The 72,089-nt window shown below is 40.7% G+C and overlaps 1 protein-coding gene and 1 long non-coding RNA gene across 2 annotated transcripts; both read right to left on the bottom strand.

The window, feature by feature from the left end:
• Window positions 1-39,387: 39,387 nt before the first annotated feature.
• Window positions 39,388-46,664, bottom strand: LOC141621717 (uncharacterized). Its single transcript, XR_012532609.1, has 3 exons — window positions 46,594-46,664; window positions 46,300-46,360; window positions 39,388-39,456 (listed from the first exon to the last, which is right to left on the bottom strand). It is a non-coding gene; the product is annotated as an uncharacterized LOC141621717 (long non-coding RNA).
• A 492-nt stretch (window positions 46,665-47,156) lies between these two features.
• LOC141619387 (uncharacterized) lies at window positions 47,157-47,775 on the bottom strand. The gene is made up of 2 exons (XM_074436404.1): window positions 47,562-47,775; window positions 47,157-47,389 (listed from the first exon to the last, which is right to left on the bottom strand). Exons 1-2 carry the CDS (start codon window positions 47,773-47,775, stop codon window positions 47,157-47,159), a joined length of 447 nt encoding a protein of 148 aa, XP_074292505.1.
• Window positions 47,776-72,089: the final 24,314 nt, after the last annotated feature.

Below are 72,089 nucleotides of genomic sequence, written 5' to 3'. Positions count from 1 at the left end.
AATTAATATTTGTATTAAGAGTGATTTTCTTGGTACAATCCTTGAGGAGAGATTCTAAATTGAATCTTGTTTTCCATTTGGAAAGCTCAAGAACTAAGTAAGGTAGGAGACCTTACTAGTGCCCTAATAGCCGAAAATACATATGTAAGGGACCGATTTTCTTCACTCTTGTATTTTGTTTTGCATGTGTAACACCCCCTCATACCAAGGTGCCTTACCAGGGACCACCCTACCATGAAAGTGTGTTACCATCTCGGTTGCTCGAGGTTAGTACATATCAAAAATGTCTGAACTGAGCACATTTATTAAAATACCATAAAGTGTTAAAGTTTACATCAAACCAAAATCCGAAACTGATCCAATAAATAACTCCAATGTCTGACAACTAATGAAATCAAAACTAAAACTCGGACGGTGATGCTACAAGTGGTGATGACAACGCTCCCATGACCGCCCCAAGCTCACCACTAGCAATACCTGTCAAGCCTGCTCACCATCCCCGAATGGATCACAGCAGATTCCACAAACAACAACGGGGTCAGTATTACTGAATCAATATAAGACAAACAAACGAGGTAACCAGCTGATCATCCTCCAACCCCAGTCTCCCGATCTCACACAGTAACTGACTACACACCGAAGTGTGTAGCCCTGGAAGATTAACCATCGCAACAGGTAATCCTCGCCGCCAGTGGGTGACCGCAGCCGATCCCACCTAGTCCAGCTCATCAACGAGCGGCTAACAATCCCTGTCCCTTAATGTGCACATCCCCTCCCGTGGCGGGTTCCACGGAGGGCGAACTAGGGTGTGAAGCCACTCCCACAAGTGACTCCACCACAATCTCAAACACACAGCATCACAGCTGTCACAACATCTCCACACCAGCACCGTCACAACAACGCCCATACTCTGATGATCAGCAGATAACAACAATAAAAAAACAATCATGTCTTAAACAATGAACAGTAAACTGAGTAGGGAAAATCCTACCTTAGCAACAAACAGTAGAACGGAAAGGGAACAATCAGAAAGGCTCCTCTACGAAGTCTTCTCCTATACAATAACCACATAACACAATTACACATTGCACGATTCCCCATATTTCCTAATTCCCTATATATAGTAACCCCAAAAGAATACAAATGACATGGAAATGAAACTTACCAACAGTAGAATAAGAGATTATACACAAGGACCACGACGATTGCACACACAACGAGATTAGGGGATGATTAGGGAGTGATTGGAGTAATCATAAAATGATTAGGGTTGGAAATGATATTTTAGAAACTGAAGATGAATATAATATAACCCTAAACATTCCCTAATCAAACCGATAAAATAACACCCGCCAGACCGGATACTCGGTCGAGTAAAGCTATACTCGGCCGAGTATCCTCTACTCGGTCGAGTATTCCTCGGCAGAACCAAAACAGACTCCACAATTAACACTACTCGGCCGAGTAGGCTCTACTCGGTCGAGTATACAGCTTAACAAATTCCGTAGTATTACAGTCTTTCCCCCTTAAAATGAACTTCGTCCCAAAGTTCACACTCCAACCTAAAACGAGACACCACAAACACAGATGGCACACTACATAACACAAAAAGACTTTCCACACAAACATTTGTTAACCCAAAGAACTACACAAAATACCACCAACCCGACCCAAAATAAGAAAAAACACAACCGCGACCATCTCCTACCCCCCTAAAAAGACAAAGGTTACGTCCCCGTAACCAAATATATCTGATCAAAAAGACTAGGAAAACGTTCTCGCATGGCTTCCTCGGGTTCCCATGTGGCCTCTTCCACATTATGATTAGACCAAATGACCGTAAGTAAGACCGTCTCACCATTCCTTGTCTTACGAACCTTGCGATCAAGAATCTCTTCAGGAACCTCGGCGTAGGACAAGGATTCTTCAAGCTCGATGTTCTCCATCTCAAGGATATGCGATGGATCACTTACATACTTCCGAAGCTGGGAAATATGGAAAACATTGTGGACTCTATCCAAAGCTGGTGGTAAAGCTAATCTGTAGGCTACTTCGCCTATATGGTCCAAGATCTCATAAAGACCTATAAACTTCTGACTTAGCTTACCTTTCTTCCCAAACCTCATCACGTCTCGCATAGGTGACACTTTCAAAAGGACCTTGTCACCTACTGCGAACTCAATGTCCCTGCGGTGTAAATCGGCATAACTCTTCTGACGATCTTGAGCTGCTCTCATTTTTTGCCGAATTAACTGGACCTGCTCAACCATATCTTGTACCAGCTGTGGTTCTAAAACCACTGTCTCAGAACTATCATCCCAACAAACTGGACTTCGGCACTTCCGGCCATACAAAGCCTCAAAAGGAGCCATCCCGATACTCGTATGATAACTGTTCTTATATGAAAACTCAATCCGATCAAGCCTATCTTCCCAGCCGCCTCCAAATTCAATGACACATGCCCTTAACATGTCCTCTAAGGTCTTGATGGTTCGTTCCGTCTGACCATCGGTTGCCGGATGAAAGGCTGTACTCATATTCAAGGTTGTACCCATCAACTCCTGCAGTTCTTGCCAAAACTTGGATATGAACCTCGCATCACGATCAGAAACGATATCCTTGGGTATATCATGTAACCGTACCACATGCCTCCTGTAACCCAAAGGCCACCGCATCTTAGACCAAGTATCTTTCATAGGAACAAAGTGAGCTGACTTGGTTAACCGATCAACAATCACCCAGATCATGTTATTACCTTGCTGTGACCTAGGTAATCCCACAATGAAGTCCATAGAGATAGACTCCCACTTCACCTCGGGTACTTCCAAAGACTGTATCTTACCTTGTGGTCTCCTTTGTTCACCCTTGACCCTTTGACTGGTCAAACATCTGGCCACAAACTCAGCTACATCTTTCTTCATGTTTGGCCACCAGAAAGTCTTCTTAAGGTCTTTGTAAAGCTTGTCACCACCCGGGTGAACTGAATAAGGAGTGCAATGAGCCTCCGCCAAGATCACCCTCCTCAACTCTGCATCCTCAGGAACACACCATCTCCCATCAAAATGGACACTCCCATCTGTATGGATAGAAAACCTGGAAACTGTCCCACTCTCTACTCTTGACTTCCATTCCTGAATCTTAGGATCAAGCTCCTGTTTACTCTTGATGTTCTCATATAACTCTAGCTCGATCGTCAAATCCCCGATGGCATCTCCCTTCCTTAACATTAAGATCCCCATCCTAGACACCTCATCCCTCAGCTTCAGCAAGGACATGGCCGTACATATCGAATGAACGCTCTTCCTACTCAAAGCATCTGCAACAACATTAGCCTTACTCTCGTGATATATGATCTCCATGTCATAATCTCCGATCAGCTCCATCCACCGTCTCTGTCGCATATTAAGCTCTTTCTGAGTGTAGATATATTTTAGACTCTTATGATCAGAAAACACCTTGAAAGTTGCTCCATAAAGGTAGTGCCTCCAAATCTTAAGAGCGAACACAACTGCACCCAGATCCAGATCATGAGTAGGGTAATTCTCCTCATATGGCTTTAGCTACCTCGAAGCATAAGCTATGACTTTCCCTGCCTACATCAAAACACAACCAAGACCATTCTTTGAAGCATCGGTATATACCTCAAAGTTCTCGCATCCCTCTGGCAATGCTAAAACAGGAGCTCTGGTCAAGCGTTCCTTTAAGGTCTGAAACGCCGTCTCACAACTCTCATCCCAAACAAATCTGGTCTCTTTCCTCATCAAGGATGTCATAGGCCGTGCTATGGTAGAGAAATCTTTCACAAATCTCCTGTAGTAGCCAGCAAGGCCTAAGAAACTCCGAATATCAGCAACATTCTTCGGTGATTCCCACTTGGTCACGACCTCAATCTTACTAGGATCCACAGACACCGCCTTCTTAGATATCACATGACCAAGAAAAGCCACCTCCTCCAGCCAAAACTCGCACTTAGATAACTTAGCATAAAGTTGATTCTCTCTCAGAGTCTGCAAGACTATCCTCAAGTGCTCCTCATGTTCTTCCTTAGTCTTAGAATAGACTAAGATGTCGTCGATGAACACAACCACAAACCTGTCCAAGAACGGTGTAAAGATCCGATTCATCAAGTCCATGAAAGCTGCTGGTGCATTGGTCAACCCAAAAGGCATCACCACGTACTCATAATGACCATATCGAGATCGGAATGCTGTCTTAGGAATATCCTCATCTGCTATCCTCACCGGTGACACCACCTCGCATCAATCTTGGAAAACACACCTACTCCACTTAGCTGATCAAACAGGTCATCAATCCTAGGCAAAGGATACTTGTTCTTCACTGTGACACGATTGAGCTCTCTGTAATCAACGCACAGTCTCATACTCCCATCTTTCTTCTTCACAAAAAGAACTGGGGCTCCTCACGGTGACACACTAGGCGTGATATAACCCTTGCTTAGCAACTCATGTATCTGCTTCTTCAACTCTGCTAACTCTTTAGGTGCCATACGGTAAGGTGCTTTGGATATCGGACCTGTTCCCGGTTTAAGCTCCACACTGAAATCAACATCCCTCTTGGGAGGTAAACTCGGTATCTCCTCACGAAAGACATCATCAAACACTCCCACCACAGGTATCTCAGCAGCTGTCTGCGGCTCTACTCGGCAATCTCTCAAATGACAGAGAATCAAGGGGCACTTCTTCCCCATACATGACTTTAAAGTCATCACAACTATGACCTTGCACCTAGGATTCACCACAAACCCTCTATAAGACACCCTAACACCCTTAGGACCCCTTAAGGACACTCTCTTTTGAAGACAATCTATCTTGGCATCATACTTACCTAGCCAATCCATCCCGACAATCACCTCAAACCCATCCATAGGAAATTCTAACAGGTCCATCGGTAAATTTACCCCTCCAACCACCATAGACACTCCCTTATACAACTTGAAACACGACACAGACTCCCCTGAAGGTATGAACACATCATATTTTACAACCTCAAACTTCCCCAAACCGATAGACAAGGCATGACTCTTAGACACAAAAGAATGGGTAGCCCCCGAATCAAACAAAACAATGGATGGTCCATTATGAACAAGAAAAGTACCGGTAACTACATGAGCATCATCCCGTGCTTCCTGTTTGTCCATCATGAAAAGCTTCCCAGTGTTTTTCTGTCCTCCAACCTGAACCGAAGCATTGGAGGTACTTGGCTTGGCGGCTGAATCTTGGGTGGTGTTGTTGTTCTGGCACTGATATGATCCACCACCACTGCGGTTATAACTGCCCTGGTTGCCATGTCCACCTCTGGTGCCCCACGAACCTCCCGGTCGGTTACTAGCAAAACTATGAGTTGGCCCCTAAGAGAAATTCCCCTACTGAGCTCCTGAACCAGTGTCGGGCCTGTAACTCATGCATTCCTGTCTCCTGTGGCCTACACCACCACAGTTGAAGCATGTAAGGTTAGAGTTATCACTCACATTCCGACCTCCATTCCTTCCCCAGCCACGAGATCCCCCCGAGAAACCAGCTCCACCAGAAAAAGCCTTTGCATGGTTGAAGTTCCCTTTCTTGTTGCCCGACTGACTGTTGCTTCCACTGTCAGCCTTCCTCTTTTCAGCAGCAGTCCTCTCATTGATCTCTCTTGAGAGATCTACCAGCCTCTTAGCTTGGCTCGCTCTCAGGTACACTTCCTTAAGATCAGTAGCAACCCTAGCTGGCATACGGCTCACGATCTTGGCAGATAAACCCCTCTCAAAACGGAGAGCCAAACCCCTCTGTCCCAGCTGCATGTCTTCAACATAACGAGATAGCTCTAGGAACCGATGATAGTACTCAGTGACAGTCATCTCCTCAGACATGGTGAAGGAATCAAACTCGGATCTCATCTTGTGTCGGATATGCTCCGGCACATACTGCTCTCTCATAGCGCTCTTCAATCCGAACTAAGAAATAGCTCCCAGACCCTCAGCCTGGTAATAAGCTCTAGCATCTTCCTTGACGTTTTGCCACCACACCGCGGCTTCACCTCTCAGGTAGTATACTACCTGCTCTACGATCATGTCTTCGGGACACTTAACCATTTCCATGAGAGCTTCAATCTCACGGTGCCACTTCTCGAGCATCTTTGGTTCCCCCACCCCTTCATATGTGGGAGGGTTGAAGCGAGCAATGATGATGCTGAGTTGAGTAGCATCCATCGGCTTCTCATTCCCCTTTCCCACATTTCTACGAACTTCAAGGAGAGCCTCTTGTTGCTCAATCATACGAGCAACCTCATCAAGGGACATCTCAGAAGTTTGGATCTGTGTGGGAGTTCTTTTGGGCGGTATTTTGAGCTGATAAGAAACAAGTTTGTAAGCACAAAAGCCTACGGCTCAAAATGTAATAATCCCCCACAAAAGAAACACTCGGCCGATTATAAGACGATACTCGATCGAGTAAGGACTACTCGGTCGAGTATCCGAGATACTCGGTCGAGTAGTCGACTCTAGTAGCCAACATTAAAAACCCAGAATGCCTACTTGGTCGAGTACACATTATACTCGACCGAGTAGTCACTACTCGGTCCAGTACACCTACTTACTCGGTCGAGTAAACACGTACAGTAGCCAAGTCTACTCACTGCCAAACAACACTCGGTCGAGTGCTTAGTTACTAGGTCGAGTGCCTGCCCTGCTCGGCCGAGCCATACTAAAGACGGGTTAAACAGTATAAAGTCCCCTATCATGCTCACTATTCCCTCATCAAACACATATAAAAACAGGAACTTAAATGCCACGTTATAAACACACAACCATACCATTCATTCACAGGCTAATCCAATACACCAAAAGTTCACATACCCGTCTCTTCTACTACTTTTCCAATCACCAAACTTACGATTTCCCCATCTAAAATTTCCAACCATCACTTGTTATCAACATGAATCTTCACATACATGCACATGCAAAACACATCTCTCAACACACTTTCCCATGTGACCGTCTCCAGTTAATGAGGGCCAAATTGCGACTCCGGGAAGTCTCCCGAGTCTTTGCGGTAGCTCCAAACAACTCTCCCCGGGTTCATTTTATTTAGACTCCCTATGTTCATTAGATTCATTTGTTTAGGTGCCGGAATCTTCGGCTCTGATACCACTTTGTAACACCCCCTCATACCAAGGTGCCTTACCAGGACCACCCTACCATGAAAGTGTGTTACCATCTCGGTTGCCCGAGGTTAGTACATATCAAAAGCGTCTGAACTGAGCACATTTATTAAAATACCATAAAGTGTTAAAGTTTACATCCAACCAAAATCCGAAACTGATCCAATAAATAACTCCAATGTCTGACAACTAATGAAATCAAAACTAAGACTCGGACGGTGATGCTACAACTGCTGATGACAACGCTCCCATGACTGCCCCAAGCTCACCACTAGCAATACCTGTCAAGCCTGCTCACCATCCCCGAATGGATCACAACAGATTCCACAAACAACAACGGGGTCAGTATTACTTAATCAATATAAGACAAACAAACGAGGTAACTAGCTGATCATCCTCCAACCACAGTCTCCTGATCTTACACAGTAACCGAATACACACCGAAGTGTGTAGCCCTGCCAGATTACCCATTGCAACAGGTAATCCTCGCCGCCAGTGGGTGACCGCAGCCGATCCCACCTAGTCCAGGTCATCAATGAGCGACTAACAATCCCCGTCCCTTAATGTGCACATCCCCTCCCGTGGCGGGTTCCACGGAGGGCGAACTAGGGTGTGAAGCCACTCCCGCAATTGACTCCACCACAATCTCAAACACACAACATCGCAGCTGTCACAACATCTCCACACCAGCACCGTCACAACAACGCCCATACTCCGATGATCAGCAGATAACAACAATCACAAAACAATCATGTCTTAAACAATGAACAGTAAATTGAGTAGGGAAAACCCTACCTTAGCAACCAACAGTAGAACGGAAAGCGAACAATCATAAAGGCTCCTCTACGAAGTCTTCTCCAATACAATAACCACATAACACAATTACACATTGCACGATTCCCCATATTTCCTAATTCCCTATATACAGTAACCCCAAAAGAATATAAATGACATGGAAATGAAACTTACCAACAATAGAATAAGAAATTATACGCAAGGACCACGACGATTGCACACACAACGAGATTAGGGGATGATTAGGGAGTGATTAGAGTAATCGTAAAATGATTAGGGTTGGAAATGATATTTTAGAAACTGACGATGAATATAATATAACTCTAAACATTCCCTAATCAAACCGATAAAATAACACCCGCCAGACCGGATACTCGGTCGAGTAAAGCTATACTCGGCCAAGTATCCTCTACTCGGTCGAGTATTCCCAATACTCGGCCGAGTATTCCTCGGCAGAACCAAAATAGACTCCACAATTAACACTACTCGGCCGAGTAAACTTTTGAGATTGATGAATCCAACAACACAACGATCCTGTTACACTGCATGATTCTAACCCTTCGTTACCGTTTCCGACATACTCACCTCTTTATGACTATCTTTTCATTGTAAATTACTCAACTTTTACTTAAACATACAAATTACTCATCAAAACAATTAAAACAACTACAACAATTAAAACAATTACAACTTCATGCTAGAATTATAATAAATACAATAGCGAGCATTACAAACAAACAACCAAATTAGTATAGTATACAACAAAATTATTATAATATCGGCCTTTTTATTTCGCGACGATACTGTTCCCCCCTAAAAAGGAACTTCGTCCCCGAAGTTCACCATCAAATAAATCTTCTGACACAAACTGCACCTTATCGACATTACTCATTAATCACGACTAACATAGTCTTATATATATATATATATATATATATATATATATATATATATATATATATATATATATATATATATATATATATATATATATACTACCTTACGAGGTTAATTGTCAAGAACCATAAAAACATGCACATATCAATTGTATCTAATGTAGTTATGGAAATTCTGCAAAATAATTAATAAGTCTTTTCGATAATAAATAAGTTAGGCTTGCTTATGAATGCAATAAAAGGAACCTTTGTGTCAAATATATTCCCACAAAATATCATTTATAAGTCAAGCATGGATCCAAGCATAACTAATAAGTCGACCCAAACATGCTACTAACCTTCAATAACCATTATAAGTATCAAAATATGTAAAAATAGAAACATTCAAACAATTTTATTTTCGAAAAGTTTCTGTAACAGTGCTACTCAATCGAGTATCTTAGCTACTCGATCAAGTAGCCCGAAATCAGATTACTGCCAATCTGCCACACCTCCAGCTACTTGATCGAGTGAGGGGCACTCGGTCGAGTGGCCACAGGTCAAATGCTACTCCACAACTTTCCTAACACAACACAATATATATATATATACGGTCGCATAACCGCGAGTCGGGATGGTAACCCGACCAAAAATCCTGCAAACAAGTCTAGGAAAAGCAAGTACGGCCTTATGGCCACCAATACAAACCGAACATAATAAGTACGAAATGAAAAAGTTCCAACCAAACCAAACTTACATCCGATACATCTACGAACAAGATAAGAAAAGGAGTATCACTCCTGCTGCTGCTTCTCATCCATGACATAATCCTCATCTCCACCACCAACTGAGGTGCCAGCTCCTGAAGCCCCAAGACCCGCATCATCCCCTGCTCCAATCTCTGGACTCACGTACCATGGGGTCAAACCGCCGTAAGGGTAATACTGAGGTGCTCCCCGTGTGGACGCATCCACCCCGTAAGAGTGGAAAACCCCGCTGTAGTCCCTAACTCCCCTCCACCAAACTGGATGCGGTCCCGAGGTCCCAATACCCTGAGCATACGCCATCTCGTGCATGTTCCCGAGCGTCAGGTTAGAGGACACTCTCTCTGCCAGGTATCTGTCACGTGTCATCGGGGTATCAAGGTAAGGGTAACAAGGAAACGGGTGCTGTGGTGGTGTTGCCGGTTGTGGCTGGGTCTCAGCCATCCTCTCTCTCACACGACATGGTCCCCTCCCTATCTTGGGTTTGTCCTCTGCATCTCTCACATTCTCCCCCTTCCTCGGCTCCCGCATAACCTGAAGGATCGTATCATCGATGAGGTACGTCTGTCTCGCCGGAGGTGCATCCTCATCCACCTCCTCATCGGAATCATCAGCTACCACTACCGCATCCAATGGCTCAGTCGGTGGGAGGTGCTCCGGAGTCAGTATCCTCATCCAGCTCATGCCCCACACCCTCCATTCTAGGCTACCATCCGCCAAGGTACTCAACCATTTTAGGTCGAGGAAATAATCTCTGTCCATGGTAGGTACCGGGGTGGCTAAGGGAGCGTACTCGGAGGAAACCTCAAAAGAAGCTAGCTTTTCGGCTAACCGAGTGGCGATAGCACCACAACTCAGAAACCTAGTGCTAGAGGAGGCCATCAAAGCAAGACTAGCACAAACTATTGCAGGAGCATTGAAGGTCACTTTTTCAGTCCGTTCAGGGTTAAGGTAAGCCATCAGAAGCAACAACTCGTGGGAGTTTAACTTCCTCATATCAGACCTCTCGTAAAGGAGACACGACATAGCACGAAGGAAGACCCTCAAGGTAACATGTTGCACATCATTAATCAGCATGTTACTAGCGGTGGGAGCTGATTTTCCGGTGATACAGGGCAGAAGGCGGCAAACTCCACACTCAGACGGTATGTCACGAAGGGATCACTTGGGAGGCTTAGCCAAGCCAAGGTGAGAGGCAAAAATGTCCATGGTCAACACGAAACTGGTGTTCATAAGACGGAATTGTACGGTCTGCTCAGCCGGCTCGTATTTAATCGAGCTCATAAACTCCAAGGTCAGAAAAGCATATGAATGCTTCCGCAAACGGTATAGCCCAGTGAACCCCAAAGTCTCAAAAATATGACGGACATCCGTCTTAATACCCAGGTCCTCTAAAAGGGTCGTGTCCACACAACGAGTCGGTCTCATCGTACGGGATTGCGAGGTTACAAACCTTTCCCGTTGTGTAAAGTCTACAAAGACCACAGAAGGATACTCTGGTACAGCTGATACCATTGGTCCACTACCCTCCCCAACTTCGGGCTGGGAAGCCTTACCCCTCTTACTTTGTCTGGTCCCCAATTTTAGTCTCGGCATCTGTTTCAACATATTATTTAAGTACACCAACGCATATGCACCAAAAAATGCTATTTACACAAATTAAGTCATGAAAGAATCATCTAAGTACACACTATCACCAACAATTTCCCAAATTACAAATAAAATTTCAATTCCTTATATCTCAGATGGTCTCTACAACTGTGAAAATTTCATCATAATTAACACGAATTAATTCAACTATTACAATCTTTAGGACTTAAATCTTCAAAATACATCCATGTACAACACAAATTCCCAATCATATGAGACGAATTTCAGTTGAAGGCACTTTTTAAGACGGAGTTTTAAGGCAAATTTGAGGTGAAAATCACAAAAATCGACTTCCCATATGACATATACAATATAAATTACTCAAATTTCATCCTTTACCATGTAAAAGACAACCAAAAATCAATTTAATTTCTCAAACCCTAGAAAATTCGGCCCCAATTATATGCAATTTCTAATTGAGTTTTGTATTATAAATCACAATAATCATGAAAGGGAAGCATCTAGATCATATTACAACAATTACAAGCCAATTTTCTTCCATATGAATCGATTTTTCAGATTTTCTAACAACCTAATTGTCTTTTTAATTGATGAAAAGCATAAAAATAGGAAGGAAATCATACCTTAATCAATTAGGAAGTGAAGTAACAAATAAAAGTAATGAAAATCACCCAAATAAATTACCAAAACACACGATTTGAGAGCAAGAGGATGGATATGGAGGTATTAGGGTTTATGAATGAATTAAAATTTAGGAAAGAAAGATGGGAAGAGAGTTTAAGAATCCCGCAAACACCCGGGTACTGTAGCTTACTCGATCGAGTACCCTTTACTCGATCGAGTAGGCGCTATTTGATCGAGTATTCGTAGGAAATTCCTACTTCCTCGACGTCATAGCTTCCTAGCTAGATCGAGTGAGGTCTACTCGGTCTAGTAAGCACTCACACTCGATCAAGTAAGGTTGGGTACACGGTCGGAATAACGAGGTTAACTGAAGGTTCTTGCAAAACAACATCATGTGTCGATTCCAAACCGAGTTCGGAAGTCGTCACCGGTTATCATATTCATTCACATTATATCTTTACTACTCAATTGTATCGCAACGGTTTCACTAACTAGGATACATACCATATTATTCTATACCTAACTTCACGCAACATAATTTACCACACTAGTAAATCATTCATGTATACATTTAACGCATTATCTCTATCACTTAAACCTTTGCCGAGTATTCTGCTAATAAACTTACAATCACATTACTTTAATCACTCCTTTAACATAAAATTTACAGGTGTCATCCAAGGGTACTAGGAACATAATTATGCTTCAACATAAACAAATTAACCTACTCAAATTAATCACATCACATGCGGAACCTTTCAGTCATTCATATATCACACTCATCCATTAATATTATGATAATTCTCATTACAATTCTACAACTCTTTAGCTATCATTATTATCATCATTATAAAACTTACAGATTCTTATAGGAACTACCATTTCAAACAGCTTGAAACAAACACAGCCATCACCACATTCCATATCTTATCACACGTTTCTACCCCTTTTTACACACACACACACACACACACTTTTATCGCGCAAAACTTTTCACGCTTCTCATGGGCATCACCCATATCTATTAGTTCCATTAGGAACTTAATCACATACGACCCTAACATGACCCTAACATACATACTAACTTCATCAAGACTCGACCACAATCAATTCTAACATCATCATCATACACATTAGGCACATAGTTGCCGACTCAACATTCCCATACCCAGTGACTGGCTTAAGCACATTGGGGCCAAGATTTTGAAATGAGGGCGCCTTCTCACCCAAAATCTAGCATCGGTTGGGGCTCCAAATATACATACACTAGGTTCATTTTATTAGGCTCACTACGTTCATTAGGTTCATTTGTTACAGGTTCCAAAATCGTCACTCTGATACCACTTTGTGACACCCCCATACGCCAAGGAGCCTTAACAAGACCTTCCCTAGTATATAAGGGCATCACCATCTCGGTTACTTGAGGTAATTAATCATCAAAGGTCGATAAAAGAACATTTAAGGTTAATTTTACAAGTGATACAACCAAACTACTGAAACAAAGGTACAACTCGTCAAAGCTATATAACTACTTCTGACATTACTCGTGAAGACTCATCCTTGCCAGAACTCCAGCTACCATCCAAGACAACACCTGCTAAGACTGAGTGCTTACCATAAGGGATCACGACAGACACAACAAAACAAACAAAAGACAAACTACACAAGGTCAGTAACTGAAGAAACACACCAACCACAGACACAATAAGACAGAACATAAACATACACACAAGCCACATCTCCTCCAATCAATCATCGTCACCGACTGTGCACTGGACCAGCCCTACCAGTGGGGGACCGCAGCCGTACCCACCAAATCCCCGTTCATCATACCGAGCGATAAACCCTGTCCCATTAATGTGCACATCCCCTCCCGTGGCGGGTTCCACGGAGGGCAAAACTAGGGCGTGAAGCCACTCCCGCATGTGACTCCACTCAGCCGACGACGCACCTCGAGAACCACAGACAATCAGTCACAAACAGCTGTATCACAAAAAGGACAACCACAATGACAACAACAACAACCACAGCAACGACAAAAACATTCAACAACAACAACCGACACTCTATCAACCAACAGAGACTGAGTAGGCGAACCTGCCTTTAACCAAAAGCAGCAATTCCTCGATCAACCATACGACATCAACCAAGCAAGAAATCCCTATACAAATAGTAAATAAGCCTATTACTACCAATACAACCCTTTAAGGAACAACAAAGACAAAGATGACGACGACGACGTACCTACGCATCTCACAATGGCGTTAAGACCGCTACCTGACTCAAGCAACCCAACCTCAAAGCACTAGCATCCTCAAAGGCTCCCATGGAAGGTATTTGGTGAAGGTAAAGGAGGGAGGAGACCCATAGATTTGAAAGAAGGAGGCGGAAATCATTGCGGTTTTAACAAAACACGATTATAAACCCTCGATGAAAAGACGCTACTCGATCGAGTAACCCACCTACTCGATCGAGTGGCCCCTACTCGATCGAGTAGCCTCTACTCTATCGATTACCACTCACTTCTAAAGGCAATCATGGCACAAGGTGACTCTGGCGCGCATCACTAAGGGCTATTACCTGCTCCCAAGGTTGGTCAACATTGGTCAACGGGTCCCTAAAAGGACGGGTATTACACCTCCACTCATTTCGGGCTTGCCACATAGCTTGGTACCGCCCAAAGCTTGGCTTATTGTTGTTGCCAAGTGAAAGACTCCTATTGCCTGTTGACTATCCCCTCTAGCATTCTCATTTGGGCCTATTCGGCCTCATCCCCCAACCTCTTATGCTCCTCAAAGGCATTTTGAAATTGTTCCAAGCTCTCCAACCTTGGCCCATATTGCTGTTGCCAAGTATGGGAGCTCTCAACCCTCCCACTAATTGTTTCCAAAGTTCCCCGGGTGTCTTCAAAATATTTAAACATTTGATGTTGCCAAGGAGGAAGTTGAGTATGAGAACTTTCCCCCGCTTCATACATGGGGGTGTCTTGAGGTTGTTGGTGGGGTGAAGGAATGTGGTGGGTATCATGGAATCCTCCCTCAATGAACTCAACCTCCCGTTCCTCCACTTGTTGGGCACTTTGGGATGTCTCCACGGCTCTTCTCTTCCTTACTCTTTATGGTGGTGCCCCGGGTAAATCTCTCTCTCGGCGGGGCAAAAGAAGTCTCGGGCCCTAAACCCGCTTGGAAGAGGAGCATTTCTAGGTAGTCTCATGTGTTGCACGTCTCCCTCTCCCAACCAATAACAACTCCATGGGACCTCATCCAAAACTTTGATCATGTGGGTTTCAACCAACCCTGCGGCATTGTAGAAGTTGTTACCCCACAATTGAGGTTGGTTGTCGGGAATTTGACCAACTAAATTGGCCACAAAAAGGGTGATTAGGCCCCCACAATTAATGGCTCCCTTCTTCTCTTTATGTTTAGTCCCATTCACCACAAAAAGCCTAGCCCAATCCGACACTCCCTCCCCCTCGGGTAGCATCGTCCAAAGACACTCTCACACACTATCATTGATTTTCATTGATTCCCCCATGGAAAAGAAGAAACAAGAGATCAGCCGGGCAATGATTCAGATGGGAAGGGGGGGGGGGGTTGTAATGGCGGAGCTTTTATCATTGTTTGTTTGACGAGGCTTCCCTGAAATGCCGCACCACACATCATTCAAAGTGGTTCCTTGTGGGTTGACGGAGGAAGGGGGTCTAGAGACTCTCAAAATTTCCCTAACCCTTTCAAAAGTGAGAGAATGCCGCACTTTTCACAACCGGAAGTTCACCCTTTCACTCTCCCCTTCTCCCGTGATATTTAGAGTGGCAAGGAATTCCAAGGTGTAGGAGGGATATATGTTTAATTGGAGGTTGATGTATCGTTCAAGCCCCACCTTGGTTAAAAATGAAAGTGTTTGGTCATAAATCCCCATGTCTCTCAAGGTCCCGGGGTGGAGGAATTTGGATATGTGAAGGGGTTTACTCTCAATGGCTTGAAATAATTTTTGTAAGGTGCGGGCAAACCTTCATCTCCGTGAAAAGCTTTGGGTGGGGGTGGTGGTGCATTAGAGGATTCACCCCTCTTTTTCGATTTTCCTTTGCCACGTCCGAACACCATCTTGCTTTCTCAACAAAATTAAGTTCAAAAATATACTAAAACAACCAAAAACTAAATTTTTTTTCTAAGGGGCCATTCAACAAACACCTTGTATGCACTAGCTAGAACTCAAGTCTTTAAGGTGCGTTTGTTGATTTGTTTCTTCCCTAGCAAAAAAACTTTTACCAACAATCCATAAAAATGAATAATAGCAAGAATTTAACCCAAATTAATCTAACTAAATAGTGTAATTCGGATTATACTAGTTTGAAACGAAGAAAGTCAAGGAAAGTTGTTATACCTCCACGAAATTCCTCAAACTTGCTTGATTTAGTGTAGATGATGCGTAAAAACCCCTTCTTGACCCTCAAATTCTCTTGTTCAAGGTTCAATTTCACCCGGAAAAAGTTAGGGTTCTTGGGAAATTTGGGGGATTTTTCAGAAATTTGGTGTTGTAATGGTGTTTTTAATGGAAAAAATTGAGTTGTGTAGGATTTGGGTGAAGGATTGGAAGTTTGGTGATGGAAAGTAGCGATTTGGTGAGGTTTTGAGAGATTGAGAGGAGTTTTGATGCTATCTCGACACAAAGAGGGGTTTTGAAAAATGATGAATGACGGGGTAATTGAGGATTAAGGAAACGAAATAGCAGACCTGCGCAGGCTGCGCAATTTTTATTCTTGCCTACACAATCGGGCGCAGCTGCGCTGGTCATTTGCGCAGGCTGCGCTCAAGCTCGCAAATTTTCTCCTTCCTTGGCTTCTTCATATGATTTTGTAAGTTAAACTCGACTCTCATCTCCTCTTGGGCATGCCTTCCAAGAGGGTTATGCAAATCACTACACCATTAACAAACCTCAAGTGCCTCTTGAATTTCAATGCAAATTAAGTTATTGAAAACTAAATTAACATGCAATGTAATAAAATACGGAAATGAACTACACTAAGAAAACAACTAAATTGGGATAGAATATTTACAAATTTTGCCGTTGTTTAATGTCGATGGCTTGACATAATGCTTCTTGAAGGTTAATCTTCATAGACGGGGTCCTCCAATTGTATTTATTCTCCCCCAAGATCTTGCATCCCTTCATGATAAACTTTGATTCATTGCCCATTCACCTTGATTAACTTTCCCGAATTGGGATTCTCCACATCCACCGCTCCATGTGGTAGCACTTTCTTCACAATATAGGGGCCGAACCACCGGGACCTCAACTTTCCCGGAAAAATCTTAAACCTATTTTGAAATACATGAACCTTGTCTCCTTCCTTGAAACTCCTCCGAGCTATCATCTTGTCATGCCACACTCTAGCTTTTTCCTTGTAGATTGCGGTGTTGTCATAGGAATCCAACCGGAGTTCCTCCATCTCTCGAATTTGCAACTTTCGATGCAACGCCGCTTCATCTACATTTTGATTAAAAGATTTGATGGCCCAATAAGCATTATGTTCAACTTCCACCGGTAGGTGGCATGTTTTCCCATATATGAGACGATATGGAGATATGCCAATAGGAGTCTTATAGGCCGTGCGGTATGGCCATAATGCATCGTCCAACTGTTTGCTCCAATCCTTCCGGTCCGGGTTCACTGTCTTCTCAATGATTCGTTTAATTTCACGATTAGATACTTCCGTTTGCCCGTTGGTTTGAGGGTGGTAAGCGGTGTAGACCTTGTGGAGGACCCCATATTTCTTCAATAATCCTTGAATAACCCGGTTGCAAAAATGCCTGCCCCGATCACTTATTATAGCCTTAGGGTAACCAAATCTTGAGAATATATAGCTTTGAATGAAGCTAGGCACGGTCTTGGCTTCATCAACTCTTGTGGGGATCGCCTCCACCCACTTTGAAACATAGTCAACGGCAAGCAAGATGTAAAGGAACCCGCTTGAATTCGGGAATGGACCCATGAAGTCTATCCCCCAAACATCAAATACTTCACAAAAAAGTATTGGTTGTTGGGGCATCTCGTGCCGTCGAGAAATTTTTCCACATCTTTGACACCGATAACAAGTCTTCACATAAGCTTGGGCATCCCGGAAAATACTAGGCCAATAGAAACCACATTCCAAGATATTCTGGGCGGTCCTTTGAGGACCAAAGTGCCCCCCATAAGCGTACTCATGGCAATGTTAGAGGATTGAGGGGATTTCCACATCCGGAATGCAATGGCGGATAATATTGTCTTGGCACATTTTCCACAAGTAGGGGTCATCCTATATGAAGTAGCGAGAAATACTCTTCAACTTGTGGCGTTAGCTAGAAGATAAGGATGTGGGAAACTTCCTAGTCACCATGTAGTTGACAAGGTTATCATACCACGGCTCAACGACTTTCATAGCATATAAAGATAAATGGTCGGCTACCACATTGGCACTCCCTTGCTTATCTTTGATTTCGATGTCAAACTCGCTCAACAAGAGAACCCATATCATTAACCTCGCCTTGGTGTCCTTCTTGTCCACGAGTTGCTTTATGGATTTGTGATCAGAATAAATAATGACCTTAGCACCCAAAAGATAAGCCCGAAATTTTTCAATGGCGTACACCACCGCCAAGAACTCCTTTTCCGTGGTGGTGTAGTTTCGTTGAGCATCATTTAATAGCGAAGAAGCATATTAAATCACATGAGCTACCTTCCCCTCCCTTTGGACTAAAACCGCGCCAAGGGCATAATCACTAGCGTCCGTCATGATTTCAAAGGGAAGGTCCCATTTTGGAGCTTGAATTATTGGGGCCGTCACAAGCCTTTCTTTCAAAGAATCAAATGCCACCCTACAAGCATCATCAAAAACAAACTCCACATCCTTGTGCAAAAGCTTGCACAAGGGGTAAGCAATCTTGAAAAAGTCTTTAATAAATCTTCGGTAAAAGCCCGCGTGTCCTAAGAACGACCTCACGTCTCGAGTATTAGATGGATACGGCAAGGTTTTAATCACATCCATCTTAGCCGTATCCACCTCAATCCCTCTTCGCGACACTATATGTCCTAGCACGATCCCGCTACTCACCATTAAGTGACACTTTTCAGAATTTGAAATGAGGTGAGAGTCTATGCAGTTTGATTAGACCATAGCGAGGTAGTCTAGACACGAGTCCAATGAGTCCCCATGGATGGTGAATTCATCCATGTAGACTTCTAAAATACGCTCCATATAGTCCGAAAAGATGCTCATCATGCACCGTTGGAATGTGCCGGGGGCATTGCACAATCCAATGGGCATGCGGCGGTAAGCATAAGTACCAAATGGGCAAGTAAAGGTTATTTTGGATTGATCCTCCGGATGAATGGGGATTTGAAAATACCCGGAGTACCCGTCCAAAAAGCAATAGAACTCTTTTCCCCCTAACCTCTCTAGCATTTGATCTAGAAAGGGTATGGTGAATTGATCTTTAAATGTCACGGCATTAAGGCGGCGATAAACGATGCAAACTCTCCACCCGGTTTGAATCCGAGTGGGAATTAAAGCTCCCTCTTTGCCTTCGATTACCGTCACCCCACCCTTTTTCGGTACACATTGAGCAGGACTTACCCGTTGAGAATCACGGATGGGATAGATGATTCCCATTTGGAGTAGTTTAATTATCTCTTCTTTCACTACTTCCATCATTGGCGGGTTCAATCTCCTTTGGGGTTGCCTAACCGGCTTTGCTTCTCCCTCCAACCGGATTTTGTGCATGCATGCACTTGGGCTTATCCCCTTAAGATCCCCAATTCTCCACCCAAATGCTCCCTTGTATTTTTGAAATACATCCACCAATCTCTTCTCTTGGTCACCCTCAAGTTGGTTTGAGATTATGAGGAGTAGGGTGTTATTTTCCCTAAGAAAAATATACTTCAAGTGGTCGGGAAGTGGTTTTAGATTGGGTGTGGGTGGTTTTATAATGGAGGGGAGTGGTCTTTCAAGGGAGGCGTCTAGGGGAAGGAATTTGGATTGGTAATCATAAGGAGAAAAGAAAAACAAGCCTCTACGGAGCTGGAAGCTACGCAGGCTGCGCTGGTGAACTGCATAGGCTGCGCAATCTTGCACAGGCTGCGCCCTGTGGTTGCGCATGCTGTGCACTTGCTCGGCATTTTCTGCTCAATTTCTTTTATTTCTTCTTCCTCCTTAACTTCCTCTAATGGTTCTTCTTCCTCCAATGCTTCTATACTTTCTTGCACATCATGAGACAACAAAAACCGCAAACCTTCCTTCTCGACATTGTTAGTAAGGGCCACTTTAAGTGGGTCCCTATGACACAATTGGTAAACTTGATTTGCCAATGGTTCAATTACATCAAGAAAGTAACAAAATCTCAAATCATCGATCTTTTTCATTGTCTCATACACATTGTATCTCGAGATTTTTCCTTCAAATTCCATGGTTAAATTTCCATCATACATGTCAAGCTTTGTTTTAGAGGTTCTCATGAAAGGCCTCCCTAGCAAAAGGGGTGTAGCCTTGGAGTCTGGTTCCATGTCTAAAACATAAAATTCGGCCGGAAACATGAACTTGTCAACCTCTACTAGCACATCTTCTACAAGGCCTTTGGGGTGAATCGTAGAACGGTCCGCTAATTGGATCACAACATTGGTCTTAGACAAGGGAGGCAATTCTATGGTCTCATAAACGGAGTAAGGCATAACATTGATAGAAGACCCCGAGTCTAGCATAGCTCTAGCAAAAGCTTTGCCTCCAATTGAGCATGGTATAGTTAGCATGCCCGAATCATCAAACTTTTTAGGATGATTTCGTTTGAAAATTGCCGAGACATGCCTACTAACCGTGACTCTTTCAATTCATTCCCTTGGCTTCCATTTAGGGGTGCAAAGTTCTTTGAGAAACTTTGCATACCGAGGGACGGATTTAATGCTAGTAAAAAGAGGGATGTTGACCTCACATTTCCTAAAAGTTTCATAAAGATCGGAGTCTTTATCAAACTTCTTGGGATTTTTTCGGGCACTAGGAAATGGTACCTCCGGTTCAACATATTCTCTTTCGATCTCCTCAATTTGATCTTTGGTTTTGGTGATTTCTTTCTTTCCTTTGTCCTTGCTCAAAAGATTCTTCTCCTTTTCCCTATTAGCCTTTGAGGGTGTCCCTTTCACTTTTTCAATCACAAGCTCTTCTTCAATTTGCTCTTCAATGTCAATGATCCTCTCATGTGACTTTGCCTTTCTCTTCTTCTTTGGAGGAGATTCTAGAGTTCTCCCCTTCCTCAATGCCATTACACTAGCATTTTCCTCTGCATGTGTTTTAAAAATTTATTTTGAGGTGTATGGTTGTGTCCTTGAAGGACTGCCTATGTATTCACGTGAAGTGAAATCAAACCAGATCGTAGTTCTGAGTGTTGATAATTGATTTTGAGGTGTATGGTTGTGTCCATGAAGGACTGCCTACGTATTCACGTGAGGTGAAATCAAACCAGATCGTAGTTCTGAATGTGTGTGCCTAGGTTAACTGCTAGGACCTTAAAGTGTGAGGGTCACGACGGTAAATGCCGCTTGGTGACTCGAAAATTGATTTGAGAGAATTCCTCCTTGATCATGAATCAAAGAGGTCTAAATTGTGAAAATGTTCCTTATCATGTGAGCACACTAAAAGGTGGACCCTAAGGGTAGACTAGGTATGCCCCGTTCTCGTTAGCAAAGCATTCGAGGACTCCGTATCTGGGTCAGGGTGAAAATGGCTTTGATATTATGGAATGTGGAGCCTGGTGATAATAGGTTTGTTTGACAGATAAAAACCTGGAGTTGAGGGTCACGACGATAAATTCCGTTTGGTGACTCGAAAGTTGATTGGAGAGAATTCCCTCTTGATCATGAATCGAAGAGGCATAGTTTGTGAAAATGTTTCTTGTTATGTGAGCACACTAAAAAGCGGACTCTACGAATAAAATGTGCATGTCCCATTCCGGGGAGCGATGTTTTTTTGAAGACTCCGTATCTGGGTCAGGGTGAAAGTTGCTTCGGCATTATGGAATGTGAAGCCTAGTAATAATAGGTTTGTTTGTCAGATAAAAATCTGGAGCTTAGGGTCACGACGGTAAATCCCATTTGGTGACTTGAAGGTTGATTGGAGAGAAATCCCTCTTGATCATGAATCGAAGAGGCATAGTTTGTGAAAATGTTTCTTGTTACGTGAGCACACTAAAAAGTGGACTCTAAGAATGAAATGTACATGTCCCGTTCCGGGGAGCAATGTTTTTTTTTGAGACTTTGTATCTGGGTCAGGATGAAAATGGCTTCGACATTATGGAATGTGGAGCTTGGTAATAATAGGTTTGTTTGACAGATAAAAATCTGGAATTTGTATTTTGTGATGCTTAGGCCGATGGGTTACGACTTGTAATGTGGTGCGGAAAGGGGTCTCCGGCTTGATGTGGCCCGAGCACGAAATGGTTGGTAAACAAATGTGGGATCAGAATAACATGTCTGGACCTTAAAGATTAAGGTGTGATATTACGAGCTTGAGGGGACTCCTCATAAGCCTAGATAGGTCTCCCTGTAGCAGTCTCTAGAAGGACTTAGGGGTGAAGCAGTAATGGTTGAGGTTTTCGTGTTTTGGACTCATCGGTCCGGGATTTGGTGTGTTGGACTCATTGTTCCTGGGCTTTGGACTTGTTGGTCCCGGACTTGGTGTTTTAGAGTACTCATTGGTCCGAGATTTTGTGTGTTGGACTCATTGGTCCTGAGCTTTGGACTTGTTGGTCCTGGACTTGGTGTTTTGGACTCACTGGTCCGGGATTTTGGTGTTGGACATGTTGGTCCTGGGTTTTGGACTTGTTGGTCTTGGGCTTGGTGTTTTGGACATGTTGAGCCGAGTTTTGAAAAGTGACGGTTTGTAATTCCGTCGTTTGAGTCTTTGTGAAGATAATGAATTTGAATTCCGTTATTTCATTTTTTGAGAAGCGATGGTTTTTAATTCCGTCATTTGGAATTGTGGGAAAATAACGAATTTGAATTTTACTATTTCATTTTTTTTTAAAAGTGACAGTTTTTAATTCCGTCATTTGAAATTGTGAGAAAATAACGAATTTGAATTTCGCTATTTTATTTTCTTGAAAAGTGACGGTTTTTAATTACCTCATTTGAATTTGTGGAAAAATAACGAATTTGAATTTCGCTATTTCATTTTTGTTTGAAAAAGACGGTTTTTAATTCCGTCATTTGAAATTTGTGAGAGATGACGGGTTTGAATTTAGCGATCTTATTTTTGTTTTGAAAATGACGGTTTTTAATTTCGTCGTTTCAAATTGGTGAAAATAGCGAATTTGAATTTCACTATCTTGTTTTTGATATGAAAATGACAGTTTTTATTACCTCGTTCGAAATTTGTGGAAATAGTGAGTTTTGATTTTCGCTATCTTGTTTTTGTTTTGAAAATGACGGTTTTTATTACCGTCGTTTGAAATTTGCGGAAATAGCGAATTTGAATTTCGCTATCTTGTTTTTGTTTTGAAAATGACGGTTTTTAATTCCGTCGTTTGAAATTTTTGGAAATAGCGAATTTGAATTTTGCTATCTTGTTTTTGTTTTGAAAATGACGGTTTTTAATTCCGTTGTTTGAAATTTGTGCAAATAGCGAATTTGAATTTCGTATCTTGTTTTTGTTTTGAAAATGAAGGTTTTTAATTCTGTCATTTGAACTTGGTGAAAATCGCGAATTTGATGTTTTTTTGATTTGAAAGTGACGGTTTTTAATTCCGTCATTGAAATTTGTAAAATAGTGAGCTTGAATTTCACTATTTCGTTTTTGTGATTTGAAAATGGGTTGAAATATGTGGAAATTGTGAATTTCGCTATCTTATTTTTGTTTTGGCTTGGATGAGTTGGATCTATTGGTTCTTTGTCGTCCTTCATTCGAGGAAGGTAAAGCTGCAGACGGGGATGTACCCGTTCGTGAGAGGTCGATTCTTTGTGATGGGATGTTTTTGGGGGGAATGGGCTTGCCTTCCGTCATTGATCATGAACAAAGAGAAGTTCTGGTTTGTTATATAGGTTCATCGTAGAATCCCTTTGATAAAAGCTCGTTCGAAATTGGGTGCTAATGAAAGGTTTCTATTGCCAGACATGGAATAGGTAAATAAAATGGACACGGAGTTTCGAGTCCTCAGCTTACTCGGTACGGAACGTCATTCGAGTTAACTCACATTGAATTGGAACATGTTGTTTGTTTTAAATCAATTCTGAAATCAATTCTCATTGTCAACGGGAAATGGTAAAGGGGAGAATATATGATAGTTGAAAGTCTTAGATAAATAAGAGGTTAGCACAGACTCGATGAATACGTGTGACTTATAGGGATAGCCCTCAGTTTGTCACTTAGGAATAAAAGGACAGACACTAGGATAGATATGAGAAAGTCTAAGACTCGGACTCGGACTCGGACTCAGTCGTAGATACGGACTCCTAATCATCACTGTCCTCCTCGAAAGTCTGCTTCGCAGCATCCAGCTTTAATGTCTGGTCTTGAGCATTGACCCACTTGAGCACTTCACTCTCTTTGTTGGGAATGATATGAGGACAATAGTCCATGAGGCTTTCATCTCCTTGCAGAAAGAGATGTTCATTAAGGTTGTTTTCATCACTTTGTTGGCCTAGGGATGAAGCTGTCAGTTCATGGCCATCGATCATATTTTGAATAGCATGTTTCATTTTGAAGCATGTTTCAGTATCATGACCTTTTCCTTGATGATATTGGCAATAAGCACTGTCGTCCCAGAAACGGGTTTTCCTGCATTCAAGCTGGTCCGGTGTGGACCAGATGGGTTGTAGCTTCGCTTCAGTCACAAGCTTTTGAAGAGCTATGGCATAGGTTATGTTTAGGTTGGTGAATGTCCTTTGAGAATATTCCACCTTGCTGTTTGACTTGAGATATCTAGGAGGATTGTCTTGACTGAGAGGTGCGGCTATGATTTTGCCAGCTTCAATCATATCTTGAATGGCATGCTTGTGTTTGAAGCAGGTTTCGGTGTCATCGCCCTTGCCTTGATGGTATTGGCAATAAACATTTTCGTTCCAGAAACGGGTTCTTTTGTGTTCAGGTTTGTCCGGAGTCGGACCAATGGGTTGCAGCATTCCTTCTGAAGCAAGTATCTCCAGAACGGTGTCGTATGTTATTTCCAGATCTGTGAATACCCTTTGATGTTTTCTCATGATTCCAAAATTGGTGTTTTTTGGGATGTTTTTGTGAGTTTTGTTTTTGTTTTTGTTTTTGTCAATCCTGGGCGGAAACAGGATTTGGTCATTGTCAATGGACAGTTTTGGGGAAATTGCTTGGTATTTTGAAGGGGATTTTGGCGAGGCAATTTCATTTTCTTTGTTGGTGGGTTCATGGGTATGCGAACCATTGGATGACTCCTCATTTCCAATAGTTGTTGGTTGGTGAACCAAGGGTTGGTTTTCTCCTTAATGGCCAGGTTCATTTTCGGTATTACCCAACCTTTTCTCCATGTTAGCTACCCGAGTGTTCAAATCATCGATAGCCACTTGCAGCATTGAGAATATGTTGTTGATAGAGACTGAGAGCATCATTATGGCGTTTTGTAGGCCATCTTCGTCAATTGCATGAATTTTCTCATCGTCAGGAGAGATGAGACGAGAGGAATCTAGGGAAGATTCCTAACTGTGTCCAATAGGGTTTTCAGGAGGGTTGTTTTTGTTGTTTGTTGAGCGAGGTAATGGTAACTCGCCCTTTTCGATCATATCAAGGATGGCACCTTTTAGGGGGAGACACATTTAAGTATCGTGTCCGCAACCTTGGTGATATTGACAATACAGTTTTCTGTCCCATCTACGTCCTCCCTTGTTTGGTAGAGGGTCCGCAGTTGGACCAATTGGTTTGAGCTTTCCTTTGGAGATTAGCCTTTCCAAGGCTGTGGCATAAGGCATACCCAAATCAAGGAAGGACCTATGAGGTCGCTTGGTTTTGGTTGGTGGAGCACCTAAGGAATTGGATTCAGTGGTTTTGGTAGTCTTCCAACTAGGGTTGGTTTTGTCGTTGCCAAGTAGTCGGCTTTCAAGGAGCTTAACCCTTTGCTCAATATCAAAAGAGGGAAAATTCCCGGTTATCATTTTGTCCTCAACTTGGGAGAGACGAGTGCTCATGTTTTCCATGGTAGCTAGGAGTCGAAGGACCATGCTGCTGATTTCGGGAGAAGTCATGGCGGATGAAGGTTGATCAGCTTCTTGAGTTCCTGGTTGGCAATTGATGGCACCCAAGGGATTCCTAATTGACATAACGATAGCCATTATAACTTGTCTTGGCAAGGTATTGCACAAACAAAGGCAAGTACGACACATATGTACAAAAGGCAGTTTTGTTGTGGAGACGCGATAGTGTGACTAGGTTATGAGTTCATTAAAGATCGTGAATGACCTCTCGTGTTTGAACTGTTGGTGTATGACTTTGAACTTAGACTCGAGTGTCGACTTTGGCATAATGATGCCTAGACAGACGAACTCTGACTCAGTTTGGATGTGTGTTGCGGGCATGAAGCAGTTGGACAAGATTCGTACACAAACTTGACCTTTGACCCGTAATGCAGGGGAAAGACGGGTTTAATACCCGAAAGGTTTTGACTCTGCTTATGCCATTGAAGATGTCTCAATAATTAGGCGACACGACCTAGACCAGAAGATAGGTACTAACTTCGGCAGAGACTCGACGTAATCTAGACGACTTGACTTGAAATCGACTGGACTCTAATCGACTCGAGGCTGAATCAAAAAGGTGGACTGAAGTTTTCGAAAAAAAGAAATTTTTGAAAAAGATTCATTTGTCGTTTTATGGACGACTTACGAGGAGTAGGGATCTTTAGAAGGTCGGCCAGTTGAAAGGGTTGTCTTAGGTTTGTTTTCAAAAGACGGTTTGAGTTGAAATTGCAACGGCTCTGAAAACAATGTATTGTTTCGGAAGACGGTTTTTGAAATTCCGAATTTGGAATCGTCATCACAATGGCCATGAAAACGGTTAAATTTGTTTTCAAGGAATTTAAAATTGGGTTGAAAATTTGTAAACAGTTAAATTTGTTTTCAAAGATTTGATTTTGAATTTAAATTTGAAAACGGTTAAATTTGTTTTCAAAGATTTGATTTTGGATTTTAAATTTGAAAACGGTTAGATTTGTTTTCATAGATTTGATTTTGAATTGAAATTTGAAAACGGTTAAATTGATTTTCAAAGATTTGATTTTGAATTGAAATTTAAAAACGGTTAAATTGATTTTCAAAGGTTTGATTTTGAATTGAAATTTGAAAACGGTTAAATTTGTTTTCAAATGATTGAGTTTTGATTTGAAATTTGAAAACGGTTAAATTTGTTTTCAAATAATTGAGTATGAATTGAAATTTGAAAACGGTTAAATTTATTTTCAAATGATTTGATTTTGAGTTGAAATTTGAAAACGGTTAAATTTGTTTTCAAATGATTTGATTTTGAACTGAAATTTGAAATGGTTAAACTTGTTTTCAAAGATTTGGGATTTGATTTGAAATTTGAAAACGGTTAAATTTGTTTCAAATTATTGAGTTTTGATTTGAAATTTGAAAATGGTTAAATTTGTTTTCAAATGATTGAGTTTTGATTTGAAATTTGAAAACGGTTTAAATTGTTTTCAATGATTTGGAATTGGAAATTGTGAGGATTGAATTCGTCATTGTGACGGCTTAAAAAAGCTATATTTGATTTTGAAAACGAGATTTAAAGTTTGGAAAGTTACACGGGTTAAAATCGTCATTACGACGGTTTGAAAAAAACGTTTTTGTTTGAAAATTGATTTCGAATTTTGAAAATTCGAGGGTAGAATTCATCATTACGACGACGTAAAAAGTGATTTGAAACGGTTGTGAAAAACCAAGATTTGAAATCGTCATTATGAGGGCATAAAAAGGTGCACAACGGTCGGCGAAAGACCGAGGTTTGAAATGGCCATTATGACGGCATGAAAAGGTGTATTTGACATGGTTATAAAAATCGGGTTTTTAGATGGCCATTATAGCAGCATAAAAAGGTGTTTTGAAACGGTTGTAAAAAACTGGGTTTGAAAATCGTCATTACGACGGCCTAGAAAGGCATGTTGAAATGGTTGTAGAAAACTAGATTTGAAAATCGTCATTACGACGGCCTAGAAAGGCGTGTTGTTTGAAATGCAACGGTCGACGAAAGACCGAGGTTTGAAACAGCCATTATAACGGCGTAAAAAGGTGTTTTTGAAATGGTTGTAGAAAATCGGTTTTGAAAGTCATCATAAGGACGGCATAAAAAGGGTTAGCAACGGTCGGCGAAAGACCGAGGATTGAAATGGCCATTATAAAGGCGCAAAAGGGTGTTTTGAAAGTTTGAAATGACACGGAAGGACTTATGATCACATAACACATAAGCACTCGCAGTTCATTATATTATGCATAATGCTGATATGGGTTTTGGCTTAATAAGGGTGATTACGCACCAAGCGATCAAACCCCGATTTGCGAGAGGGATAACAATCCTAACAAAATGTGTAAGGAGGGTGCCCTAGCCTCGTGCACGAAGGAAATGAAAGCTCTTTGACGAAACAAAAATGTGTAACGTAAACGGTATGCTTGACTCAATCAGGATTCAAAACGCGGGGATGAGAAAACTCACGCCGACGGGACGAGCCAATTGGTCGATAAAGGTTAGGCTATGGGCTCGGACAAGGAACCCGACTTATGACCGTAATATCAATTAATGCACTTTAACCACGACCTCGTTCGAGTTTCTCCTCTAAGGATCACAAAGACACCAGTGTCCTACTTATCCCTAGTGGAGTCGCCAAATTGTGTACATGGGCCACCGCCGATCCGTGGACGTAGGCCACCTACACGCCAAGCCAATCTGTGGATGTATAGCGGTCGGAAAGCCACGTTTGGAGGCGTAGAAATGTTTTCGACCGGATCATTTTGGATCGGTCGGTTTTGTCTCGGCAAAGGTCTCGAAACGATGTTGAGATGTTCGGAGTCGCCACCAAGCATTTGTGGCATGCTTGGAACCCGTTCGAATCCACTTTCTACCTAGGTCAATCAAGGCAAAAAGCGGTGTTTGACATAGGTACTAAAGATAAGGACTCGTCCCCCTTTTAGCATTCTATGGCTAAAATGACTCTCGTACGCCCTGGATAAGGCTATCCACTATCCAAAGGTTCTGAGTAAGGGGTGAGGGTACGTATTGGGAAGCCCTTTAATCGAACACCCAATCTCACCCGCGTTAGCGGCCTCTACTGATCGATCGTGGTTGTTTAAGTGCAAGAGTTGATAAAATGGTTTAAATGCATGAATGTGCATCCAAAAGTTTAACCTAACATGTGAAAGTTTGCTAAGTCGGTTTGTTTATCCACATAGCATGAAATTGATATCCAAGTTGGATTTAGATTGATTTGCATGTGAAAACGGAAATTAAACATCCATTTACCAGATTCGAGTTATGATGCTTAACTCGATCCATTATTTGAAAAAGTATGTTTAAAGGATAAGGTATAAAATGCAAACTCATCAATCTGATCCGTCATGTATTCGGGTTAACTGTAATCGTGATCGTCCTAGACAAGTACCAAAATGAGACAGAACAGTGCCAGGTAGCCCCATTGGGGCGCGAGCCTATTGGCGAGGGAAGGGGTTCTGCCCGGGTTTTGAAAGATGGAAATAGGCAGACTTCTTGGGGCGCGAGCCATGGGGCGAGCCAAGAGGTGCCTTCTGGTTGTTAAAAAGGTTGTTTACAATCGTATTTTGTAATGAATGATTTGTAAGTATGATTTGCATGACTCGGAATAATTACTATTGTGTTAGTAATAATCGTTGTCGGATTTGCTAGTTTGAAAAGCATAGTTTACAAATAAAAATGTAAAATATATGTGCTTAACCATTTTATCACCGTACTCGAATTGAATCGACACGGTATTTATTTTAACCAAGGGTGACATACAATATGGCAAAGATAAATATAAAAATAAAATGAAATAAAAGTGAAAGGAAAATGTTTGATTTGAACTAATTATGTTAAGTTCATTTATTTGTAATTAGTCGATATTTATCATCGCACTCAGATTAAACCGACATGGTATAAAGAACCAAGGATGATTATAAATTATGACTAATATGCTTACAAATGTAAATAAGTGAGGAAAATGGTAAATAAAGGGAAAGGGTATTAAAATACCCATTAAAATGTAATTAACCAAATCATATCATCGAGTCACGGAATAAACTGTCATGGTATATGGAACCAAGGCTGATTTCGGTAATGGTCAAAATATTTGTCATAAAAATGATTTGGAACATTTGAAATGGTAAAAACCGATTGAAAATAAGAAACAAAATAAAGAGGAAAGACGAGAACAAACACGGCCGGATTAAGGCCTGAGAGGGCATTGAGGCGCGAGCCTCCCTGCTATACAAGCAGCCCCTGTCTCAGGTCAAAATCCAGTTTTGGCTCGTCTAACCTATACTTGAATCGTGTTATGCATATTTCATGCTTATAAAGTTATGAAAACAGTAAGGACATGAAATAAATGAGTTGTTTACACCCTGAAACTTACGTGTATTGATGTTTGCGAAGTAGACGACTTTAGAGACGACTTTCTCGTTATGACTAATCGTGATCAAAGAAGTTTTAAAAGGTTCCTTAAAAAAGGATTTCGTTTTGAAAATACGTTCATTAAAACATGTTGATTGATGAATTGAGTTGGTCAAATAGGTCGGTCAAATGCACAGCGACGGTATCAAACAAAATGTGTAAGGCTTGTGTTTTCGATCGGTAGGTCGAAAATACGTGTCGATTTTGTGACTTAGGAAGTCGAGTCTATAAGTTTAAGAGAGAGGTGAGGGGGCGGACACTCGCGTGAGTTTTGTGGTGTGTGAAGGTGGGTATTTATAGAGAAATATGGGGTGGTAGGTCGGTTGAGTTTGCTTAGAGGCTAAGCAGACAGCTCCTTTAGGCGCGAGGCACCTAGTTATCCAAATGGGTGTACTGTCCTTTTCGCAAATTTGGATTTTCCATTTGTTCTAACCAATGTTTTTTTGGTTGTGATTTGTGGTCTTATGTGGTTGCTTAGCTGTGTAAGCATGCTCTTGGGTGTTATTTGGGGTAGGTATTTTGTGAGTCGAGATTTGAATTTCGAGTCGTTTTTGGCCCGGTGTCAGTTTGGACTCTAATTAGGATCATTTTAATGGAAATGACATGATAAAGACATTCATGGGATTATTTTTGACATTCGAGATTTGGGTTGACTCGAGTTGCGGGTTTCTAAGTCGGTTTTGGGGTCCGAAGACGGTTTTAACTCTAAATAGAGTTATTTTAATGCAAATGAAGTTAGAAAACCATTTTTGAAATCATTTTTCATATCCGAGTAGTACATTAAACCGTCTTATGTATAGCCAATCCACGCACGCATATCAAAAACACGTAATAGTCCGATCATCATCGGGTGGTTTTTGGAAGGTGCGGAGACTGGGTATCTATAGATGTTCTGCAATATCTCTGTCGATCCCTGGCATGTCTTTGTAAGACCAAGTGAAGACGTCTTTGAACTCGTGCAGGATGTCGATGAAATTGGCCCTTTCAGTTGGGTCTAGGGTCGTCTCTATCCTAAGTTCTTGGGGTTCTAATTCCGTTCCTACGTTGATAGGTTCGGTATTTTCTATGACTGGCGCCCCTTCCCACTCTTCTAGTATTTCTTTAATTATATAAGGAGGTAATTCGATTGAGTCTGGGTCTGGGTCATCCTCATTATCATCGTAAATAAATTGCATTCAGAATAACACAAGGAGTAAGCAGAATCAGATTTATTCATATTAATTTTTGAAAATAGCTGAAACCAAGAAGCCATCTACGCAGTAGTCAGTGGCGGTAAAGGGACAGTTGCTGGGACATTCCCCAAGCTACTGTTACTAGGCGATTCTACAAAAGGGTGGGGAGTAACGACACGAGGAGACTCTCTTGCAAATTCTCTAGACTTATGTTTCGAATCCGACTCTGATTCCGACTCTGACTCGAATTCATCATCTTCGGGTTCTCCTTTGAACATCTCTCCTTCTCTAGTAGTGACTTTGAAGAGCTTTCCTTGATTGTTGGTCCATTTGATTGATTTTCTCCATCCTTTCTTCTGATTTGAGTTGGTGTCAGTGATCAGTGCTGCAGGGTTAAAATGGTCGTCTTGAAGTATCATGGTAATGTTCTCTTCCTGCGCTGCCTTGACGAATCGATCCTCTTCAAATAGGAGGCTAACAGCCTGTTCGTCGAGACAAGGTGTCTAACGAGTTTTCACGGTATGAACCGTTTCTGGAGAAATGAAGTATCAATCGTGGAAGACCTCGATTCCAGCTAGTTGAATGCATCTTTACCTCCAAGGTTCCGTAGTACCCATTTAGTGTAGGGAGATAGGGTTGCATTTGGACTCCTTTGCTTTTGCGATTCTGAACTTGAGCCAGCATTTCGATAGTTTCGCCCTTCGTAGGCTTGTACCCCAAGCCTAGTGGTATCCTTTTGGAGTTTCCTTCCTTGAAAGGTGCAAAGGTATTCTGTCTAATAGGGTTTAGTGGCATTCTTGGGAAGTATCCTTGGGATTTGATTATGTGGTTGACCACTAAGTTGGAGTATGGGTTGAAGTACAAGGGAGCCATCTCTCTCTCTATAAGGTTTATGATCTGAAATCCTCCAATCTCGTACATGTGATCTGTAACTACTTGGTTGCTTGACATTTTATCTCACGGCCTTGATAGGTGACGAAGTGATCGTCACTACCTTGCCATCTAGAGGGATCTTGATCTTCTGGTGTAAGGTGGATGTCGTTGCTTTGGAAGCGTGAATCCAGGGCCTACCTAGAAGTATATTTAAAGATGCCTCGATGTCCACTATCTGAAAAGTAACCTTTCGCTCGATTGGCCCAGTGGCCACGGTAAGGTTAATTAGCCCCACTACTTTACGCCGCGTTCCATCGTATGCCCGAACACCTTGGTTAGTAGGAGTCCAGTCTGATTCTTTCATGCCTAACTTGTATGCTGTTTTTAGTGGTACGACATTGATGGCAGAGCCATCATCCACCAAAGTCATTGGTACGTTTTACTTTAAGCATGTGACTGTGATGTATAGAGCAAGGTTATGAGTGACGACAAAGGAAGGCAAGTCCTCATCTGAGAAAGTAACTGGGTTACATAGCTTGACTGAGTCTTGGAAGACTAGGTTGACAGCGTCATCGGGTGTAGTGTCGTGTGCTACGTTCAATTTAGCCAATGCTTGTAGTAAAGCTTGGCGATGAGGAAATGAACTTGCAACTAGTTGCCAGACTGAAACATCAGCCTTTGTCTTTTGAAGTTGCTTCAATAAATGTCAGGAGATGTATCTTCGCCATCATTTGGTGTGATGACATTGGTATTAGTAGCAACTGGACCACTCGTTTGTCCTTGAGTGACATTTTGATATGGACGCCCCGAGCGAGTGAGGTGGTCTACATCATGATCTTTATCAACCTTGACTAGAGGATGTTCTTTGAGATAAACATCTTCATTGTCATCTGCCCATATTCCATTGACGATACTGATTTCTCTCAAGCTTATGATTTCAACTTCTAAGCTGATTATTTGCTTGACTAGATTGTCGGTCACTGCGATCACTTCTTGCATTGTGGATCCATGAGATAAGATTGAAACCACTGGCCTGTCTTCCCTAGGTATAGTGCTTGCATTGCATAGGGATACCACTATAGCTTCTAGCTTTGAGACTTGTCTACTTACACCCTTTGCCCATGCGATAAAATCAGCGATAGTATGGGAGATGGTGAAATAACTCTCCTCATTTTCTAGTGCATTGATTTCATCTTCAGCTGGAGAACTGAGGTGTGAGCAATCCAAGGTGGATTCCTCATCTGTGATCATCAGAACTCCAAGAGGATTCCGAGTATTGTTAGGCTTCCTTGCAGGAGGTATATGCAAGCGCCCATCTTCAATCATATCCTGATTGGCATGCTTCAATTTGAAATAATTTTCTGTATCATGCCCCTTGCCTCTATGGTATTCGTAGTAGGCGTTCTCATCCTAGAACCTAGACATATTCTCTGGATCAGCTGTAGGTCCTATGGGTTGGAGTTTGCCTTGTTTCATTAATTTTTTAAGAGCATTGGAGTACGAGTCACCAACGTTGGTGAACTTCCTCCGCGGGTTATTCTTCTTGGTAGACGATTCGACAAGTTTAACCTCGTCGGTCTTGCTAGTGGAGCCATAAGAACGACTCGTTGTGCCTTGATATCCACGACCTATCGTTTTGGACAAGAGTCCTTTACGGATGTCGTCGTCAATCCTTGTTCCTAGTACATTTATGTCTTTGAAAGACATTATGTTTTGGTACCTTAGATCGTTCGCATGGATTGGACTTAAATTGTCCACAAACTTTTTAACAAGAGTAGCTTCGTCTGAGCGTTCAACGAGTTGTGTTATAGTCTTTCTCCATCTACTTAGGAAGTCGGTGAAACCTTCTTTCTCATTTTGGGTAAGAACCTCTAGAGTGCGCATATTGACTTGAATTTCAGCATTATCTGCGTACTGTTTGGTGAAATCAATTGCAGCATCGTCCCAAGTAGCAATCTTCTTATGATCCAAGGAGTAGAACCATTGCTTAGGAACAGTATCGAGAGACGAAGGAAAGATCCTTAAGAACATCTCTGGCTTGATGCCTTTGATAGACATATAATCTTTGAATGCACGGATATGGTTCAAAGGGTTTTCATGCCCCTTAAACTTTGGGATGTCGGTCATGTTGAAGTTAGTTGGCAGCTGTGCATTTACTACATCATACTTGCGACTATTTTCCCTGTATATGTCATCTCTCTTGAGATACATTAGTTGCTCCTCCAAATACTGGAGTCGCTTTGCGGCTTCAATAGGACCTGGTGGAAGATTGACTTCTGGTTGTCCAACAAAGGGTGGAGGATCATCGTGTATGAGCATGTCGGGAATGTGATCCTCTGCTGGAGGAACTCTAGCTTCTACAGTGACAATACGGCCTTCGATGGCGTTAAGGCGAGCAAAAGCTTGGTCTTGGCTTGTCTGGAGACAAAGGAGTGCAGCTAGGATTTGATCATTACCATTTCCAGGTTGTTCGGATCAACCATTAATGCTTCCTTGACCAGTTCCCACCATTTTGGACTGAGGATAGGAGATCGACGATGAATCAAAACACGATCGACCATTTTCGCACACTTACTCAAAAAACGACTTGACTCGTGAAGTGGGTGTGTGCCACTGTGTCAAGTGAGATTTGAAAATGACAAATTTTGAAATGTTTCTCCTAGACAACTGTAGTGTAGTTGTAGTAGTGCTGACTCGAACTGAGGTTTTGAAATGGGTTATGAGGCCCGAATTTTGACTCGACATTTGGAATGAGTTTCGGCTCATTTTGCGCTGTTTTAGGCCATTTTTCGAAAATGTTTACATTTTGAAATAGATTTTGTTGCATAAAATTTCGTCATGGTTTTGTTAACAAACTGGTGATCACGTATATGATACAAACATACATATGGACATTATAATGGTATGCTGAGTGTATTTAAAGAGTTTTGGCTTAAAAGGTGGGTTCCTATACCAAGCAATCAAACCCTGGTCTGTGGAGAGGTCCGTGCCAAACATGAGTAAGGTCGATTCCTAGTCCATTCCCTCGAGTAGTGAAAGCTCTTGATACAAACATGAGTATCTACCGCGGTATAGTTGACGTCAATCGCTATCCATCTTTAGGCCCAGATAATAATTTGGACCGTCCATACGGGACGATTGGTCGAATGGGTTGGGTTAAGCCTAGGAAGGCTGGCTAAAACGACCTAAGAAGGTCGAGTAATGAAAATCGACAACTGTCTCGTATAAACTATTCCCTAACCTTGTTCAAGTTTCACCCTGGGTAACACGTAAGTGTATGCTCCCCAGCGGAGTCACCAAACTGTGGACATTGACCACCTGCGCCGCGCGCACCCGCTCGTTGGTTTCGAGGCGGCGGCACTTCTCCCATGGAACCTTGGTTTGCCAAAGCACGTCGTGCGCTGTTACCGATTTGTGAGGCATTGAAACCGGTGAAAGGTTGAATAAGCCTGCATTTGTAGAGTTGCCACCAATTTATTGTGGAAAAATTGGAAACCGTTCGAATACCTCATGCCATGTCAAGATACAAAGTAAGGACATAGACACTAAGAACTCGTTACCCTTAGCATTCTATGTCTAGAATGACTCTCGAAGATGCCAATGGACATGGATGTCAAGAGATAACTGGAGTAAGGGGAGAGGGTACGTATTAGGAAGCTCTTTAATTCGAACACCTAATCCCGCCCGCCTCGATAGCGGCCTCTACTAATGATTAGAAAAATTGTCCATATTTGATATGTCGTCGATGTAATGCATGCAATGCAACAAACATAGATTAATCCTAGCATGTGCAATTAGACTATGTAGGTTAACACGTGTTTTAGCAAAAAATGTGGTCGAAGTAGAATGTTAGATTAATTACGTGTGAATGCCAAAGAAATAAATCATACAAGATAAATAAATTAATTACAATAATTACAAAGTTTATTTAATCTACGTTAGAAGCACGCTCAAAAAGCGATTTCGAAGAAGAAAATAAAAGAAAATAAAATTAGAATTGAAATACGAAAATACGTCAGCTTAGAAGTGATAATACGAGTAATGGTTGATTTAAACCGTAATTAGAAGCTACGTCAAAGCGAGAAAGAGTTCAGAGACAAAAACCAACCCAGAACAGGCGCAACATCTGCTGCGTCCTTTGGAAGAGGCGCAACACTTCCTGCGTCTGTTCTTGAATTGGATTCTGGCTGTGAAGTCATAATTGTGGATTGTTATCATTCATTGGTAGATTTAGGATCGATTATTAATATTAGACTCAAATTGAAGTGTTTTAATTAATTGCATGCATCTGAACAAGTCATAAAGCGAATAAAAATGAGAACTTATAGCGTTTTATATAATTACGATGAACTCGTGTCGGAATTACAAAAAGAACGAAAGTTGAGGTTAGATTAAGACGAAATCAGACAAATAAGAAAACTTATATATCAAATTAGAATCTTAGAACCTTGACATGAACAAGTCGAAACCCAGAAGAATCGATTTGAATTAAAACGGCGAAAATGCGGAAGTATTGAATTACTCGGGATTAAGGACAAATTTAAGATCGTAATTTAACAAGGATTTGTTAAAATGCAATTTATGTACTGAAAATTACAAAAGAAAACGAAAGTCGAAAGAAAACAATAAGAAAAGGGAAAATTGGAGGAAGTCGAGGAAGGAGAAGAAAAGCAGGAGCAGCGAGCAGCCTCAGGAAGAGGCGCAACAGGTGTTGCAACTCTTCGAAGAGGCGCAGCTGCTGCGGCGTATCGTCTCCACGTCTGATCTCCGCAGTTTTATAAATACGGTTTTAAAAGATGGATTTTAAATCGGTTTTTGAACGTGCTCTTGATATAAATCTACATTAATTGATACAAAATAAAAGTACAATAATAAAATGGGATTTTACACCCTCGGACTTATATGTTTGACGAAAGGAGATTGACTAAAGTTAATGTTTAGTGATTGCTCGACTCGAATATGCGTGTAAAGTGCCCTCGTTAGAGGATTTAAAAGACTGATTAAGTTGATTAAAAGTGGAGTTGGTCAAATTGGTCGGTCTATGCAACGTGACTTGAACTCAGAAGGATCTGAGCTTACGTGGTCGATTGATCAAGTACGTAGGCGTCGAAAGCAATAACGTAGTCTAGAATGCAAAGAGAGAGAGAAAGAAGGGGCGGAACACTCGCGTGCCAAATATGGAGGCCGAAGGTCTTTATTTATACTAAACACATGAAAGAGTTTAGGAATGACACGGATTTGGAAACAAATCACGAAAATATTCTGAAAAGCGTGAAAAGAGGGCTGGGGAAGAGGTGCAGCACCTGCTGCGTCCTTTCCCTAGAGATTTCCTCCTCAGCAAGAAAGATTTCCGCGTTTTATTATGGAATTTCGGTAGATCTATACTTTCTTATTACATAAAACACAAAATACGGAAGATATTTACTTAAAAAATATTAATTTAAATTAGGAATAAATACCCAGAGAATTCTAGAACATTCCAGAATATTCCGACTCGACATTTAAACGGTTTTTAGAAAATGAATTGGTTTTTGACCCGGACTCCAAATGAACTCTAATTACTGTCAAAACGACCGTATCGGCGCGTAGATGATGACCAAAGGGTTGACTCGAGTGTTTGAGCTATCACTTGTTGATGAGCTTATGGACTGTCATAAAATCGTTCCATGTTGTAAACATGTGGCCCAATCATCACTGGGTGGTTAGCGGGAGGTGTAGAAATGAGGTATCTACAACACTCAACAATACTAATTAATAATTCGTTTTATTCCTTCTTCTACCTAACTCTTTAGTAATCCGGTTACCTTCTTGTTGCTTCACAACTCAAATTCCATTAATTCATATCAATATCTTCTCATTCTTTCTTACCATGGATCTTCTCTGATCATGCTATCACTCACACTTGTCACCAATCAATCCACACAATCAACGTTTACTCTTGAACTAATTCTTTTTTTTTTCGCCTCTAGAAACCAAAACTTATTTCATACCGTTAATTGCCCAGGGAAATCACACACTAGTTTCACCTCTTGATGACACAAATTCCCAAACTTGGCCACTACCTACACATCGCGGAATAACTCGATCTCACTATACACCATTCGTTTCCATCCCTCTATAACGACCTTCCATCACATATATCCTTAACCAACACAATCCTAACCATCTCCCTCCATAAATCCTTACACATCCAAATTTGCCACAATACGCATCCCTCATCTCAACCTTACACTACTCAAACTCACAATTATATCACTCACCACGTCTCACAAAACATGCTCCATGCCTCAATAAGCTCATCAATCTCCCTTTTATTTTTCCACAATTTATCACAACCACATATAACTCATGTCCTCCCCTTAAAACTCATACCCATCAAAAGGTGCTACTCCTTAAATAACAAGGTCTGGTAACTTACGCATCAGGACCAACACATATGTAAAACAATGCATAAAGAAGCAAAAGAACATCTTTGAAATAACTACGACATGCAAGGAGGTAAAAAACGATAAGCATAAGACCGATACAGGGGTCACTAGATCGATTACAGCCTACTCGATCGAGTAGGTGAAGATCAGAAGCACGTACAATAAATGTAACACCCCCATTTATTTAAGAGCCTTTAGCAAGACATTCCCAATTAAATAAAGGTGTTACCATCATAGTAGTCTGAGGTAGTAAGTATAAAAGACAAACAATAACCAAAGTACTTTAAGACGATATAAATTAAAGTGCCTCAAAAGACTTTATTACAAAATTCCAACAAGATAAATAAATATTACAAAGTACATTTTTAAAACAATTGCAGCGGAAATAAAATAACTAGTGTCTAAATGAATTTAGGCGATCTATAGACTCAAGTGATAATCTCGTCCCAAGCTCTCCCTTTTAAGCATCCAACACTTCTCACAAGCTAACCTGAAATCAATCTGCTCCCAATTATGGTTCATCACAGATACACAGTCAACCACGAGGTTGAGTAGGATAACTAAACAACAATAACAATACGATACGATTAAAGGCTTAAACCAAGTCCATCACACACGGCTCATCCGCATGCCTCATCACACGCCACGACCAATCAAGCAACACAACTGACACCACACACGGTGTACTACTGATACGGCTGTCGCAACCCTATCAAAGATAAACCCGAAAGGTCTCTAACTAACGCAGCTAGGGAAGTCGGGGTCGAATCCATATGGAGGCTATTTTATCTACTTGCTCAACTAAGTTTGTCAGATGTCACAGTTGGGTTTTTTTTGGTTGATTTTATAACTAACTAATCTAACTAAACAACGAGAAGTAAATAAATCTAACAATAGAGACAAAGGGAACTAGGATTATCGGGTCACCAATGAATGTCCTATGGTCGTAGTCTAGGTCGCAGATTACTCACATGCGTCGGTCTAAGGAGTAATGAAAACGTCCTTCCGGTCCACTATTTACTCTAAAATACTACTAACTTAGCTTCCGCCCTCACTAGAGTATCCTAAAGAATTGTAGCGGGTCTCATTCCTTCCAATCTTCCGATCTAGATCAGAGTTTGCCAAAAACAACGAGAACAATTATGCGCATTAACCGTCTAATCGTCTTTAAAAGCTACTTATAACAACAAAGACATGAAACAAGCATCAGATCTGCAAACCTATTTAACTACCATCATTCATTCATGGTTCCCCTAAATCCTAGCGAGGGAATTAACTATGCATAATGAAATTAACGAAACTAATAACAACTAAAGCAATAATCAATAACAACATAATAATAAGAGGGAAGAAACGAAAGAACATAAACTAAATTAACAAGAGATTAAAGGAAGAGAAATTAAGGAAATAAGAGAATTAAATATGAAAAGGATAAAGAATTAATACTAGAATTAAGAGAAAGGAAGAGAAATTACATAGTTTAAGATCCGGAATAAGAAGAACAAAGCAACCTAATAGAGGTTCAAGCAGTAAAAAGTTCTGAACCCTTAACCTAATAAATGTTTTTCTCTTATATAGTAAGAGATTTTATTATCTAATAAAATATTATAGCTAAATATAATAAGTCTCGACATAAATATTGCGCGTCAGACTTGGTTTTGCTCGATCGAGCAACATAAAGTTGGTCGATCGAGTATTTTTTCCTGAAAGGCTCTCGATTGAGCACTAAAGCACTTGATCGAGTACAGTAAGAATCAAGGTAGTCGATCGAGAGATTTAAAGTACTCGATCGAACACAAAAAGTACTCGATCGAGCACTAAAGTACTCGATCGAGTGGTTTCAGCGCGTAATTCCTACTTCGCACACTTCAATTCAAACGGCCACCATTTCTTCGTTACTTGTCGGAATGAAGCGATTTGCATGGCGTTGGAAAGCTAAGAAGACAAGCTTTCACCTCCAGCTGGAATAACTTAAATATCGTTTGTAGAACTCGAGATATGGCCCTTCAAAATAGGCACTAGTAATTTAAAGCTCCGACTCAAATCATCTCCAAAATGTATGCATCGGGACAAGTTTTAAGCTTGATTAGGCTCCTCTCTAGTTCATACCTGCAAATAATACAAGACAAACCAAAGTAGACTATTCGGGGGACAGTTGTAGCTAAACACTACTAAATATTCATAGAAATGCGTGCAAATACGGTACAAAAAGTTTATATAAAATGCACGCATCAAACCTCCACAAACCAAACCTTTGCTTGTGCCCAAGAAAACTAAATGCAACTAACTAGTGGAACGGAGTGAAACTCAGAGCTAGCTACAAATCGTCCACCTAAACCAGTTTAATGCAATAAATCAACAAAATAGCAACAGTGTCAGATACAAACGAGTTATAAGGATGTTTAAAGAAGTAGCTGAACCGTCGACCTTGCAAGACCTTCAAAATTGGACTCTCACGGGTCACTCTCCTCTCATGAAGCAAAGGGTAGGCAATTATATGTAAGAGAGAAAGAAAAGTATAGTCGCTCACCTAAACTACGACCTACATAAACATGCGCGCAATCTAATATGATAAACAATTCTAGTTACCGTACACATACACTCCATCCAACAAGGTCCTATCACAAGCCGAGTACTTACAAAATATGGGAAGTAAGGTAATGGGTAAGAAAGGGCAAAACATTTTGGGAATGCGGAGGTAAAAGCCAAGCTAACACCTAAACAAACCAATATTACAGCATCCACTACTAAGCCAACTTCAAGAATAAATACAATGCCTTCATTGGCAATAAGCTCACTAAACCATCTAAATACTCCTCATAAAATCAAAATAAAACATAGGAGTAACATAATTCTCATTTTTTCCACTTCTTTTCTTCCTTCTTTTTTTTCTTTTTTTCATTTTTTCCGAATTTTTTTTTCATTTTTTTTTTCAATTCTTCTTCTCCTATTCATGCATACCAACCAACTTCCTTTTCAAAGCAAACCAAAATGACAATAAACAACATACCCGCAATAACTACTAAACTAGCTTGACTAGGGTAGACTAAGATTTGGACTGTAGTTAAGAGGGTCAAAACAAGTAAATTTGGCTATGTGAAGCTCATGGGTAGTAATGTAAGAAAGGGGAATGTAAGCACCTCCCCTACATGTGACACCGCCGCTAACCTGGTTGTATGCAAGCAATAAGAAAATAAATTTCATATTTATGCATTTGATATTACATGCTATGCAAGGAGTAACTACTCACAATCCTACAGGAAACTGGTCATAGACGTCACCAGTTTATACGGCTCTAAATCCTTAGAAATTATAAATAGGTTGCCAAAATCTTAGGTCAAGTCTATTCGTTCAGCTAAATTTCAACACAAACTCGTAGATTATGCAAATGAATATGCTAAGAGATGTCAAAATTGCAAGGCTTAGGCAAATTGACTAAATGTAGTGCAATTTCATCATTTAAATATACCGTTTCGACTCAACCTAATGCAAAGAAAATACATGATTTTTTGAGTTTTCGAAAGATTTTTTAATTTTTGAAATTAAAATAAACAATGCATGCAAAAATTAAACGTGCTAACTGAAATGCAATAAGAAAGATATGCAGACATAGATATGGATGCATATACCCTCCCCAAACCAAACCGTACAATGCCCTCATTGTACAGTTGTACTCAACAGCTAACAACAACAGCAAAAGGGGAAAGGGAAAATGCAAACTGAAGGAAATGAAGGAGATATAGAGCTAAGAAACTCACAGGATAGCATGAAATAGAGAGAGACCTCCCCAAACCAGCCAGCAACATGGGAGGTCATAGCTAGCAGCACCGGATCAACTCAATTCGCGAAAAGAATGCAGGTGTACCTGCAATTACGCAAATAGCGCCCCAAAAATACTACCAAAACCAAATCTAAAATGTTTCACAGTCTGTAGTCGAGAAAACTAATTATTAAGAACACAAAACTAAATAAAAGAATGTTTAAAAACTCCAAACAAAACAAAATCATGCCTCCCGGTCAGCGCTAGTTTCCGATAGGTACCAGCTCGACCTTCTTTTCTTCATCCACCCACGCAAATCAATGGCCTACACCAAGGCTTTTGACGGAATGCAGTCCCTTCAGCATCCATGATTTTTACTTTTGGTCGCCACATCATAGCATCGGAAGAACAGCGACTCTTTACAGCATCAACTACGCCACGTCTTCTCTTGGCCTTATCCCACGCCCTCTTGTTATGTAGGATGAAATCTTCAAATCCTCCTTCGGGGTCTTCTAACCTATCAAGACCTGTATAAGAAGAAACAAGACGAAATCCCTCGAACTTGCTCCGAAACTGGGGCAGAGACGTCAAATTAACAACAATATATGATTTAACGGAAGGATTAGGAGGAACCTCATCGGGATCAATAAAAGGAATAACATTACCTACAGTTAGATAGGACTAGTCTTCAATTACCTTCTTACCGTCATCTGGGATAGGCGTAACTGACGAGTAAACACTGTTCATAGCCAAATAATTCGATCGAGAATGAGTAGTGCTCGATCGAAGGGTTTCTTCACCAAAACTACTAGATCGAAGGCTTACAACTGTTTGATCGAAGTCTTCTTCATACAAAAAGTTCGATCGAACAGAAGAATATGTTCGATTGATGTCCTCCTACTGAACGGTGTTCGATCGACTAACAATGGGCTCTCGATGGAACTCTTCCTCATATAAAGCATTCGATCGAACATTGTAAGCTGTTCGATCGAATTTCTCATGCTGAACAGTATTGAAGTCTTCGAGATATGCTTCATTTTCAACAACATCTTCTATTTCCGAGTAGTACATATCTAAATCTTGCTCGGCAGCTACTTGAGCCAATTGTGACTCAAATCCCTTGAAAAAAGCTTCTCTAGATTTATCAGATTCTTGCACTAAATGTCCAAGTGTCTTCACTAAAGACTTCAATTCAGCAATCTCTTCCTTGTTGATAGTAGAGGGAGGAACTTGATGCGGCGAAAAGAAAATGAAGGCTTTTGAAAGCCTGCTAGTGAGTCGGATGTGGCGGCACATAGTAATTCTGTGGCGGAAGTGGAGAATAGTTTGGGTAACCCCCACTTTGAGAACCATAACGACCTTGTCTATACTGCCGATAGACATAGACTCGGTCATTCTCCTCATAACAAGTAACAACATAATGCCCCATAGCACCACATCTCTCACAAAATACCACCTGTTACGCTATGGGATGGAGTATAGGTGGAAGATCAAAGGTACTCCAGCCTTTCCTTTGATGATATTCTCCCAATAATCCTGTTTAGATAGACCTGTAGGACCTATCAAAACAGCACTAGAAAAGAAGATAAGAACTGCCTCAAGGAATAAATTCCTTGAGGCTTAAGATAAACTCAAATAAAACAAGTAAAAAGCGTCGCCTCCCCGGCAACGGCGCCAAAATTTGATACGGCTATCGCAACCCTATCAAAGATAAACCCAAAAGGTCTCTAACTAATGCAGCTAGGGAAGTCGGGGTCAAATCCACGGGGAGGCTATTGTATATACTTGCTCAACTAAGTCTGTCAGATGTCACCATTGGGGGATTTTGGTTGAATTTATAACTAACTAGTCTAACTAAACAACGAGATGTAAATAAATCTAACAATAGAGAGAAAGGGAACTAGGATTGTCGGGTCACCATTGAATGTCCCATGGTCGTAGTCTAGGTCGCAGATTAGTCACATACGTCGGTCTAAGGGGTAATGAAAAGGTTCTTCCGGTCCGCTATTCACCCTAAAATACTACTAACTTAGCTTCCGCCCTCATTAGAGTATCCTAAAGAATTGTAGCGAGTCTCACTCCTTCCAATCTTCCGATCTAGGTCATAGTTTGCCAAAAACAACTAGAACAATTATGCGCATTAACCGTCTAATCGTCATTAAAAGCTACTTATAATAACAACGACATGAAACAAGCATCATATCTATAAACCTATTTAACTACCATCATTGATTCATGGTTCCCCTAAATCCTAGCGAGAGAATTAGATATGCATAATGAAATTAACGAAACTAATAACAACTAAAGAGATAATCAATAACAACATAATAATAAGAGGGAAGAAACGAAATAACATAAAGTAAATTAGCAAAGAGATTAAAGGAAGTGAAATTAGAAAAATAAGAGAATTAAAGATGCAAAGGATAAAGAATTAATATTAGAATTAAGATAAAGGAAGAGAAACTACAGAGTTTAAGATCCGGAATAAGAAGAACAAAGCAACGTAATAGAGGTTCAAGTATTGAAAAGTTACGAACCCTTAATTAACCTAATGAATGTTTTTCTCTTATATAGTAAGAGATTTTATTATCTAATAAAATATTATAGCTAAATATAGTAAGTCTTGACATAAATATTGCGCGTCAGACTTGGTTTTGCTCGATCGAGCGACATAAACTTGGTCGATCGAATATTTTTTCCTCAAAGGCTCTCGATCGAGCACTAAAGCACTCGATCAAGTACATTAAGAATCAAGGTAGTCGATCGAGAGATTTAAAGTACTCTATCAAACACAAAATGTACTCGATCGAGCACTAAAGTACTCGATCGAGTGGTTTCAGCGCGTAATTCCTGCTTCCCGCACTGACTTCAAAGGGCCTCCATTTCTTCGTTACTTGTCGGAATGAAGCGATTTTCATGGCGTTCGAAAGCTAAGAAGACAAGATTTCACCTCCAGTTGGAATCACTTGAATATAAGTTGAAGAACTCGAGATATGTCTCTTCAAATAGGCACTAGTAATTTGAAGCTCTTATTTTGCTCGCCTTGCTATCTTACTTCTACGCGCATCACAATTAGTAGTTTCCAAGCTCCGACTCAACGCATCTCCAAAGTGTATGCATAGGGACAGGTTTTATGCTTTATTATGCCCCTCTCCGGTTCATACCTGCAAATAATACAAGACAAACCAAAGTAGACTATTCGGGGGACATTTGTAGCTAAACACTACTAAATATGCATAGAAATGCGTGTAAATACAGTACAAAAAGTCTATATAAAATGCACGCATCAACTACTCAGGTCCACGACAACCTACGAACACCGTCGTGCCTGGCAGACCAAAACCGTACAAGACCACGGCTCTTCCACATCCCCGTGCCTGAATGACCAAATAATCTCAAAGCATTGCCATTCCTCTTTCACAACTCCAACCAACAATGATAACAATGTGATCATGAGACAACAATCATAACAATATGCTCGAGACAACAATTACGACGATGTGCTCAGGACAACAATTACAATAATATTCATCTTTCAACAATTCCCCAATTACCAATATAGTATAATTAAGTAGTTAACCTACCATTTAGCAATTCTTCTCAACCAATCAAACAATCAAAAAGCTTCTTCAACAAATTCACCACCTAAACAAATAATTAAATTATGTATAATTAATAACTAATCTCGTTAATGAATTTAAGATGTAAACTACCCAAAACAATCCCGCAAAACCATAACTAACACGCCCTACATCACGGGTGACCCGACGGCGGCAATCCGTCGGTCAACGCCCCTCCCACGGTCACGGTGGTCAACGGCTCAAGGTACGGTCAAGATCAAACGTAAATAATTGATATGAGGCGATTAGATAACTTACCACAATTTAATTAGCGAAAGATAAAAACTCCGTCTTAAAGTTGTCTCACAAAAGCTCTCCTCACAATTGTATTGAGTTTTTTGTGAAGTATAAATATGATGGTAAGGCATAGGGTAGGTATTTATATAAGTTGGTTGATGTAGTTGGAAGGTTCTAGGAAAGTGCTTTTAATATTAAAATAATGAAAATATCTTAGTACATAGGTAAAACCCAAACCACATACCACCTTCCCTTCAAACACGGTCCAACCCGTCACCCATCACTGTCCAACCCGTGGTCACACTTGGTCCAACCCAGTCCGTCTAATTTGTTTATTTTATTTTTCTTTTCTTTTTACGACAACAACTTATTATTATTTATTCACTTCTTATAAATATAAATTATTAATTATTAATTAAAAATACAAAGTATTACAATCTTCCCTCCTTAAAAAGAACTTTGTCCTGAATTTCACCACACCATATTACCGAATCCATCAACTACACGATAAATGACCAAAATCAACGCGATGTGATATTCTACCCCTGAAAGAAAAAAGGTTACATCGTCGTAACCAACATACCTTACGCAGACAAATGAGGATACTTCTCCTTCATCTCAGCATCAACTTCCCAGGTAGCTTCCTCTACATTATGATTAAACCATAAAACTTTCACCAAAGCAATCTCACTATTCCTAGTCTTTCTCAACTTCCTGTCCAAAATTTCCTTTGCCACTTCCTCATAAGACAAATTCTCATTCATCTCAACTGTCTCAGCTTCTAACACATGAGTAGCATTACATACATACTTCCTCACTGTGAAACATGAAAAACATTATGTACTCTTGCTAAAGTTGGTGGTAGTGTAAGACGATATGCCACTTCACCAACCCTGTCTAAAATCTCATAAGGTCCAATGTACTTCTGACTCAACTTCCCTCTCTTGCCAAACCACATCACACCCTTCATTGGTGATACTTTCAATAACACTTATCTCCCACCATAAACTCAATCTTACTCCTCTTCAAATCTGCATAACTCTTATGTCGATCTTGTGCAGCTTTGATCTTTTGTCTAATCACATGTACTTGTTCAACCATCTGCTGAATCAACCCAGGCCCTAATGTCACGGCATTAGTGACACCATCCCAACAAATTGGACTCCGAAACTTCCTTCTATACAAAGCCTCAAAAGACGCCATACCAATACTAGCATGATAACTGTTATTATAAGAAAATTCTATCAGATCTAACCTCTCTTCCCATGAACCTCCAAACTCCAAGACACAAGCTCTTAACATACTCTAAAGTCTGAATAGTCCTCTCAGTCTCTCCATTTGTAGCTGGATGAAATGCAGTGCTCATTTTCAAGGTCGTACCCATACACTTCTGTAACTCTTGCCAGAACTTAGAAATAAACCTTGAATCACGATCAGAAAGAATATCCTTTAGAATCCCATGTAATTTCACAATATTCCTTACATAAGCTTTAGCCAATTCAGGCTTACTCCATGTGTCTTTCAAAGGAATAAAATCCGCCGTCTTAGTCAAACAGTCTCCTATCACCTAAATAATATTATCGCCCTTCTGAGTGCGAGGCAAACCAACAATAAAATCCATAGAAATGCTCTCCCACTTCCATTTAGGCACATCTAAAGACTGTACTTTCCCTTGTGGTCTCTTATGCTCACCTTTTACCCTTTGATCAACTAGACATCTCGAAACAAACTCACCAACCTCCTTCTTCATCCCAGGCCACCAAAACGCCTTCTTCAAATCTTTATATAACTTATCCCCTCCAGGATGCACATAATATGGTGTAGAATGTGCTTCTGTCAAAATCATTCTTTTCAATTCTTCATCATCAAGTACTGTAACACCCCCATTTATTCGGGAGCCTTTAGCTACACATTCCCAAATAAATAGAACTGTTACCATCTCGGTTTCCCGAGGTAGTGAATAACAAAGTACAACAAACCAAAGTACTTTAAATTAAAACTTTAACGATTACAGGTTTATTACAAATTTAATCAACTAAAACTTAATGTAAAATATTTACAACTCGCAGCGGAAATAAATAAAGTGACATAATTATTCTATGTGATCTAGACTTCTACTATGGTCCAAGTTAAGCTCTCGTCCCGATGCTCCCGAGTCAGCTAATCTTTAGTACTTGTCAAATCTGCTCCCCATAAAACGGTTCACCGCTGGTGTTCACGAATACACAGTCAACCGCGAGGTTGAGTAGGAATAAAACTAAACAACAAGAACATACAATTATCAATCCAATTCAATTCACTTTCTTGCACAACCCCCTGACAACGTGCTCCTTTCCTTTACTTAGCACAACTCCCTTAACAACGTGCTCACATTACTTTGGTACCCCTCCCTTAACAACGTACCGCAATATGTAATAGTACCCCTCCCTCACAACGTACATATTACTATCCCCCAGTGTACAAACTCTCTCAACAACGTACACTGACTGTCGCACAGCTTTACACATTAGTCACATTCCAACCAACGATAGCAATTCAAATCACCTCTTCAATACTATTAATATTAGCCAACACAAATCAATATAATTCACCCTCCGAACAATTACGATATGATCAATCAATACATGCAACATAATTCTCCCTTCCAATAATTACGATAATATCAACCAACACAATTCACATACGATCAATTCACTTTAACGTAAGTAATCTACCATACCAAACATAGATAATTAAAAGTCGAGTTGAGTAGGATTATCCCTACCTGGTAAACGATTCCAATTAAGCAGCTTAAGAAATCCAAATAATTGAAGCAATCCGATTATAATTCTTCACAACCGTCACCTAATCTAAATATCATAATTCAATTCAATTTAATTATTTAATTATTTATTTATTCCTTTTATTTACTTATTCAAAATAATTATTTATTATATTTATTAAAGGTCACGATATTAAAACCCGACCCAATTACAAACCCGAGTTACCCAAATAAAAAACCCGTCTTAAAACTAAATAAGTCAAACCTAACAACCACCCACGTAAAACCCACGAACTCCCCCTTTTTAACCCATGTAAACCATCATCAACCCCCCCTAAACCCGTCTATACCAACACCACGAGTCCACCAATCGCACCACCCAGCCCGGACACCACTAGCTCGCACCTCAACACGACCACACACGCCTTAGCTGCCAGTCACGCTGTAATACTACGTATTTATAGTCTTGGGGGTACTCTATCGAGTAGGCCTTACTCTGTCGAGTAAGGGTAAGTGGCGAAGCAAAATAGTTTCTGACCTGTTGGGCACTCGATCGAGTAGTGGGGCACTCGATCGAGTAGGGTACTGATCGAGTACCTTGGGTACTCGATCGAGTGTCCGATTTACTGGGAGTTTTTCGCGTTTTTGTTAATTATGCGATTAGGGTATTTCAACATAATCGTCGTTGTTTTAATTCACTTTTACCAAAACCTAAAACCTTTTAAGAGAGAAAGCGATCATCATCTTCTTAATCGCATCCTTAACAATTCCCGAGTTCGGACGGTCGGTTCGTATCGTAGTTCGTGTCGTTGGATTCCTTGCGTCGAGGGTAAGCTTTTAGTATAATTTATATAATGTTTTGCTAGGTTTGGTCAAACCCTAATTTAGGATTTGGGGGTTTTATGAATAATAAGTAATTGGTAGTCTTTATGTGTTATATGTTAGGAGGAGAATTCGTAGAAGAGGCGTTTTGAGACAAATTGTAGATACCGTCTGCGTGTTGTGCTTTCCGGGTAGGATTTCTGCTCGATATTAGTCCCATAATGGGATATTGGTGATGTCTTTGTAATTAGTTGTTTGATATGATGATTGTGATTGTGATTGTGATTGTGATTGTGATTGTGATTGGTTTCTATGGCTCTCGAGATGCGTTCTCGGCTGAGTGGGGTCACTTGCGGGAGTGATCTCACGCCCTAGTTTCGCCCTTCGTGGAACCCGCCACGAAAGGGGATGTGCACATTAATGGACAGGGTTATCGCTCGTACGATGAGCGGGGCTTAGGTGGGAACGGCTGCGGTCCCCATCGCGGGTCGGTCCAAAGGGACGGTCGGATTGAGATGATGGGAGTTGGTGGTGTGTGTGTGTGTTCAGCTGTCTGTTTGTCTTATTGTTGTTATCTATATTGATTGTGTGATTAGTACTGACCCCGGTGTTGTTTTGTAAACCTGCGGTGATCCATTCGGGGATGGTGAGCAGATATTGAACAGGTATAGAGATGATACTGGGATAGCTGGGATGGCCACGACATGACGATAGAGTCTTCCGCTGTAGTTTAGTATTTATTTACATTTCAGTTGAGAACAGATAGTTTGGAATAATGTATTGTACTTTCAGTTTGGTTTCGAGGATTGTAATTATTCATTAAATTACTTATAATAAATGTTGTTTCTGTTTTGTCTATTTGATTATCATACCTCGGGCAACCGAGATGGTGATGTCTTCATACCTGAGTGGTCCTGGTAAGGCACTCGGAGTATGGGGGTGTTACAAATGGTATCAGAGCGACGATCCTGAAACCTGTAACCAATGAACTTAATGAACATAGGGAGTCAATTAAAATGAACCCGGGGTAAAAGTTGTAGGAGCTAGTGCAAAGGCTTGGGAGACGTCCTAAAGTCGCGGGGGTCGCCCTACAACTTTGAACCGGCCACATGGGGGAAATGTGTGTTGAGTCATGTGTGTGCTTAGTAACTTGCGTAACAATGTGATGGAATGTGTTGATGGTTGGATGTTCGAATTGGAAGTTGATGAGATGAAAGAAAAGTAATGTTATATATATATAGACATTGTTGATGAAATGATAGCATGATGGAATGTTTTTACAACGTGGCAATTAATAGCATGATTGTTATGATATAATGTGATTTATAAAGTTAGCATGTTAGTATACGACGTAATATGCGGGTAGCTCTTACGTATTGGTGGTACTTGATCGAGTGAGGCTGACTCGATCGGGTAGGTTTTGGCGATTTTGAGTCCAGAATCGAGTTTTGGGGCACTCGATCGAGTAACTAGGGTACTCGATCGAGTAGAAATCACTCGATCGAGTAGCCTAGATACTCGATCGAGTGGGTTAGAGATCAGAAGGTTTGTTTGGTTCTGGAGTTTGGGTACTCGATCGAGTACATGGGGGCACTCGATCGAGTAGCCCGTTACTCGATCGAGTGGGTTTGGATACTCGATCGAGTAGGTTCTGGGCAGCGCGTTTTCGTGTTTTGAGGTTTAGTACGCGTGTTTATGTTTATCCCTTTCTTATATAGCTTCAAGATGCCGCCCAAGAGAAATGCTTTGTACGCGAGAGCTGAGCTTATGACTACGGACGACATCGTCAAGATGTTAGAGCACCAGACGCTCTTCCGAGACCCCGAAGAGAGTGAATGAGGACAAGGATAAGAGTAAGGAGAAGGAGGTTGACCATGCTAAAGTCAGCCTCTATATTGCGAGGTTTAACCCGAAGGAGTACAAGGGAGTTGAGGAGCCTAACCATCTTGATAGTTGGCTGAGGGAGATGGAGAACATACTAGATTTAGTTCGCTGTCCTGATGAGATGAGAGTGGATCAGGCTGCATTCTATCTGAGGGAGGCAGCTGGCAAATGGTGGGATTCAGTGAAAGTGAGTGCCAAGGAGATATATACCAACCAAGGGTTACCTGCTATACCTTGGGAGGAGTTTCGTAGGGGTCAGAGGAAGGAGTTCGTACCAGAACTTGTGAGGAGTAAGTTGAGAGAGGAGTTCGACAAGTTTAAGATGACGGCCGAGATGTCTGTGGCCGAGTACTACAGCGGTTCAATGAGAAATCCAGATATGCCGAGGATATGGGTTTGAGTGAGGAGAATCTGGCTTTGAGGTTTGAGAGAGGGCTAACCACGAATATTATGGATAAGTTACCCGTGGGAGTCCTTACGATGTGAAGGAAGCGTATAAGAGGGCCGGGAGAGCCGAGAGACTAGTGGAGATGGCTCGGGAGAGGTCGGGTGGGGAGAAGAGGAAGTCCGAGAGCGAGGGTGGTGGCCAATCTAATTTCAAGAAAGGCAACCACAATCAATCTAAGGGATTTTCTTCCGGTCCGGGTTTAGTCTTGGAACTTCCTTTGGGCGAGGTCGTGGGAGTGTGAGCAACAGGGGGAGTGACTCGCTTTGGTTGTGGTGGCGTAGGCCACAAGAGACATGAGTGCACGAGCGCACCGGATCTTTTCGAGACTCGCACGAGCTTTGAAAGCAATGCACCACCGGATCATGGCCAAACCGGGAGGTCGAGCTACCGAGTGGAGGCAACCGCAACGGCGGTAATTCTTATGCGAAGACACCGATGAACAACAACAACAATCAAGGGTCGGGTGCTAAGCCGACCGCATCGCCTAGTCTTGTCCAGGGAGGTGGGCGTAAGACCATGGCAAGTTGTTCATGATGGACAAGAAGGCAAACCGAGGAGGATGCGCACGTTATCACCCCAGACATTCCTTGTTAATGGTATTCCTACGTTTGTTTTGTTTGATTCGGGGGCTTCTCGGTCGTTTGTGTCTTCGAGTCATGTAAAAACATTGGGTTTGAGGGTGTATGAGTCTGTTAGGGAGCAAGTTTTCATACCTTCAGGTGAGTCCGTATCGTGTGGGAGGTTGTTTAGAGATGTATCTTTGATAGTTGGGCAAGTCGATTTCCCTGTAGACTTGCTAGAGTTTCCTTTTAATGGTTTTGAGATGATAGTTGTGATGGATTGGTTAGGAAAGTATAAGGCTAAGATAGACTGTCATCAAAAGAAAGTGTCCCTAAGAGGTCCTAAGGGTGTAAGTGTGTCTTATCGTGGGTTTCTAGTCAAACCCAAAGTTAAGTTGATTGCAATTGTCACCTTGAAGTCGTATTCGAGGAAGGGATGTCCTTTGATCCTGTGCCATGTGAGAGATGACCGGATAGAGAGCCCGACAGTTGATGAGATACCGGTGGTGGGAGAGTTTGCGATGTTTTTCCGAGGAGATTCCGGTTGCCACCGAAGAGGGAGATAGATTTCACCGTTGAGTTGAAGCCAGGGATGGGGCCAATCTCTAAGGCACCCTACCGTATGGGTCCTAAGGAGATGGAGGAGCTTAGGAAGCAGTTGGATGATTTGATAGAGAAGGGATACATTAGACCAAGTGTATCGCCTTGGGGAGCACCAGTTCTTTTCGTGAAGAAGAAAGATGGGAGTTTGAGGTCAGTGCATAGATTACCGGAGTCGAACCGTGTGACGATAAAGAACAAGTATCCTTTGCCAAGGATAGATGACCTGTTTGATCAGTTGAGTGGTGCAACAGTCTTTTCTAAGATTGATTTGTGGTCGGGGTACCATCAGGTGAAGATTAGAGATGTGGACATACCGAAGACAGCTTTCACGTCAAGGTATGGCCACTATGAGTATGTGGTGATGCCATTTGGGTTGTCTAATGCGCCGGCAGTGTTTATGGATTTGATGAATAGGATCTTCAGACAGTTCTTGGATCAGTTTGTAGTAGTGTTTATCGATGACATCTTGGTCTACTCTAAGACTAAGGAGGAGCATGAGGAGCATCTGAGGATCGTGTTGCAGACTTTGAGGGATCATGAGTTGTATGCTAAGCTGTCCAAGTGTGAGTTCTGGTTGGAGAAAGTTGCCTTTCTGGGGCATGTAATCTCTAAAGATGGGGTAGCTGTGGATCCGGCGAAGATTGAGGCAGTGACAAAGTGGGAAGCACCAAAGAATGTTGCTGAAGTGAGGAGTTTCTTGGGTTTAGCTGGATACTACAGACGGTTCGTGAAGGATTTCTCCAAGATAGCTAGACCGATGACAGCGTTGATGAGGAAAGAGAACAGGTTTCGTTGGGATGAGAGTTGTGAGACGGCGTTTCAAACCTTAAAGGAGCGTTTGACCACAGCTCCTGTCTTGGCATTGCCTGAAGGGAGCGAGAATTTCGAGGTCTATACAGATGCCTCGAAGAATGGGTTGGGATGTGTGTTGATGCAGAATGGTAAAGTAATTGCCTATGCTTCTAGGCAGTTGAAGCCTTATGAGGAGAACTACCCTACTCATGACCTGGAGTTGGGTGCAGTGGTGTTTGCTCTCAAGATTTGGAGGCACTACCTTTATGGAGCAATCTTTAAGGTATTTTCTGATCACAAGAGTCTCAAGTACATCTTCACGCAGAAGGAGTTGAACATGAGACAGAGGAGGTGGATGGAGCTGATTGGTGACTACGACATGGAAATCATCTACCATGAAGGGAAGGCCAATGTTGTTGCTGATGCTTTGAGTAGAAAGAGTGTACATTCCTTGTGTACAGCTCTATCTTTGATGAGGCTGAGGGATGAGGTAGCGAGCTTTGGGATTCATATGATGCAGAATGGAGATGCTATGGGTGATATGACAGTACACATGGAGTTTTATGATGACATTCGGGATAAGCAGGCTTTGGATCCTAAGATAGTGGAGTGGAGAGCTGGAGTAGAGAAAGGGACAGTGTCCCGGTTTTCCATTCATACAGATGGTAGCTTGAGGTTTGATGGTAGGTGGTGTGTTCCTAATGATGAGGAGTTGAAAAAGACAATCATGACAAGCGCATTGCACACCATATTCGATTCATCCGGTGGAGACAAGCTTTACAAGGATTTGAAGAAAACGTTTTGGTGGCCTGGGATGAAGAAAGAGACAAAGAGTTTGTGTCCCGTTGTCTGACATGCCAGAGAGTTAAAGGGGAACAGAGAAGACCACAAGGTAAGGTTCAGTCTTTAGAGGTGCCTGAGTGGAAGTGGGAATCCATTTCCATGGATTTCATTGTGGGTTTGCCTAAGAGTCAACAAGGTAACAATATGATTTGGGTGATAGTGGATCGTCGACCAAGTCACTCACTTTGTTCCAATGAAAGATACATGGACTAAGGCACAATCGGCTATGGCCTATCGAAAGAACGTGCTTAAGTTACATGGAGTCCCTAAGGACATAGTGTCTGACAGAGATGCGAGGTTTATATCAAGGTTTTGGAAGGAGTTGCAGGAATCGTTGGGAACAGCTTTGAAGATGAGTACAGCATTTCATCCTGCGACAGACGGGCAGACTGAGAGAACAATCAAGACTCTTGAGGATATGTTGCGAGCTTGTGTGATGGATTTTGGTGGTAGCTGGGAGCAGAGGTTGGACTTGATAGAGTTTTCTTACAACAACAGCTATCACACTAGTATTGGTATGGCACCGTTTGAGGCTTTGTATGGGAGGAGATGTAGGAGTCCGATCTGTTGGGACGATAGTGCTGAGGCAGTGGTTTTAGGACCAGAGATGGTACATGAGATGGTGGAACAGATTAAGATGATCGAGAAACGGATGAGAGCAGCCCCGGATCGACGTAAGAGTTATGCGGATCTACATCGTCGGGACATAGAGTTTCAGGTTGGGGACAAGGTTCTTCTGAAAGTGTCTCCTATGCGTGGGGTTATGAGGTTTGGGAAGAAAGGCAAGCTAAGTCAGAAGTTTATAGGGCCTTATGAGATCTTAGAGCGAGTTGGGGAAGTGGCTTATCGTTTGGCTTTACCGGCTGCATTGGAGAGAGTGCATAATGTGTTTCATGTATCGCAGCTGCGGAAGTATGTGAGTGACCCGTCACATGTGTTGGAGGCAGAGTGCTTAGAGCTGGATGAGTCTTTATCATATCCGGGAGGTGCCTAAGCGCATCCTAGACCGAAAGGTTAGAAAGACCAGGAGTGGTGAGACAGCTTTGCTTAAGATCCTTTGGTCTAACCACGAGTCTGAGGAAGCTACATGGGAGGCAGAGGATATCATGAAAGAGCGTTACCCTTTCCTTTTTGATCAGGTATGTATGGTTACGGAGACGTAACCTTGTTTCTTTTAAGGGGGTAGGAGATGATCGCGAGAGTTTTTAAGAGTTCTATATACACCTTTTATATGTTGTGTCGGTATGATTGTCGGGATAGGTTGGGGTTAGTATCATGTTTTACGTCGTGTTTTGTTTGACCTTCGAGTCGGGAGGCTTATGGGAGTACCTTTGTTTAGTGGTGGTTTGAACTTCGGGGACGAAGTTCCTTTTAAGGAGGGAAGACCGTAATACTCCGTATTTATGAGTCTTGGGGTACTCTATCGAGTAGGCCTTACTCTGTCGAGTAAGGGTAAGTGGCGAAGCAAAATAGTTTCGACTGTTGGGCACTCGATCGAGTAGTCAGGGCACTCGATCGAGTAGGGTACTCGATCGAGTACCTTGGGTACTCGATCGAGTGTCCGGTTCTGAGGGAGTTTTTCGCGGGTTTTGTTAATTATGCGATTAGGGTATTTAAACATAATCGTCGTTGTTTTAATTCACTTTTACCAAAACCTAAAACCTGTTTAAGAGAGAAAGCGATCAGTCATCTTCTTAATCGCATCCTTAACAATTCCCGAGTTCGACGGTCGATTAAATGTATCGTAGTTCGTGTCGTTGGATTCCTTGCGTCGAGGGTAAGCTTTTAGTATAATTTATATAATGTTTTGCTAGGTTTGGTCAAACCCTAATTTAGGATTTGGGGGTTTTATGAATAGTAAGTAATTGGTAGTCTTTATGTGTTATATGTTAGGAGGAGAATTCGTAGAAGAGGCGTTTTGAGACAAGATTGTAGATACCGTCTGCGTGTTGTGCTTTCCGGTAGGATTTCTGCTCGCATTAGTCCCATAATGGAATATTGGTGATGTCTTGTAATTAGTTGTTTGATATGATGATTGTGATTGTGATTGTGATTGTGATTGGTTTCTATGGCTCTCGAGATGCGTTCTCGGCTGAGTGGGGTCACTTGCGGGAGTGATCTCACGCCCTAGTTTCGCCCTTCGTGGAACCCGCCACGAAAGGGGATGTGCACATTAATGGACAGGGTTATCGCTCGTGCGATGAGCGGGGCTTAGGTGGGAACGGCCGCGGTCCCCATCGCGGCGGGCTGGGTCCAAAGGACGATCGATTGAGATGATGGGAGTTGGTGGTGTGTGTGTGTTTCAATTTTATCTTTGTCTTATTGTTGTTATCTATATTGATTGTGTGATTAGTACCGACCCCGGTGTTGTTTTGTAAAACCTGCGGTGATCCATTCGGGGATGGTGAGCAGATATTGAACAGTATAGAGATGATACTTTGGGATAGTTTGGGATGGCCACGACACGACGATAGAGTCTTCCGTTTGTAGTTTAGTATTTATTTACATTTCAGTTGAGAACAGATAGTTTGGAATAATGTATTGTACTTTCAGTTTGGTTTCGAGGATTGTACTTATTCATTAAATTACTTATAATAAATGTTGTTTCTGTTTTGTCTATTTGATTATCATACCTCGGGCACCGAGATGGTGATGTCTTCATACCTGAGTGGTCCTGGTAAGGCACTCGGAGTATGGGGGTGTTACACACGCAACCATCATCCCCAAACACACACCCGCAACAGCCCCCTCACAAACCCGACACCACACACCCCCTCACCACCGTGTATTAAGCCTTTCCCCACGACCACCCCCACCATCAACACCGATTATTTCCCACCACCATCAACACCACCGCCGCATGGTGATTCCAACGGTACCCTCCAACCTCACTCACAGTCAGCTATGCGGCCACAACGCTCGTCTTAAAACAGGATCGTCAAAACCCCTGCTCTCCCATGTTCTTGCGATCTCCGGCCACCACCCGCAAAAACCACCATCTGCCGCCATGCCAACACCATCAACATGGTCGACTAACTACCCCCATCACCCCAACTTACCCAGGTCAAGTCTTGGCCATTAGAGGGTTCAATTACCCATCCCAAACCCCACGACCAACTCGCAATACTTCCCTGACCAGCCACCTTTAGCCGCCTGCCACTGCCACCCTAGGCCTTCCCAGACACCACCACTACACCCATTCCAACCCTTGCAATCCCACGAACCACCTCCCAAAGTTTGGTCTAATTCCGTCAAGGTTTGGGTCAGTTTCTAAGTGTCTTAAGATCATCTGACATTCAGCTTAATAAGAAAATAAAACGAGATTAGAATTTGTTACCTATTAATTACCGCTTGCTAATTCCGTCTCCAAAAGCTCCTCCTCTTAATTTGTGATTTATTTCTCAGATTTAATAGGGTATTTATAGTGTAGGATTGTAGAGAATGCGAGGTCAATTAGGAAACTATATAATTTACCTTATTCTAATTAGTATAGGAATTATCATTATTATAATTACCATTATATTATTATTATTATTATTATTATTATTATTATTATTATTATTATTATTATTATTATTATTATTATTATTATTATTATTATTATTATTATTATTATTATTATTATTATTATTATTATTATTATTATTATTATATGTTAGTCTTACCATAAATAGGATTTCCTTATACAATATTTACTAATTTATTATTTGCCATAACTTTATTATTATTGATATAATTATTATTACTTTTATATACTATTATTTCCATATTATATTATTATTAATTCCCGATATAAATCCCGATTACACTCACACCAATTTAATAAATTTCGGTCTAATTAACAATGACACACGGCCCAAGATCCACTTATAAGCTTAACCCAATTCCCGACTTAGATACTTAGTTTATTATTTACTTAACGTCTTTATTATAATTACTATTAGAAATGTCTATAATCAATTATTAAATTACATAAATTATTATTAAAATACGGGGTATTACAGTCTTCCCCCCTTAAAATGAACTTCGTCCCGAAGTTCGCCTACAACTACTACCACAACACTTATAAACATTCTCATAACTACTATCATTCAACACAATTATCCATTTACGATTATCAACCACATCAATCCTATCACAAGGTATACAATTAATAACTCAAATTATTTGTAGTATTACATTCCTTTCCCCTAAAAATAAACTTCGTCCTCGAAGTTCGGAATATCCAAAAACTAGAAACAACAATTCAATGTTGTAACGCCACAAAATATTAAACACCCATTGTAATATAAAACAAGTATTACTTCCAACACGAATTAATGGTTAACTAAATATAAAATATTCGATTTACTTCCACGTAGCAAAACCACAACTTAAACTAACTTTATTTAAACTATTGGCGAATACACTCCTAAAATAAGTAATAATCTATAACAAAATACACATAATTGTTTAGTTAATCTTTTCTTAAAAATGATATCTAACTTAAACATGGATGCAATATAGGCTTAGGGCAACACGTTCCGCATATCACTAGACATATCATTCTACTTCACATAATTGACAACATCAAAATATCAATGTGCAAAAGATAAGAAACAAAACTTATACTTTTCAAGGCTAGGAAAACATGTTATAACTTCTAAAAATCATAAATAATAACTAAGTACTCTTTGAGAACTTATACTTTTTAGAAAATACAGAGAGTCAGTAAACTATGAGAAAAAGAATCAAGCCAAAAATTCAAAGGGTCAATTTATAATGCATTTTACAAGCTACTTGGTCGAAACAGAAATTTTACAGCAATTTGTCAGAAACTTAGGTCAGTTTGTAAAAATCACCATAAATTGTCAACATATTTCCTTACAACGTGGCTTACCAATTTAGAAACAGGCATGAGTCTATTAAACAGTGAAGTTGGAATTATAACAAATAATTACGTATTTTTTAAATGATAATTTTTACAAAAACATGGCGCGAAAACATTACTGTACAGGAATATTTCGACTATTGTCCACTAAAATATTTATTTCTCCTAAACCATATATTATTTGAATATAAGACCAGTGGCATATGAAATCTAACTCACAAGGGTATCACACATAAAAATCTTGTATAATAATTTTAAACATGAAGTAAATGACACCCAAAACAATAAAGGGTAAAATCTTGTAAAATCATCCAAAATTGCATTCTTCACAATTCCACACAACAATTACTACTTCACATGTTTAATCATATTCACTTCTTCCACATACATGCCCACATACTTACTCATATCAACATGCTTAAAACAGGTGCTTAAAAGAAATCATGTCACACCCTTCCTCCGTAAAATAAGGTTACGCCCCCGTAACCGCAATAATCAATGACAACAATACGCAACCAAGACAAACAAAATCCCTCATAGGAATATACTATATTCATTTTAATTTACCCCACACTCTCAAGTATTCTCTCAAGGTTACCGGTTCAAAACTGGAAGGGCCAAGGTGCGAATTAAGGCTAGCTTCTTAACCGCACTAAGAGGGGCTTCTAACAGTTTCTACCCGGGGTTCATTTTATTTAGACACATCCTAAGTTCATTATTATTCATTAGTTAGGCCTGAGGATCGTTTTGCTCTGATACCACTTTGTAACACCCCCATTTATTCGGGAGCCTTTAGCTAGACATTCCCAAATAAATAGGACTGTTACCATCTCGGTTTCCCGAGGTAGTGAATAACAAAGTACAACAAACCAAAGTACTTTAAATTAAAACTTTAACGATTACAGGTTTATTACAAATTTAATCAACTAAAACTTAATATAAAATATTTACAACTCGCAGAGGAAATAAATAAAGTGATATAATTATTCTATGTGATCTAGACTTCTACTATGGTCCAAGTCAAGCTCTCATCCCGATGCTCCCGACTCAGCTAATCTTTAGTACCTGTCAAATCTGCTCCCCATAAAACGGTTCACCGCAGGTGTTCACGAATACACAGTCAACCGCGAGGTTGAGTAGAAATAAAACTAAACAACAAGAACATACAATTATATTAATCCAATTTAATTCACTTTCATTGCACAACCCCCTGACAACGTGCTCCTTTCCTTTACTTAGCACAACTCCCTTAACAACGTGCTCACATTACTTTGGTACCCCTCCCTTAACAACGTACCGCAATATGTAATAGTACCCCTCCCTCACAATGTACATATTACTATCTCCCAGTGTACAAACTCTCTCAACAACGTACACTGACAGTCGCACAGCTTTACACATTAGTCACATTCCAACCAACGATAGCAATTCAAATCACCTCTTCAATACTATTAATATTAGCCAACACAAATCAATATAATTCACCCTCCGAACAATTACGATATGATCAATCTATACATGCAACATAATTCTCCCTTCCAACAATTACAATAATATCAACCAACACAATTCACATACGATCAATTCACTTTAACGTAAGTAATCCACCATACCAAACATAGATAATTAAAAGTCGAGTTGAGTAGGATTATCCCTACCTGGTAAACGATTCCAATTAAACAGCTTAAGAAATCAAAATAATTGAAGCAATCCGATTATAACTCTTCACAACCGTCACCTAATCAAAATATCATAATTCAATTTAATTTAATTATTTAATTAATTATTTATTCCTTTTATTTACTTATTCAAAATAATTATTTATTATATTTATTAAAGGTCACGATATTAAAACCCGACCCAATTACAAACTTGAGTCACCCAATAAACAACCCGTCTTAAAACTAAATAAGTCAAACCCAACAACCACCCATGTAAACCCCACGAACTCCCCCTTTTTAACCCATGTAAACCATCATCAACACCCCCCCCCCTTAAACCCGTTTATACCAACACCACCAGTCCACCAATCGCACCACCCAACCCGGACACCACTAGCCCGCACCTCAACACGACCACACATGCCTTATCTGCCAGTCATGCCACCACTATCATCCCCAAACACACACCCTCAACAGCCCCCTCACAAACCCGACACCACACACCCCCTCACCACCGTGTATTAAGCCTTTCCCTACGACCACCACCACCATCAACACCGATTATGGCCCACCACCATCAACACCACCGCCGCATGGTGATTCCAACGGTACCCTCCAACCTCACTCACGGTCAGCTATGCGGTCACAACGCTCGTCTTAAAACAGGATCGTCAAAAGCGCTGCTCTCCCCTATTCTTGTGATCTCCGGCCACCACCCACAAAAACCACCACCTGCCGCCATGCCAACACCACCAACATGGTCGACTAACTACCCCCGTCACCCCACCTTACCCAGGTCAAGTCTTGGCCATTAGAGGGTTCAATTACCAATCCCAAACCCCACGACCAACTCGCAACACCTCCCTGACCAGCCACCGCCACCCTAGGCCTTCCCAGACACCACCACTACACCCATTCCAACCCTTGAAACCCCACGAACCACCTCCCAAAGTTTGGTCTAATTCCGTCAAGGTTTGGGTCAGTTTCTAAGTGTCTTAAAATCGTCTGACATTCAGCTTAATAAGAAAATAAAACGAGATTAGAATTTGTTACCTATTAATTACCGCTTGCTAATTCTGTCTCCAAAAGCTCCTCCTCTTAATTTGTGATTTATTTCTCAGATTTAATAGGGTATTTATAGTGTAAGATTGTAGAGAATGCGAGGTCAATTAGGAAACTATATAATTTACCTTATTCTAATTAGTATAGGAATTATCATTATATTATTATTATTATTATTATTATTATTATTATTATTATTATTATTATTATTATTATTATTATTATTATTATTATTATTATTATTATTATTATTATTATTATTATTATTATTATTATTATTATTATTATTATTATTATTATTATTATTATTATTATTATTATTATTATTATTATTATTATTATTATTATTATTATTATTATTATTATTATTATTATTATTATTATTATTATTATTATTATTATTATTATTATTATTATTATTATTATTATTATTATTATTATTATTATTATTATTATTATTATTATGTTAATCTTACCATAAATAGGATTTCCTCATACAATATTTACTAATTTATTATTTGCCATAACTTTATTATTATTGATATAATTATTATTACTTTTATATACTATTATTTCCATATTATATTATTATTAATTCCCAATATAAATCCCGATTACACTCACACCAATTTAATAAATTTCGGTCTAATTAACAATGTCACACGGCCCAAGATCCACTTATAAGCTTAACCCAATTCCCGACTTAGATACTTAGTTTATTATTTACTTAACGTCTTTATTATAATTACTATTAGAAATGTCTTTAATCAATTATTAAATTATATAAATTATTCTTATAAATTATTATTAAAATACGGGGTATTACAGGTACACACCATCTCCCATCAAATCTCAAACTACCATTTATCCCCACGATAAACCGTGACGGCACGCCCTCCTCCACGGCCGTGCGCCACTTCTCCACTTTCTGTTCTCCTTTCTGCTTCTCTCCGATCTCAACATACAACTCTGGCTCAATAGTCAAATCCCCAACTGAATCCCCTTTTCTTATCACACAAATTCCCATTTACTTCAATTCATCTTGCAACTTCACATGTGACATAGCTGGACACAAAGCATGAACAAACTTTCTACTCAAAGCATCTGCTACTACATTGGCCTTCCCCTCGTTGTAAATTATCTCCATATCATAATCTCCAATCAGCTCCATCCACCTCCTTTGTCTCATATTGTAATACTACGGTTTTCTATGTCTATGGGTACTCTATCGACTGGGGCTTACTCTGTCGAGTAAGTATGTTTTTACGCAAAACAGTAGTCTGCCTGTTGGGTACTCGATCGAGTACGTGTGACACTCGATCGAGTAAGGGGCACTCGATCGAGTAAGTCACTTACTACATCGAGTAAGTGAATCTTACGGGTTATTTTAGTCGGGTTTTGTTAATAACGCGTGATTAGTATAAAAGGATTCCGTCACCTTTCTTAATCAGTTTTCACTTTTCTAAAAGTTTTCAAGAGAGAAAAAGAATTACGTTGTTCTCCTTTTTCGCGTTGTTAACAAATCTCGAAGGCTAGGATCGTCGGATTGTCTTGTTCTTTACACCGTTGAGTTCGTCGCGTCAAGGGTAAGATTCTTGTATAATTTTTATAGTGATTCATTGAGTTTGTTCAAAACCCTAATTGGGTAATTTGGGGGTTTTAAAGAGTATTGTTGTGGTTAGGTTGTGATTGTATGATTGTCTGTTTATCGAAGGTGATTTCGTTGAAGAACGATTATGATTAGCTGGATGTGACGATCTTGGTGATTGTTGTTTCAGGTAGGGTTTTCCCTACTCAGTATTGATTACATAAGTGTGGTTGTTAATTGCTGTTGTTGTTTTATATCGTATTGGCATTGGATTCTGATTTGGTGATTGTTGGTAGTGTAGTGTAATTATTGTGTATTACTGTCTGTGATCTTCGGGGCACGTCCCTGGCTGAGTGGAGTCACTTGCGGGATTGGCTTCACGCCCTTGGTTCGCCCTCTGTGGTACTCGCCACAGGAGGGGATGTGCACATTAAGAAAACTTGGGTTTATCGCTCAATGGAGATGAGCGGGGATTTGGTGGATACGGCTGCGGTCCCCCACCGGCGGCGTGGAGTACTTGTTGTGATGGGTACTCTGGCAGGGCTACACATTTTAGTGTGTAGTCTGTTGTGTGGACATTGGAGATGGAGACTGGGGTTTATTTGAGTTGTTTGAGCTGTTTGTGATATTGTCCCTTTATGGTAACTGTTTTATGTAATCTGTACTGACCCCGTTAATTGTTTTAAAAACTGTGGTGATCCATTCGGGGATGGTGACCAGTTGTTGAGCAGGTATGATGGCTTATGCGAGGGATAGCTGGGATGGAGTCACCACCGGTCTTAGAGTCTTCCGCTGTGTTTTATTTAGTTGTTTGGATACTTTGGTTTTTGGAAAACAGTTGTATTTCCTTTTGACAGTTTTTGAAACCTTGTTGTATCACCTAAACTTTATTATCATTTAAATACGTTTTGTTATTGTCTATTTGAGTATCATTGCCTCGGGTAACCGAGATGGTGACGTTTTCATACCTTAAGTGGTCTTGGTAAGGCACTTGGAGTATGGGGGTGTCACAAAGCGGTATCAGAGCGACGATCTTGAAACCTTTAACTAATGAACCTAATGAATCTAGAGAGTCAAAATAAAATGAACCCGGGGAGGAGTTGTTAGGAGCTAATGCAAAGACTTGGGAGACGTCCTAAAGTTGCGAACTCGCCCAACAACTTTAAACCGGTCACTATGGGGTGTCATGGGTTCGCTATGTGTTTGCTAATGTTCTATTGCATATGTTGAATGATATGTTGTATAGAAATGTTGCAAAATGATTGTGATGGAATGGGGAATGTGGCAAATGATAAAGTGTTGTGAATAGGCATGTCGCATGATAGTTGGTTTACAATGATGTTTGGAATTGTTGGAAAAGTACATGAGAAGATGAATGATGTGGTGGAAAAGGGAAGTAGATCATATATGATAATATGTGATGAATAATGATGTTGCAGGATGGATGATTTATAATGTGTCTATACTAGTAACATGTGATTAGGGGATGTGATATGATTTTACATAATTTTGTTTGCGTAAAGTTATATAATAAGTTCATATAATTGTCTACTGTTGTATCATATGCACTTGTTAGATGGAGAATGGGATTGAACTAGATGAATTGATTGGAAAACATGAAGTGGCAATTGCATGAGAATATGAATTTCGTGATTATGAATATATTTAGGTGACAAAGTGGATTTGTAATATATAGTAACATGGAAATAGGATTTGTAATGTATGAGTATGTTTTGTTTTACGAAAACTTATAAAGTTAAAGTATGCGGTAGTACATGACTGATAAGTTAAATAATATATGAGCATGATAGATGTTATTGTTTGGCTTTTGGTAGGTAGTAACATGTGGTTAGGGATAGTGGTTTTACAAGTATCGAGTCGCTTTTGTTCACCTTGTTGATGTTTAAGTTGTTTGAAAGAGAAAATAAAATAGTTATGTCGTCGGATTACAGCAAAGTTGTCTTTAAACTGTTATAACTTAGGATGGATAAATGATTTTGATGTTATTCAAATTGGAGGTGATAGCTTGTTCTCTTACGATTCTAACGATAGGTCACACGCCCAAAATGACCAAGAAACAAGTGAGATATGACCGTTTTACGAAAATTGGATAATGCTGAGATGCGTAGAGTACTTGATCGAGTGGGCCTTACTCGATCGAGTGCACCTCTTTTTACTCGATCGAGTAGCCTTGGTAATTTGTTTTACGTGTCTCTGACCTTCACCTACTCGATCGAGTGACCTGTACTCGATCTAGTTACCCCTGTTCTGGGTCATATGCTTATCTTTTGACTTTGTTGCATATTATGTTTAATTCAAAGGTGTTCTTCCGCTTCTTTATGCATTGTTTTACGTATGTGTTAGTTCTGACGCGTAAGTTAACCAATCTTATGATGTAAGGTGTGGCACCTGTGGTGAGTATGGGTTAGGTGGGGAGGACAGGAGTTATATGTAGTTGTGATGGATAGGGGAAAAAGAAAAGGAACATTGATGAGTTGATTGAGACATGGTGCAAGTATTGTGAGACGTGGTGAGTGATATAATTGCAAATTTGAGTAATGTTAAAGTAAGCGAAAGTGGGCAGGAGATGATGTGAGTCTAAGGAACGTGAGAATGAAAAGAGTGAAAGAAAGGATGTGGATAGTAGTAACTTGAGATGTGTAAGGAATTACGGAGAGAGATGGTTAGATTGTGTTGGTTAAGAATGTATGTAATGAAAGATCGTTGTAGAGGCATGGACAAGAGTGGTATATAGTAAAGTTAGTGGAGACATGTCGCGACGTGGATGTGTAGATAGTGAGCGAGTTTGATAATCTGTGTTATCAAGAGGTGAAACTATTATGTGATTTCCTTGGGCGATTAACGGTATGAAAGAAGTTTTGGGATAAAAAAAATGATTGGTGATAAGTTTGAGTGATAGCATGAGATGGCCTGGACTGATTGGTGATAAGTGTGAGTGATAGCATGATAAGAGAAGATCCATGGTATAAAAGAGTGAGATGCTACTGATATGAAATAATAGGATTTGAGTTTTGGAACAATGAAAAGGTAACTGGATTACTAGAAGGTTAGGTACAAGGAGTAAGGAGATTAATTGTTAATTGATTTTGTCGAGTGTAAAAAAAAAGAATAAGGGGAGTAAACTAGGAGAATGCTCACCGTAGTTATGTGATATAAAAGTAAGGAATCGTCGAGATGTGTGATATTATCATGAGGATGTTAGTTAATGGTTATATAGGAGTTTTAGGACAACATGATTAATAATGAGTTTCGAGGAATTAAGGGAGTAAGAAGTTGGTGGAGTATTTGCACGATACGAGATATTTGGTGGAGAGTTGGATGACAATACAATTAAGATAGTATTGGGAATAATGTTGAGGTAATTTGGTTGATGGGTTAGATGTTCGTTATTTGGGATGTTAGCCAAAGATAGGAAAGAAATCATAATGTTTAGACATGGGTGTAAGAGGTTTGATGTCCGAACGGTGGTAGTGTTGAGGTGTTGTCGCTAGTGGTTAAGAGTGATGATAAATAGGAAAGATGGACATTCTAAAGAGGTTGATTTTGTAGAGACCCGATTGATGTGTATGGTTGTGAGGAAGTATAAGATGTGGTTATAGGAGGCGGTTGCTAGTAGTTGATTGTTAATGGTATGGTTACGTTTGGCAGGAGGTGATGGTTATGCAAATAGGAGAATGTGTTATGAGGGGCATACGAGTTAAGCTCGGGCGAGAGGTAACCTTTATCAGGTGGTAACTTACGTGATCAGGATTGACTAGTTGGATGTGATTACGGGTCTATGATGTGTATAAATGTTTGTGTGAGGTTCTGACCTCACGAGAAGTGGTATGGTGTGATAGTTATAAAGTTGTTATCTGAATGTTCTATATGTTGAGTACGGTAACCTAATTGAATGGTATTCAAAAAGGTAATAATTTGATTGATCTGGCATGGCTAGTTATAATTGTATGTGTATTGATAATACATGTGTATTCCGTGAAATGGTAGGGATGATGTTCATGAGGTGCTTATCTGTTTATTCCATACAATATGTTGTGTTGTGATCTAGTAAAGCGGTTTTTAGTGAGTTTTCTTGTCCCGGAAGTTCTCCCGAGTCACTGTTTCTTGGCATTGTATGTGGTTGTGATGTTTATCGATGTGGTTGTTGTGCCTCGGGTGGTGATCCGGGCATGGTGCTTCGTGTTGTGATGCGTGTAATTTCGCGCTGCGGTGCGGCTGTTGGTGGCGGTGTTGCGATGCCGTCACCGGTTGTGGTGGAATAGACGGGATGATTACGATTCGAGTTTCGAAAATATATACCAGTTATACATAGATTGTTGTTTTGTTTGCTGTTGCTTCTCGTTAGTTTCAGTTTGTACAGATAGACGGTTGTTTTGTTTATTGATGTTTCTTACCAGTTTCTATTTCGGAGTGAAGGTAGAGTATGATATGGAAGAGAGCTGTGTATGTTTTCGTTGTTGTCATGATATAGTGATATCCTGTTGATGGAACACAGTAGCAAGAGGTTGTTGGAATACTTGTGATGTTCTTTTAGAGGAGGCATTAGTTGATTTAGTAATGGCAAGTGATTCGGGGAACATGTGTTGTACTGATCTGAAAGCTGCAGATGGTTCATAATCTTTTCTTGAGACAGTGAGTGTAGGGTGTTGGGAATTAGTGTCGTGTTAAGTTATGTATAAGTTTTGCGGTAATGAGAGAAAAGAACTTGAGGATCTAGTGTGAGTGTACGTAACAAGTGTGGATCGTGAGTTATGCTTTTGGCGATAGGTGTTTTAAATAGTGAGGTATGTTGTGTTGCGGTAATGTGGAAGAGTTGGAGTGTTGGTTATGCTAAGGATTTTGTGGTATTGGTTAGATGGAGTGCAAAATGAGTTGAGGTATGAGAACTGTTTAAGTAAAAGAGCCTCAGAATAGGAATGGTTATAGGTGTGAGGTAGTAGGCGGTTATCTTTGACATGTGGTGGTGATGAGGATAATGTGAAGATATACCGAAGGATCTAGTATTAGTGAGTTACGAGCACGTAACATTTATCTTAAGAGGAGTAGGATGCGGCAAAGAGTGTTTGATGGTTGTACATGTTGTAGTATAATTGGAAGTAGAGTCTTAGTGTAGCATAAAGAATGGATTTGTATATATTGTGGTTGGTATTGTTAAAAGGTCATGGCCGTTCTTGTGGTAGTGTGAAGTTTAGGAGTGTGAGAATATTTCGATAGGGTTGATAGTTGGATGATGATGTTTATGAGTTCGATAGTGTTGACAGTTGGATGATGATGTTTATGAGTGTGAGTAAACTTCGAGGACGAATTTCCTATTAAGGGTGATAGAATGTAACATTCCGTTTGATGTATGAGTGTCTTGATATTGGTTTTTCTAGTGGATAATATTTTAATGATATGGAGCTAGCGGCGTTTATGGGTGGTATTCGATAGTGTATGGAGTTACGGTCGAGAGGCTATGATGTGGTAGATAAGATAACGTGAGTCATGTGGTGGAGTTAAATATAATTTGTGGAGTTAGTGTTAGAAGTTCATGTTTTATAGGTTGGGGTTTTGTTTTAAGTTCTTAGTTGCGTTGTTGTGTCTTGATCGAGTTAGTATGTTTGTTTTGAGTATGGGTTGAACTTCGGGTACGAAATTCTTTTTAAGGAGGGAAGACTGTAATACTACGGTTTTCTATGTCTATGGGTACTCTATCGAGTAGGGCTTACTCTGTCGAGTAAGTATGTTTTTACGCAAAACAATAGTCTGCATGTTGGGTACTCGATCGAGTACGTGTGACACTCGATCGAGTAAGGGGCACTCGATCGAGTAAGTCACTTACTCGATCGAATAAGTGAGTGTTACGGGTTATTTTAGCCGGGTTTTGTTAATAACGCGTGATAAGTATAAAAGGATTCCGTCACCTTTCTTAATCAGTTTTCACTTTTCTAAAACTTTTCAAGAGAGAAAAAGAATTACGTTGTTCTCCTTCTTCGCGTTGTTAACAAATCCCAAAGGCTAGGATCGTCGGATTGTCTTGTTCTTTACACCATTGAGTTCGTCGCGTCAAGGGTAAGATTCTTGTATAATTTTTATAGTGATTCGTTGAGTTTGTTCAAAACCCTAATTGGGTAATTTGGGGGTTTTTGAGAGTATTATTGTGGGTAGGTTCTGATTGTATGATTATGTGTTTATAGGAGGAGATTTCGTTGAAGAACGATTATGAGTAGATGGTTGTGACGATCTTGGTGATTGCTGTTTCAGGTAGGGTTTTCCCTACTCAGTATTGATTGCATAAGTGTGGTTGGTAATTGCTGTTGTTGTTGTATATCATATTGGCATTGGATTCTGATTTGGTGATTGTTGGTAGTGTAGTATAATTATTGTGTATAACTGTCTGTTATCTTCGGGGCGCGTTCCTGGCTGAGTGGAGTCACTTGCGGGAGTGGCTTCACGCCCTTGGTTCGCCCTCTGTGGAAACCACCACATGAGGGGATGTGCACATTAAGGACACTTGGGTTTATCGCTCAATGGAGATGAGCGGGGATTTGGTGGGTATGGCTGCGGACCCCCACTGGCGGCATGGAGTACTTTTTGCGATGGGTGCTTGATGCGTGTCTTTTATATAAGGTTTTCACCTCATTTTTACACGCATTTCTATGCTTTTTATGTAGCATCTGGCTACAAATACCCCCGAATACTCTACTTTGGTCCGTTTATTGTAATTTGCAGGAATTGACCGATGAGAAGCTAAATCGAGCCTTTATTGTTCCAATTGTATGCATTCATGGGAAATAAGGAGCCGGAGCTTAGGAATCTTACATTTGGAGGACGTATGAGCTGAGTCAAGGAAGGAATTCAAGTCCTGGTGCGCTTATATAGTTCGATCGAGTTCTTTGTTGCTCGATCGAATGCTTTACATACTCAAGATCGGTCGATCGACCACCAAGGAAGGAGTCGATCGAGTAGGTCCAAATGAGCGTGCTCGATCGAGAGGTTGCTCTAGCTCGATCGAGGGACTTGATGTTCGATCGAGTAGTCTCTCTACTCGATCGAGAGGATTTTGTGTGTTTTTGGTTCATTTCCGCCTAATCTTTTATGGGCTTTTGTAATCAGTCCATAGATTAGGTTTAAGGTGTTTTTACAAGATAAGACCGAGGAGAACATTACGTTACTCCCATCTCCTTTACTACGTACATTTCTCTTTGTTACTTTTGTCACGATTCTTCGGATCTTGTTCACTACTTCGCTACTCGAATTCGGTATTATCAATCTATTTATTCCTTAATCGTTTTTATTGCTTTAATTCCTTTCCTTTCTTTTCTTCTACTTGTTCAATCAATTAATTCATTCACCATGTTTAGTTTGAATTGTTTGGTTATCGTAATTGTTAATCTGATAGTTATGAGTAGCTAATTCCCTATGCTAAGACTATAGGGGATCCATGATTTGAAGGAGAGTAATCGAATTCATCAAGTTAATGCTAGTATCGTCCATGTTGTTAAAATGCTACATATAATTGTAATTGCCTAATTGAGTCGACGCAATTAGACCCTTATTCTTAGTGGACCTTGACCTGGACCGAAAGGTTGGAAGGGGGAGACTAGTAGCGAGCAATAGAGT

Source organism: Silene latifolia, chromosome X (genome assembly GCF_048544455.1).
Source record: "Silene latifolia isolate original U9 population chromosome X, ASM4854445v1, whole genome shotgun sequence".
Lineage (NCBI taxonomy): Eukaryota > Viridiplantae > Streptophyta > Magnoliopsida > Caryophyllales > Caryophyllaceae > Silene > Silene latifolia.
Note: the sequence above shows the minus strand (reverse complement) of the source record. Positions and strands in the feature narration are given on the sequence as shown.

Coding starts and splice junctions, on each gene's coding strand:
- LOC141619387 (XM_074436404.1), bottom strand. CDS start 47,775: ATGGCGTCTTTTGAGGCTTTGTATAGAAGGAAGTTTCGGAGTCCAATT. Junction 47,390..47,561: donor GTTTATGGTGGGAGATAAGT/GTTATTGAAAGT, acceptor CATGTTTCACAG/TGAGGAAGTATGTATGTAAT.